This window comes from Anomaloglossus baeobatrachus, chromosome 2 (assembly GCF_048569485.1).
Source record: "Anomaloglossus baeobatrachus isolate aAnoBae1 chromosome 2, aAnoBae1.hap1, whole genome shotgun sequence".
Taxonomy (NCBI): Eukaryota; Metazoa; Chordata; class Amphibia; order Anura; family Aromobatidae; genus Anomaloglossus; species Anomaloglossus baeobatrachus.
This window is the reverse complement of record NC_134354.1, coordinates 636980717-637052805: the sequence shown is the minus strand read 5'-3', so window position 1 is coordinate 637052805 and position 72089 is coordinate 636980717.

Here is a 72089-nt window from a genome sequence, read left to right as displayed (position 1 = left end):
GGACGGAGAGGCTGATGCTGGGATGAGAGAGGCTGATGCTGGGATGAGAGAGGCTGATGCTGGGAGGAGAGGCTGATGCTGGGAGGAGAGAGGCTGATGCTGGGAGGAGAGAGGCTGATGCTGGAGGAGAGAGGCTGATGCTGGGAGGAGAGAGGCTGATGCTGGGAGGAGAGAGGCTGATGCTGGGAGGAGAGAGGCTGATGCTGGGAGGAGAGAGGCTGATGCTGGGAGGAGAGAGGCTGATGCTGGGAGGAGAGAGGCTGATGCTGGGAGGAGAGAGGCTGATGCTGGGAGGAGAGAGGCTGATGCTGGGGGAGAGAGGCTGATGCTGGGGGAGAGAGGCTGATGCTGGGATGAGAGAGGCTGATGCTGGGATGAGAGAGGCTGATGCTGGGTTGAGAGACGCTGATGCTGCGGGTAGAGAGGCTGATGCTGGGAGGAGAGAGGCTGATGCTGCGGGCAGAGAGGCTGATGCTGCGGGTAGAGAGGCTGATGCTGGTGCAGCATGGGGGATGGAGCACGATGGGGGGTGCGCAGCATGGGGGATGGAGCACGTTTGGGAGTGCGCAGCATGGCGCATGGAGCACGTTTGGGAGTGCGCAGCATGGCGGATGGAGCACGTTTGGGAGTGCGCAGCATGGCGGATGGAGCACGTTTGGGAGTGCGCAGCATGGCGGATGGACCACGTTTGGGAGTGCGCAGCATGGCGGATGGACCACGTTTGGGAGTGCGCAGCATGGCGGATGGACCACGTTTGGGAGTGCGCAGCATGGCGGATGGAGCACGTTTGGGAGTGCGCAGCATGGCGGATGGAGCACGTTTGGGAGTGCGCAGCATGGCGGATGGAGCACGTTTGGGAGTGCGCAGCATGGCGGATGGAGCACGTTTGGGAGTGCGCAGCATGGAGGATGCAGCACGATGGGGAGTGCGGAGTATGGCGGATGGAGCACGTTTGGGAGTGCGCAGCATGGCGGATGGACCACGTTTGGGAGTGCGCAGCATGGCGGATGGAGCACGTTTGGGAGTGCGCAGCATGGGAGATGGAGCACGATGGGGGGTGCGCAGCATAGGGGATGGAGCACGATGGGGAGTGCGCTGCATGGGGGATGGAACACGATGGGGAGTGCGCAGCATGGCGGATGGAGTACGTTTGGGAGTGCGCAGCATGGCGGATGGAGCACGTTTGGGAGTGCGCAGCATGGCGGATGGAGCACGTTTGGGAGTGCGCAGCATGGCGGATGGAGCACGTTTGGGAGTGCGCAGCGTGGGAGATGGAGCACGATGGGGGGGTGCGCAGCATAGGGGATGGAGCACGATGGGGAGTGCGCTGCATGGGGGATGGAGCACGATGGGGAGTGCGCTGCATGGGGGATGGAGCACGATGGGAAGTGCACACCTCCCCCCAACACATACACACACGCGCGCGCACTGCACAACACACCACACACACACTGGGAACCACAAACAACTGCCCTACACAGACACCCACACACACAGACAACGCTGCACACACAAATATACGCACATACCGCACAACACACACATTGCACAAAACATACCTCCCCCAAAACACACCACACACACACAAACCGCGCAACACACACACAACGCTACAGACACACAGCGCTCCACAAACAACGCAACACACATACAACACCACTCTCACCCCCCGTCACACCCAGACAACACCCAGAACATGTACAGCGCCCTACACAAACATCTATATATATATATAACAAAAATCATACATGAACTACACAATACGTAAATTCTAGAATACCCGATGCGTAGAATCGGGCAACCTTCTAGTAAGTATATAAATAAGTATATATATACTGTATATAAGAGCCCAGGCCACGCTGTATAAAATAAATAAACACCTTTATAATACTCACATAGGGGGTGGTCTGGTCCGATGGGTGTCGCTGATCTCTCTCCGGCGCCTCCTCCTTTTTATGCAGTCGCCATTCTCCCACCCAGCCCCATGTACATGAGGCATCCTGCGTTATCCACACAGAAGCCTCCATTGCGCTCCTGCACATGCGCACCCTAATCTGCCCTGCTGAGGCAGAACAAAGTACTGTAATGCGCAGGTGTGAGAAAAGATCAAAGACCGCCTGCACATATGCATGCCAAGTAGTCCTCCAATGATAATCCACTGCTGATTAAAAAATGATTTTGTCCAAACCACACTAAGTAGCCCAGTAAGTAACACATCACTGGAATCGGGATCTCTGCCCCTACATTACGATGCTCTCAGATTAGGGGGCAAAAACCTGATTACAGATTGACTTTAAAAATTACATAAATGAAAATGATCTGATGCAAAGGTGTTGACACTCTTGAACATTTGTGTGCTCAGATAACTTTGACCAAGGTTTCAGACCTTAATTAGCCTGTTATTGTTATGGCTTGTTCACTATCATCATTAGGAAAAGCCAGGTGATGCAAATTTCATAGCTCTATAAAACCCAGCCATCTCAAACCTTGTGACAAAAACAGGAGCCATGGATTCTTCTAAGCAGATGCCTAGCACTCTGAAAATGAAAATGGTGGAGGCCCACAAAGCAGAAAAATGAAAGAAGATAGTGAAGCATTTTCAAGTTGTCCTTTCCTCAGTTTGAAAAGTAATTAAGAAATGGCAGTTAACCCCTTAACAACCGCAGGCAGTAAAGTTACATCCTAGCGGTTATAGTGTTAATCCCCACCGGCTGCTGCGGGTTGTCAGCAAGGATTCGTGCACATGTCAGCTGATTTGTACAGCTGACATGTGTGCCTTACAGGCACAAGTGGAATCGCTATCCACCCGTACCTGTTAACCCCTTAAATGGCGCTGTCAAAATGTGACAGCACCATTTTAATGGCGATCGCAGTAAAGGTTTACTCACCGCCCGCCACCGGAAGTCACGTGACGTGATCACTAGGGTCCGATGGTTATCATGGTAGCACAGGGTCATATGAGGACTCCTGAAGGTCACATGACTCAGGTCCTGTAACAAGCAGCCGAGTACTGCAGGTTACAAGAGATGAGCATTTATCCCGATCTGAGCGGTTATGCTCTGATCGGGAGAAAAGAATAAACGATCAGAAAGTTGATCCTTATAGCCCCTTAGGGGGACTAGAAAAAGAAAAAAAAAGTTTTGAAAAAATAAAAAAAACCTAAAAGTTCAAATCACCCCCTTTAGTCTCATTGAAAATTAAAGGGTTAAAAAAATAAAAAAAATACACACATTTGATATTGCTGCGTTCAGAACTGCCCGATCTATCAAAATATAAAATCAATTAATCTGATCGGTACACAGCGTAGTGGCAAAAAATTCCAAACGCCAAAATGACAATTTTTTTTGGTCGCCGCAAATTTTGCGCAAAATGTAATAACAGGCAATCAAAACGTAGCATCTGCGTAAAAATGGTTCTGTTAAAAACGTCAGCTCGAGCCATAGATCCCAAAAAATGAGAATGCAATGGGCCATGGAAAATGGCACAAAATGTGTGCCACTTTTTTTTATTAAACCCTTAGATAAAAGGAAACCTACACATGTTTAGTGTCTAAAAAGTCGCACCGACCTGAAGCATCACACCAACACATCAGTTTTACCATATAGTAAACACAGTGAATAAAATATCTCAAAAACAATTGTGCAATTGCACTTTTTTTGCAATTTTTCTGCATTTGGAATTTTTTTGCCATTTTCCAGTACACTATATGGTAAAACTCATGGTTTCATTTAAAAGTACAACCCGTTCCACAAAAAACAAGCCCTTACATGTTACATAGTTACTTAGGTTGAAAAAAGACCTAGGTCCATCTAGTTCAACCTTCCTCCACCAGTTTTACATTTTGTCCCTAAGTCACTTATAACCAACAATGTTGTGTGGACTAAGGAAATCATCCAGCCCTTTTTTAAAAGCTGTTATAGTATCTGCCATTACTACCTCTTGTGGTAGGGCATTCCACAGTCTGACTGCTCTAAGTGTAAAGAACCCTCTCCTATTTAGCTGCCGGAATCGCTTTTCTTCCACTCGCAGTGTATGCCCCCTTGTCCTTAGTATTGTCTTTGGAAGAAATAAGTCATGTGCCAGTCCTTTATATTGACCTCACATGTATTTATATATATATATATATATATATATATATATATATATATATATATATAATATATATAAATGAGATCTCCTCTGAGACGTCTTTTTTCTAAGCTAAACATATCTAACTTGTTCAACCTGTCATCATATGGGAAGCCTTCCATTCTCTGTAGTAGTCTAGTTAGCCACCTTTGAACTGACTCTATAGGGTACTTTACACGCTGCGATATCGGTACCGATATCGCTAGCGAGCGTACCCGCCCCTGTCGGTTGTGCGTCACTGGCAAATCGCTGCCCGTGGCGCACAACATCGCTAACACCCGTCACACTACTTACCTGCCTAGCGACATCGCTGTGACCGGCGAACCGCCTCCTTTCTAAGGGGGCGGTTCGTTTGGCGTCATAGCGACGTCACTAAGTGGCCACCCAATAGCAGAGGAGAGGCGGAGATGAGCGGGCCAAACATCCCGCCCACCTCCTTCCTCATTGCCGGCGGGACGCAGGTACGGTGAGTTTCCTCGTTCCTGCGGTGTCACACATAGCGATGTGTGCTGCCGCAGTAACGACAAACAACCTCGCTACTCACCTGTCATCGATTTTTGGTGTTGGAGCAACCTCTCCAATACCAACGATTTTTACCTCTTTTGCAATCGTTTTAGCTTGCTCAGAGGTGTTACATGCTGCGATGTCGCTAACGATGCCGGATGTGCGTCACAAACACCGTGAACCCGACGATATATTGTTAGTGATGTTGCAGCGTGTAAAGCACCCTTCTGAATGTCCTTTTTTAAAATGTGGAGCCCAAAACTGGATCCCATATTCCAGATGTGGCTTTACAAGTGATTTATAGAGGGGTAACAATATGTTGGGATCATGGGATCTAATCTCTCTTTTTATACACCCTAAAATCTTGTTTGCTTTTGCAGCTGCTGCCTGACATTGAGTGCTGCTGCTCAGCTTATTTGTAATAAGAATACCCAAGTCCTTTTCCTGTTCTGTAGTCCCGAGTTTACTTCCATTTAATGTATACGCAGCTATAGGATTACTCCGTCCTAGGTGCATTACTTTACATTTATCAACATTAAATCTCATTTGCCAAGTATCTGCCCATTCTGACATTTTATCTTTTTGTAATATTGTACTATCAAGGTCAGTTTTTAATATCCTACATAGTTTTTACTTGGCAAGAGTGACTGAAAAATAAAAAAGTTACGGCTCTCGGAAGAAGGGAAATGAAAAAAAACGTAGAACGGAAAATCGGCTGGGAGTGAAGGCATTAACAGGAATAATGGAGGTCAAGATAAGGTCTGGAAGACCAACCGAAATTTCTGTGAGAGCTGCTCGTAGGATTTCTAGAGAGGCAAATCACAACCCTTGCTTGACTGCAAAAGACCTTCAGGAAGATTTAGCAGACTCTGGAGTTGTGGTACATTGTTCTACTGTTCTGAGACACCTGCATAAATAAGGCCTTCATGGAACGGTCATCAGAAGAAAACATGTCCTGCATCCTCACCATAAAATTCAATGTCAGAAATATACAAAAGAGCATCTAAATAAGCCTGATACATTTTGGAAAGAAGTCCTGTGGATTGAAGAGGTAAAAATAGAACTCTTTGGCCACAATGATCAAAGGTATGTGAGGAGAAAAAAGGGCGCAGAATTTCAGTTAAAGAACATCCCGCCAACCATTAAGCATGAGGGTGGATCAATCATGCTTTGGGGTTGTGTTGCAACCAATGGCATGGGGAAAATTTCACAGGTAGAGGGAAGAATGGATTCAATAACATTTCAACAAATTCCTGATGCAAACATAACACCATCTATAAAAAAGGTAAAGTTGAAAAGAGGATGGCTTTTACAAATGGATAATGATCTTAAACTCACTTCAAAATCCACAATAGACGACCTCAAAAGATGCAAACCAAAGGTTTTACAATGGCCCTCACAGTGCCTGATCTGAACATCATTGAAAATCTGTGCCTAGATTTCAAAAGAGCAGTGCATGCAAGACGACCCAGGAATCTCACAAAACTGGAAGAATGGATGAAAATCACTCAAACAAAAATCGAAAGATTCTTGGCTGGCTGCAAAAAGCATTTACAAGCTGTGCCACTTGTCAAAGGGGGTGCTACTAGGCACTAATCATGCAGGGTGCCTTAGCTCATTTTCCTTTTTTATTAATTTAAAATATTTATTTTTTTTACCTAAAAAACAAAGAAAATGTGTCATCTTCTTTATTCCTTTTAGCGATCCTTTCATCTTCAACTTGCTTAACTGATCACAATAGCGGTAACTTTGACTAGGGGTGCCCAAACGCTTGCATGCCACCGTACACTGACCATGTGGTTTGATTTGCAGGCTGAATGTTATATAGCAGAAGGTAACCAGCAGATTGAATTATATTATTTTACAGTAAAAGATTCAGTATAACATGTGTATTATTAATTTAAGTCTCAGTGCATTCTGGGCTTAGGGGTTTGGTGGGCAGTTCAGCTCACTAACTGACAGCTATCTGTATGCATGCTCCTCCAAGGAAGGCTATCAGTCACTGATGAGACAACCCACTGGACTCATGCACAAAATGAGCAGGAATTTAAATAAATAAAATACAAGTCATTTTGAATATTTCCAACAAAACCACATATCAATCTGCTCAGCTACCCATGATCAAATCAGGCTGCTATTCTCGCATGCTTGGCGTGTCAGTACAAGGTGGCTGTATAAACAGTGTGGTCGGGTACAATATTCTGCTTCATGTAGAAAAAATGTCAAACACACAGATCAATAGTGATCCTAGAAGATTGCTTTGCGTTAAACCCCAGCATCATTGTCAGTTCAAACCCCATATTTCTTCACTTCCAACCAGCAACTTCAAAGCTAATCATGTTCTTTCTTTTATAGTCAAGTAATTTTGGCTTTCTAAACCAAGAGTATCAAATTCAGCAGCGCCTGTGCTGCATTCTATAAAGGTACATTTTGTACCCTGACTCCCCCTGTAGACCCCACAAATACCTTTATAATATCTCCCACCATGTATGAAACTTCGTTGGTCCAGTCAGATGGGCATCGTATTTCGCAGCTCCTGTCCTTCCTTTCATCGCTGATCTCGGCCTCCTGTGATAATTGATGTGAATGATGTCTCTGGCGCCATCCTTGTAAAAAATGCAAAATCTCACACCTGTACAGAGACAATTCTGAATGCAGCTCAGGCTCTCCTTAAGGTGCTAGTTTTGGTTTAGAAAGCCAAAATCTGGTGACAGGTTCACTTTAAAATTGCTTGTATTTTTAACTCTAAACACTTTTGTAGGTCAATACCTGGCAGGTTATGCGCATTGATGGAAAAGAGATGCAAAAATGGGAACTGCTGCTTTTTATGGGATTGCGTTGGTTTATGATATACTACTAAGATGTACTGTGAAGGCCTAGGCTATGAATCGTTTGTCCAGTATACTAATAAGATGATCCGTCCTTTGAATGTTTTATATATTGCTTTTCCACATATACCTAATTGAAATATTAACGAAATGTATAACCAAAACAAATTATGCTTAGGGCTAAGTAGAATAAGTTTTAGTTCATGAATAAATAACTAACATTCATGAATAGAAGAGATACTCATCTGTAGTTTCAAGTAAGTAACTGACATTGTTCTATTCATAGACTCTCGTCTATGTCTAGACACACTTGAATGTTTTGCTAACGAATGTTGCTAAGACTGTTCAAACAAGGAATGAACTATGCCCAATCTAGTTGGTTGGGTAATAGATAACGTGGATGTACTGAGTAAGCTGTATATATATGCTATGTTTTGAATATAAGGGTAAGAAGAGCACTGTGCTTCTCCCATATAGAGATAAGTCTCTGTGTGATCATTTCTCCTGATTCATCTGCACAGTTCTGATTTGGAATTCTTCTCCGAGACCCTGAGAGAGACTCCCTGGAGTTCTCCCGCAAGAGTACTACTAAAAGCTACTATTATTGCTCCCCAGTTAGGGATGAGACGGACTATAGTTAAAACTTTGGTTCGGGACCCAGAATTGACCCGGGACTCCGAACTCCATTTAAGGCCAGTTTCAGACGTCCGTGTTTCAGGCACGTGTAACATCCGTTTTTAACACAGATGCCACATGTACCCATGTTATTTCTATAAAGTTACATACACGTCTGTGTTTTCACATGGACCGTGTGAACCCTCGTGACCCCACACTCACACATGCAGACATGTCCATTTTTGCGCCTGTAGCATGGGTGTCACATGGATCGCATGATGTGATCCGTGTGACATCATTGTGACACGTACCGGAGAAAACACAGGTCTTTTAAATAAAAATATTTTCTATATTTACCTGTATCCAGCACAGTTTTCTTCAGCTCTGCTGCCTCCTGCTTCTCACCCGCACTCATTATACTCAATGAATATTCACTCCACTGAGGAGCTGGAAGCAGGAGCATCACCGGGGACTTCAGTGCCAGGGACTGCGTCGCTGGGGACACGTGAGTATCGTATGTGTGTGTCTGTGTTCAGTGTATATATGCATTGCGCTGTGTGTGTATGTGCTCTGTGTATCCATGTGTTTCTGATATGTGTGTATACATATGTGTGTATATGTGCTCAGTGCATACATGTGTGTCTGCTATGTGTGTATACATATGTGTGTGCTATATGTGTGTGTGTGTGCAGTGAGGACCTGGAAGCCGGAGCATCACGGGGACAGCATCGGAGACTCATCAATGAATTAAGTTACCATCCTGACACCCGCTATGTCTCGGGGGTGTTATCAGGATGTCATCATAGTTCATTGGGAACTCCAATGACCTCCTGGACGTCACTACACACACACTGCTTTGTGAATACTCACCTGTCCCCGCGATACTGTCCTCTGCGGTTCTGTACCCAGCGCTGTCCCCGCGATGCTATCCTTGACGGTGCTGTCCCCTCAATGCTCCAGGTTCTAGCTCCTTACTGCGGTGAATAGTCTATGAGTATAATGAGTGGCGGTCAGGAGTGGGAGGCAGCAGAGCAGACAAGAAAACAGCACTGGATACAGGTAAATATAGAAAATCTTTCTATTTAAAAGACCTGTGTTTTCTCCGGTACATGTGACACGTATGCAAACTTAGATGTCACACGTATGACCATAACCATGCGTGTGACTTGTACCTGATTAAACACGGATGTCTGAAACCGGCCTAAGTCAATGGGGACTTCAATTTATGCTTTAAAATGGTCTAGAAAGAGCTAGGGGCTGCAAAAGACAGCAAAATGGGGGTAAAAGAACTAAAATTACCCTGCAAACTAATGTGAATAGGGAATGAATAAAACATGACTTGAATAATTAAAAAAAAAACAAAACAATGTGGGATACCCCCTATGTTTTATAACTAGCCAAGGTAAAGCAGACAGCTGGGGGCTGGTATTATCAGGCTCTCCCATACTACCTTGTTCACCAATTTGTTAATTAAAAAAAATCCTCAAAGTTCCAATGTAATTCAATTGGCGAATAAAGACTCCCTCATACTACTTCGTTCACCAATTTATTAACTAAAAAGAAATCCTCGAAGTTCCTGCATAATCCATTAGTGTACTGTCCCAGGATGCCTATCGATTCCTATGAAGCTTCATTCTCAGAACGATGCTCCATAGGTCACTCCCCATCAGTAGCCCCGAGAATTTCACACAAATTTTTTCAGAACCAAGGGCCATATTAATCGATGGGTGTCAGAGGATTACGTTGTATTATTACGTCTTAACTTCGAGTATTTATTTTTCATTAATACATTTTTGAACGAGGGAGTGTGGAGGAGTCTTTATTCAAATAAACAATTTTTTCCCTTTGTGTGTTTTTTAACTCTACCTTAGTCAGGTTAGTAATGGGGGTGTCTGATATATGCCTATTCATTGCTACCCCCTGGGCTTAATGCCATCTGTCAATTCACAGCTGACATCAACCCCAAAAGTATTACCCCAATTGCCCTGGTGAGGGCAAAGCGCCAGAATTTGGCGCATTTAATGGATATGCCACTTCTTGAGTGGCTGCAGGCTTGTAGTTTTAGGCTGGAAGGGGCCAAATAACCATGGACCTTCCCAGTCTGATAATTACAGCTTCGAGCTGTCTGCTTTACTTTGGCTGGTTATCAAAAATAGTGGGAACCCCACCCCGTTATGTTTAATTAAATCATTTAGATAAACACCGTGGAGTCCCCTCATTTTTTAATAACCAGGTAACGTAAAGCAGACAGCTGAGCTCTGCAGTCCCCAGCTGTTTGCTTTACCCGCGCTGGTCATCAAAAATAGGCTGCTAATTTGCTGTGCTGAAGCCTTTCAAAAAACTTAATTAGCGTAAGAACAGTACCCGAACTCCGACACAGACTTTTTAAAAAAAATTCTAGTTTGAGCCCTGCACAACCAGTGTCTTACATATACTCCGAACTTTACTGTTGGGGTTCGCTGTTCCCTATATCCACTTCATTACGTTTACTCATTAATGTTACCATATTTCTCAGGACTCAGACAGCCTTTAGGGATCAGCATCCACTGGCACTGCACTCTTTGTGAAACGACCCTATGTACCCTGTCAGAAAATGCTGTGAGTTGTAGGTTGACAAAATCTAGAGTGCCAAAGGTTGCTGACCTCTGCTCTAGCTGTACATCCATTATCTGGTTTTCCTTCTGTTGTCTTTCAGTTTGCCCTTTATTTTAGCTCACCTTGCTAATTTGATTTCTGTCTTTGTTGTTTCCATTAAAACCTGTGTCTTTTCTAGCACTACTTTCTGCATTTTTTTTTATTTAACTCCAGTTCTTGTTTGCCTTTATATATTTTTTGCAGTCTTCATTTTTCTAAATGGTCTCATCCAGACGTCTGTTTTTCATGTATCATAGAACATGTATCCATTATAGTTTATGCAGCTGATCACATGTCCGTGTGGTTTTGCAGACTGTATCCCCGAAAATATAATGAAGACATTATGAGTTACAGAAGGCATCAGTGTGCAGTACGTGTGCTGTCTGTGAAGAGGAGCTTTGTTATTTATTTATTTTTTCCATACTTTAAAATCACTGATAAAACTCTTTAAATTGTCTCTCCAGGAAAGGAGACAAACTCTAGCGCCGCCTATTAGGCCCCCTTCACACGTCCGTGAAAAACACGCACGTGTGTTACGGGCCGTTTTTCGGGTCCGTGTCCCGTTTTTGTGTCCGTTTTTATGGTCCGTGTGGCACCTGTGTGAATTGCGTATGCTAGCCGTGTTTGTGTGTAGAACGTCCGTGTGCGTGTGGAATTAACGTGTATGTGTACGTGGAATGTCCGTGTGGAATGTCCGTGTGTGTGATGCACAATGTCGTTTATAAATGTTGGCTGACAGCAGACAGAGTTGCGCGATGAGAATGAACTCGGGTGAACTTCACCCGACTTCATCCTCATACCGCGGCTCTGTCTGTGTCGAGTACTGATTAGCGGTCAACTGTGAAGGATTCACCGATGACCGCTAATCCCCCGAGTGACTGAAGTTTCCCCCCCTCTCTCATACTCACCGTTCCTCGATCCCCGGCGCGGCGCTGCACGGCATTCACACTGCTGCGGCGGCTTTTATTATTTTGAAAAAGCCGGCCGCTCATTAAACAATCTCCTATTCCCTGCTTTCCCCGTCCACCGGCGCCTATGATTGGTTGCAGTGAGACACGCCCCCACACTGAGTGACAGGTGCCTCACTGCACCCAATCACAGCAGCCGGTGGGCGTGTCTATACTGTGCAGTAAAATAAATAAATAAATAATTAAAAATTAGCTGCCACTAAATCCCAGATTAATCATGTCGGGCGTCTCCCCGAGATACCCTCCATGATTAATCTGTAAATTACAGTAAATAAACACACACACCAGAAAAAATCCTTTATTAGAAATAAAAAACACACACATATACCCTGGTTCACCACTTTAATCAGCCCGAAAAAGCCCTCCATGTCCGGCGTCATCCAGGATGGTCCAGCGTCGCATCCAGCGCTGCTGCATGGAGGTGACCGGAGCTGCAGAAGACACCGCCGCTCCGGTCACTTCCACGCAGCAAATGAGGTGAGTAGCGCGATCAGCTGAGCTGTCACTGAGGTTACCCGCTGTCACTGGATCCAGTAACAGCGGGTAACCTCAGTGACAGCTCAGCTGATCGCGCGGCTGTCTTCATTAGCTGCGTGGAGGTGACAGGAGCGGCTGTGTCTGCTGCAGCTCCGGTCACCTCCATGCAGCAGAGCTGGATGCGACGCTGGACCATCCTGGATGACGCCGGACATGGAGGGCTTTTTCGGGCTGATTAAAGTGGTGAACCAGGGTATATGTGTGTGTTTTTTATTTCTAATAAAGGATTTTTTCTGGTGTGTGTGTTTATTTACTGTAATTTACAGATTAATCATGGAGGGTATCTCGGGGAGACGCCCGACATGATTAATCTAGGATTTAGTGGCAGCTATGGGCTGCCATTAACTCCTTATTACCCCGATTTGCCAAAGCACCAGGGCAAATCGGGAAGAGCCGGGTACAGCCCCAGAACTGTCGCATATAATGTATGCGGCAATTCTGGGCGGCTGCTGACTGATATTGTTAGGGTGGGGGGCTCCCCATAACGTGGAGCTCCCCATCCTGAGAATACCAGCCTTCAGCCGTATGGCTTTATCTGGCTGGTTTTAAAATTGGGGGGGACCGCACGCCGTTTTTTTTTAATTATTTATTTATTTATTTTACTGCACAGTATAGACACGCCCACCGGCTGCTGTGATTGGGTGCAGTGAGGCACCTGTCACTCAGCGTGGGGGCGTGTCTCACTGTAACCAATCATAGGCGCCGGTGGGCGGGGAAAGCAGGGAATAGGAGATTGTTTAATGAGCGGCCGGCTTTTTCAAAATAGTAAAAGCCGCCGCAGCAGTGTGACTGCCGTGCAGCGCCGCGCCGGTGATCGGGGAACGGTAAGTATGAGACAGGGGGGGAAACTGACCGACAGACTGTGAGAGAGGGACAGACAGACAGAGAGACCGACCGACGGACTCAGGGAGATTGACCGACATACACAGAAATAGAAAGAATAGCCGACTTTACTAGAAATAAAAACACCAAACGGACACGGACTATAGGTAGATGCATACGTGTTTACTAACGTGTGTGCACATACCCATAGACTTTCATTGTGTCCACGTGTGCGTGCTCCGTGCAGATAACGGACATGCATCCGTGCAAAACGCAAACACATACGGATCACGGACACGCACACACGGACATAATAAAATAACGCACGTGTGACCACAATCATAGATTAACATTGGTGCACGTTTGGCCGTGTCTCCGGTATATACGGAAACGGACCAAACATGCACGTGTATCACGGATGTGTGAAGGGGGCCTTAGAAGTAGCAATCCTAAAAGTCAAAAGTGGCCTTCTGACAAGCCTCGGGTCTGGGCTCCGACGTGCATCAGCGTGATGAGATCAGCACCTTGCTGATGTCATCACACTGCTGCGGGCGCCACAGAGACACGTCGGGCAGTGGTGAGCGCTCCATGGAGGAGCGGAAGATGAACTGTACTGGAGAAGGGGAGAACAATCGTGAAAGGGACACAGCTTTCTGAGAGGTAGTGGGATGAGTACTTTATTCAGAGTGGGCAGTGTGTGTGTGTGTGTGTGAGGGGAGCATATTTTAGAAAAAGGCACTGTGGGGGGGGAAATATTTTGCAGAGGCAATGTGGGAGGGGTATATTAGTGAGACTGACAGCATGGGGGTATATTAATGAGAGTGGCAGCTTGGGAGGATATTAAGGAGAGCGGCGTGGGGGGTATATTAATGAGAGTGGCAGCGTGGGGTATATTAAGGAGAGTAGCACTGTGGGGGTATATTAAGGAGAGTGGCAGTGTCGGGGTATATTAAGGAGAGGGGCAGTGTGGGGGTATATTAAGGAGAGTAGCACTGTGAGGGTATATTAGGGAGAGTGTCAGTGTGGGGGTATATTAAGGAGAGTGGTAGTGTGGGGGTATATTAAGGAGAGTGGTAGTGTGGGGGTATATTAAGGAGGGTGGCAGTGTGGTGGTATATTAAGGAGGGCGGCAGTGTGGGGGTATATTAAGGAGAGCAGCAGTGTGGGGGTATATTGAGGAGAGCAGCAGTGTGGGGGTATATTAAGGAGAGCAGCAGTGTGGGGGTATATTAAGGACATTCGCAGTGTGGGTATATTAAGGAGAGCAGCAGCATGGGGGTATATTAAGGAGAGTGTCAGCATGGGGGTATATTAAGGAGATTGGCAGCGTGGGGGTATATTAAGGAGAGTGGCAGCATGGGGGGTATATTATGGAGAGTAGCAGTGTGGGGGTATATTAAGGAGAGCGGCAGCATGAGGGTATATTAATTAGAGTGGCAGCATGGGGGTATATTACAGACATTGGCAGTGTGGATATATTAAGGAGAGCAGCAGCATGGCGGTATATTAAGGAGAGTGGCAGCATGGGGGTATATTAAGGAGAGTGGAATCGTGGGGGTATATTAAGGAGAGTGGCAGCATGGGGGGTATATTAAGGAGAGTAGCACTGTGGGGGTATATTAGGGAAAGTGTCAGTGTGGGGGTATATTAAGGAGAGTGGTAGTGTGTACAGTGGGGAAAATAAGTATTTGATACACTGACAATTTTGCAAGTTTTCCCACCTACAAAGAATGGGGAAGTCTGTAATTGTACACTTCACCTGGGAGACAGAATCTAAAAAAAATCCAGAAAATCACGTTGTATGATTTAACCTTTGTCAGGCTGCATAATTTTGCCAAAATTTCTCGACCCCTTATCTCGGAAGGGGGTGGAGATATTTTATTGAAATTTGGCAAATATATTCTGGACCAAAACTGCAGAGATGTCACGAAATTTCAGCCCTCTACAGCTTTTCGAAAAAAAAAATTATTGCAATTTAAAAAGGGAATAGTTACAATTGTACCTATTCAGCCGGTCGAAGGTTAAATAATTTGCATTTTATTGCATGAAAAAATACATATTTGATACAATAGAAAAACAGAACTTAATATTTGGTACAGAAACCTTTGTTTGCAATTACAGTGGTCAGACTTTTCCTGTAGATTCTGTTTCTCTCAGTTGAAGTGTACCTATGATAAACATTTCAGAACTCTCCATTCTTTGTAGGTGGGAATCGACAGTGTATCAAATACTTATTTTCCCCACTGTATAATTTTAGATAGAAATAAAACAAACTTTGCATAAATCAATAGTACAGATGACAAATATAAAGTTTGTAAAATATTTCATTAGATAGCTTTACTTTGAATTTCCAATCTCAGGCTTTTTTTAGGTACCGCTCACTAAATGTTTGACATCAGATTGCTTCAGTCTGTGAAGATGGTAGGAGGGAGGGAGCAAGTTTGTTGTGTATCATACTCCAGGAACAAAGAAACTGATAACAGAGCTAATAACATGATGTTTTGGCTTCTATACCTATACAAGTCCTCATATAAGTCCTCATCAATCCTGTTGCTGTATTTTTCCTGTATATTGTATGTATATTGTATAGAAGCTATCCTCCCAAAAGTACATGAGCTCAAAGAAAAAACAAATAAGCATCAAGCATACAGAGAGAACATAAAGTATACTGGACTATTGATTTATGCACAATTTATTGAAAGTTTAAATATGCTTTAAGAAGTAATGACCTTAATATTGTTATCCTGTTTCCTGTTTTTTACCCTTGCCTATAGAGGAGGAGCTTCACTGGTGCTCAAGTGCAGCACAGACTTATTTCAGCTAAGGGTACTTTCACACTTGCGTTGTTTTCCTTCCGTTACAATCCGCCCTTTTGGAAAACAGCGGAATCCGTTAACGGATTCCTCTGTTTCCCATAGACTTGTATGGGTGACGGATTGTACCAAAAGGACCTGCATTGCTTCCGCTGGGCGACGCTCCATTGCTTCCGCCCAGCGGGAGGAACGCAGCATGTAACGTTGTTCTGGATTTCACTGCGCATGCTCTTTTTTTTTTTTCTTTCTTTTTTTTTTTAATCAAACTTTATTTTGGCTCGCGGTGGCCGAACGTTCAGCTGAGCGCCCGGCCGTCGGCAAGTGACAGCGCTCAGCCGAGCGCCCGCCCACTGGCATGCCCGGCCGCCGGCAAGTGACAGCGCTCAGCTGATCACCCGGCGGCCGGTAGCGATCAGCTGATCACCCGGCGGCCAGCTACTGGGAGCGATCAGCTGATCGGCCGGCTGCAGGGAGCGATCAGCTGATCCACCCGGCGGCCGGCTGCAGGGAGCGATCAGCTGATCACCCGGCGGCCGGCTGCAGGGAGCGATCAGCTTATCACCCGGCGGCCGGCAAGTGACAGCGCTCAGCTGATCACCCGGCGGTCGGCTGCAGGGAGCGATCAGCTGATCGTTCACAATAGTCTGCCGCTGGTAAAACTGTAAAAAAAAAAAATAAAAACGAATTGCTTGTTTTGCAGCATCCGTTGGATCCGTTGTGCCACTATATGCAACACATCCGTTGCATCCGTTACACAACGCAATGCAACTGATACCGTTCAACGCAAGTGTGAAACTAGCCTTAGACAAGGCCTAGATCCTCAGGCTACATACATTCACACACAGCATTTTTGCGGATCAGTTTTTTGCAGTGACTCTGGGCATCCCAGCAAAGTCAATGGGTTTCTAGATATGACATTTAGACACGTTTTGTTTGAGCTCAAAAACGGATCCTCACAAACAATGAGCATGTCAGTTTGTGGCGTTTTTCTAATCTGCTTTTGCTATTGAAAACATTATCTATGAGCTCAAAAACCTTTCAGGTGATGCGGTTTTTTAAAAAGCTGATCTGGTTTTGCAGCTAAAAACTTATCCTCAAAAAACGCAGCAAAAACACTGTGTGTGAATGTAGCCTTAGATCAGGATCAGGAATAGAACAGCCATTTGTAGGACATTTCATAACTTTCCCAAATTCCTATGAAAAAATATTCAGCACATTCTGCTTTGAACTACTGAACCCAATTTATTATATATTTTAGGAGTCGGAGTTGGTCCATTTTATACCGACTCTACCAAAATGAACACCAACTCCACGACTCCGACTCCACAGCCCTGGTCAGGTGAGATGTGGGTTGTATATGTCCATTTTCGGACTGCCAATAACATTGTTCTCCCTGAGATAAGCAGCTGGCCACTGCCAGTTGGTGGTTTTCTCATAGAGAACATAGGATTTCTCCAAATGAGCTCTCCTTTGTATTGGAGAGTTGACTGAGATTAGAGATGAGCAAACCTGAGGTTCGCTTTTCGAACCAAACACCAACTTAAAAAAATCAAGGTTTGGGTTCAAAGTTTGGATGTTTTATATGTGAACTTCACTCGCATGAGCAACGTTGTGCTCAGGTACGATTCGTGCTCAGCCTTGGGTAAACCGCTTGCACGGTTTGAATGGCTCTCACTGGGTGTAACAGCATGATTAGATGTAGTGTGCAACCCCAAAAAAAATTTTTAAAAAGCCTATCCACACTCCCCCAGAAGTGATCTGCTTATGGTTGGCTGTATGTGGGCGGAGACTCAAACTGCCAATCAGTGGCTTGCTCCGGTGTTCAGGTCTAGCTTGAACCAGTGGAAGCTCGGATCAGTTGCTGCAGGTGAACCGAACCGCCACGGAACCGCTCATCTGTAGCTGAGATGGCTGTCGGATGAACGATCGCCAAAGCATTGTTTGTCCGGCAGTCATCTAATGTGTATGACAGCTATAGCTATCTGGAGAGCTGTTACTGCAGAGTGAACAGGTCAAGAGTGAAGACCTTGGGAATCCCTTGTAAACAGCTTCTGCATTAAGGTCCAGTCACACTAAGCAACTTACCAGCGATCCCAACAACGATAGGGATCGCTGGTAAGTTGCTAGGAGGTTGCTGGTGAGATGTCACACTGCAACGCTCCAGCGATCCCACCAGCAACCTGACCTGGCAGGGATCGCTGGAGCGTCGCACCTCGAGTTGCTGGTGAGCTCACCAGCAACCAGTGACCAGCCCCCAGCGCCGCGTGGAAGATGCTGCGCTTGGTAACTAAGGTAAATATCGGGTAACCAACCCGATATTTACCTTGGTTACCACCGCACGGAGCTACACGTGCAGGGAGCAGCGCACACTGAGCGCTGGCTCCCTGCTCTCCTAGTTACAGCACACATGGGGTTAATTTCCCGATGTGTGCTGCAGCTACATGTGCACAGAGCAGGGAGCAGCGCACAATGCTTAGCGCTGGCTCCTTGCTCTCCTAGTTACAGCACACATGGGGTTAATTAACCCGATGTGTGCTGCAGCTAAATGTGCACACAGCAGGAGCCGGCACTGACAGTGAGAGCGGCGGAGGCTGGTATCACAGGTAAATATCGGGTAACCAAGGACAGGGCTTCTTGGTTACCCGATGTTTACATTGGTTACCAGCCTCCGCAGAAGCCGGCTCCTGCTCCTGCACATTTAGTTGTTGCTGTCTCGCTGTCACACACAGCGATCTGTGCTTCACAGCGGGACAGCAACAACTAAAAAATGGCCCAGGACATTCAGCAACAACCAACAACCTCACAGCAGGGGCCAGGTTGTTGCTGGATGTCACACACCGCAACATCGCTAGCAACGTCACAAAAGTTGTTCGTTAGCAGCGATGTTGCTTAGTGTGACGGGGCCTTTAAGCTATCACCAATCTGATCATAACACAGAGGGACCATTATCTTTCAATGCCTAGACTTGGAATAATTGATAGTAGGACTTAATGCAACCTCTTATCTTAGTTCTTGGCTAATTCCCCAATAACAGGGACTATTATTTCTCATTGATTTTAATCATGTTGCTCTTTTGACACTTTTGGGTAATGCCCTTTCCCTCCTTTGCTGTTTTTTTGTTTATTTTATACATCTTTGCATTTTTTTTAGTGTATTATGCGTACATGCATCAGTCATTAAAAGATGAAGCAATTTGCAATTCATGCCCTTTAACAAGCTTAGCTAATCATCACTCATTTGTATCTGGATATAGTCAGATATTCGCAGTTGCCTATACAAGGCAATAATGATGCCTATTAGTCTCCTGTCTTGTAGCTGTGCCCTATAAACATCATTTTCATAGCAGCTGTCGTTTATTTGTGTAACCTAGTAGGGTATCTGGCAGTGCACAAGTTAACGTGGCCTACTTCTTTATTGCTGTCATGGGAAGTCAGCTCTGTTGCTTTACATAACACCTTCCCATTCCTAGGTCACTAGACCATAACCATACAGTTCTTTCTTTCATGGTCTAGAAGCAAACATGAATAATATAAATACGCCACTGTAAGGGAAGAAATGATGCAAAGTATTCATTGGCCTGAATGTGTTTTCTTACAGATTTACTTGTAACCAAAAAATACAAGTATTCATGCACAATCTGGAAATCTGTTTTTAGCCACCGATAAGAATGAATGCTGCTTTTCACAAGTCGGATGTGTCCCTTCCTGGAAGGGTTAAGTAATGCTACAAAAAGGGTGTTAGGGGCAAGAGAATCAAGAAAGGTAAAAATTGCAATATAGCTCATGGCAAATGTTCTGAAGGTTTTACACTTTGTTGCATAGTTCTAAACGCCTATAGAGCCAATGTAATTATGGGCATAGTAGTTAATACAAGTTCTCTAAGTGTCATACTATATAGAAGGGAAAATAAGGAATACTTGGGAAATTGAAGAAGGGTGGAACTTCCTGGATCAGGAAATGAAACCTGCTACCTATGATTCCCATGAGGAGGCGAATAACAACACCTTTCATCATAGCAATGCAAGTTGTATGCCAGCAGTAAAGCAGCTTTGTCCATATGAAAGAAAGCCATCAATTCACAATAAACATACACAGAGGCTTTCTAATTATGATGGATACTTGTGTATTGTGTACAGTTCCAGGCCTCTAAAATTCAGAGAGGGGGAGTAATATTTTAACAACTGCACAGTCCTGGACTTGTATGTGTATATATATATATATATATATATATATATATATATATATATATATACAGTTAGGTCCAGAAATATTTGGACAGTGACACAATTTTCGCGAGTTGGGCTCTGCATGCCACCACGTTGGATTTGAAATGAAACCTCTACAACAGAATTCAAGTGCAGATTGTAACGTTTAATTTGAAGGTTCGAACAAAAATATCTGATAGAAATGGTAGGAATTGTACACATTTCTTTACAAACACTCCACATTTTAGGAGGTCAAAAGTAATTGGACAAATAAACCAAACCCAAACAAAATATTTTTATTTTCAATATTTTGTTGCGAATCCTTTGGAGGCAATCACTGCCTTAAGTCTGGAACCCATGGACATCACCAAACGCTGGGTTTCCTCCTTCTTAACGCTTTGCCAGGCCTTTACAGCCGCAGCCTTCAGGTCTTGCTTGTTTGTGGGTCTTTCCGTCTTAAGTCTGGATTTGAGCAAGTGAAATGCATGCTCAATTTGGTTAAGATCTGGTGATTGACTTGGCCATTGCAGAATGTTCCACTTTTTAGCACTCATGAACTCCTGGGTAGCTTTGGCTGTATGCTTGGGGTCATTGTCCATCTGTACTATGAAGCGCCGTCCGATCAACTTTGCGGCATTTGGCTGAATCTGGGCTGAAAGTATATCCCGGTACACTTCAGAATTCATCCGGCTACTCTTGTCTGCTGTTATGTCATCAATAAACACAAGTGACCCAGTGCCATTGAAAGCCATGCATGCCCATGCCATCACGTTGCCTCCACCATGTTTTACAGAGAATGTGGTGTGCCTTGGATCATGTGCCGTTCCCTTTCTTCTCCAAACTTTTTTCTTCCCATCATTCTGGTACAGGTTGATCTTTGTCTCATCTGTCCATAGAATACTTTTGCAGAACTGAGCTGGCTTCATGAGGTGTTTTTCAGCAAATTTAACTCTGGCCTGTCTATTTTTGGAATTGATGAATGGTTTGCATCTAGATGTGAACCCTTTGTATTTACTTTCATGGAGTCTTCTCTTTACTGTTGACTTAGAGACAGATACACCTACTTCACTGAGAGTGTTCTGGACTTCAGTTGATGTTGTGAACGGGTTCTTCTTCACCAAAGAAAGTATGCGGCGATCATCCACCACTGTTGTCATCCGTGGACGCCCAGGCCTTTTTGAGTTCCCAAGCTCACCAGTCAATTCCTTTTTTCTCAGAATGTACCCGACTGTTGATTTTGCTACTCCAAGCATGTCTGCTATCTCTCTGATGGATTTTTTCTTTTTTTTCAGCCTCAGGATGTTCTGCTTCACCTCAATTGAGAGTTCCTTAGACCACATGTTGTCTGGTCACAAAACCACACACCTGTAATCAACCCCAGACCTTTTAACTACTTCATTGATTACAGGTTAACGAGGGAGACGCCTTCAGAGTTAATTGCAGCCCTTAGAGTCCCTTGTCCAATTACTTTTGGTCCCTTGAAAAAGAGGAGGCTATGCATTACAGAGCTATGATTCCTAAACCCTTTCTCCGATTTGGATGTGAAAACTCTCATATTGCAGCTGGGAGTGTGCACTTTCAGCCCATATTATATATATAATTGTATTTCTGAACATGTTTTTGTAAACAGCTAAAATAACAAAACTTGTGTCACTGTCCAAATATTTCTGGCCCTGACTGTGTATATATATATATATATATATATATATATATATATATATATATATATATATATATAAAATTATTATAACGCCATTTATTCCATGGCGCTTTACATGTGAAAATAGGTGTACATAATAAAAATAAGTACAGTGATCATGGACAATACAAGGCACAGACTGGTACAGGAGGCGAGAGGATACTGCCCACGAGGGTTCACAGACTACAGGGGATGGGTGAGGATACAGCAGTTAAGAGTAGAGCTTGTCGTGCAGCGATAGGCTATGTGCACATGTTGCGTAATTGCATGCAGTTACGCTGCGATCTGCACCGCAGCGTAACTGCATGCGTCCTGCGGCCCCTGCATAATCTATGGAGATTGTGCAGGAGACGTGCGCACGTGGCGTATTAGAGCTCAGCGCTTTGGCTGCTGCCCGAAGCGCGCGTTCTAAGAAGTGACATGTCACTTCTTTCGTGCGCTCTGCATGCAGTCCCTGCTCTGTCTATGGGAGGGGCTACATGCAGAGCGCATTAAATCGGCTTTTGTTTCTGCAGCGATTTGAAGCGCACGTGTGCTGTTCAAATCGCTGCAGAAATTTCTGCAGGGTCAGTACGCAACGTGCGCACATAGCCATATCGTGGCCTGAGGGTTACTGCAGGTTGTAGGCTTGTCGGGAGAGGTAGATCTTCAGGTTTCTTTTGAAGGTTTCCATGGTAGGTGATATTTTAGGGTACAGAGTTGTAGAGTATGGGGGGAGGCATGGGAGAAATCTTGTATGCGATTGTGGGAAGAGGCAATAAGAAGGGAGTAGAGAAGGAGATCTTGTGAGGATCACAGGTTGCAGACAGGTAAGTGCCAGGAGACTAGGTCACAGATGTATGGAGGAGACAGGTTGTGGATGGCTTTGTATGTCATGGTTAGGCTTTGGAACTGGAGTCTTTGGCAATGGGAAGCCAGTGAATGAATTGGCAGAGGAGAGAGGCTGAGTAATAGTGAACGGAGAGGTGGATTTGTCTGGCAGAAGAGTTTATTATTTATTTATTTGTCAAACTTGTATGCCGCCCCTCTCCAAAGACTCAAAGCGGCACACAACATATAAATGCAAAATACAATGTTTTAAACAAATAAAAACATTATACATAAAATCAATTAACCTAAAAACATTAAAAACCCAACAAACATACCCTATTTATACCAATTTTTATAAATTATTAGCCATAGTCATCATTAACTAATGGTCAAGTCTTAAGGTCTTTACGGAATACCAGTACGGTAGGGGCAATAAGGAGCTCTGGGGGGAGATTGTTCCAGAGGGTTGGGACTGCTATGGAGAAGGCTCTAACCCTGGGAGTCACCAGTCGACAGTGGCTTATCGACAGGACTCAGAGGAGGCCTTCCCTATGGGCCCAGACTGGTTGCTGGGACACATGAGGCAAGAGACGGTCTCGAAGGTATGCTGGTCCTATGGCATATAGGGCTTTTTAGGTAATCACCAACACTTTAAATTGTACTCGGAAACTAATCGGTAGCCAGTGCAGCTTGCGGAGTGTTGGTAAAATGTGGGAACGTCTAGGAAGTCCCACAATGGCTCTTGTGGCTGCATTTTGGACTACCTGCAGTTTCCGAATACTTTTCAAGGGTAGCCCCATGTAGAGAGCATTACAGTAGTCGATCCTCGAAGTAATAAGGGCATGAGCAACTGTGCGCAGAGCCTCACGTTCCAAATAAGGGCGCAACTGGTGCACCAGGTGACCCTGGGCAAACCTCCCCTCGCCACAGCCGATATTTGATTGTCTAATGTTAGCTGTGGATCGAGGATGACTCCCAAGTTGCGAACCTTCTCCGAGGGGGTAATAAACTCCCCCCAAGGTTAATGGCGAGACAGGTTGATTCATCCCTAGGACGCAATACCCACAGCCACTCCATCTTGCCAGGATTCAGCTTGAGCCTATTATCACCCATCCAGACCCTCACAGCCTCCAGACACCGACACATCACCTCTGCTGCTTCATTGACTTGGCACGGGGTGGATAGATTGGAGGGTTGCAAAAATGTTAGAAAGGAAGCCACAGAGCAGGAGGTTGCAGTAGTCGAGGCGGGAGTCGATGAAGGCATGCACTAGTGTTTTTGCAGAATCTTGGTTAAGAAATGGAAATATTTTTTGAATTGTAGTCGGCAGGAGGTGGAAAGGGCTTGGATATGTGACTTAAAGGAGAGAGCAGAGTCAAGGGTTACCCTAAGGCAGCGAGCTTGCGGTACTGGGGAGAGTGAGCAGCCATTGACTATGATGGATAGGTCTGTTAGAGGGGGTTGAGTGAGATGGAGGAAAGATGATGTATTTGGTTTTGTCCACGTTAAGTTTTAGAAATTGAGTGGAGAAAAGGGATAAAATAGCAGACAGACATTGTGGGATTTTGGTTAGTACAGAGGTGATATCAGGTCCAGAGAGGAAGATTTGCATATCATCAGCATAGAGATGATGCTGAAATCCTTAGGTGTTATGAACTAGTAACCGTGGATGATCGCAAAAAATCCCATTAATCAGGAAAAACAAAACCACAAGAGTAGTTGGAAATTAAGCTGACCGCAATCCCCTATCTATCGGATAACAGTAGAATGGGATATTCCTAAGACACCTCGTTACTGCCAGAGAAACTTGCTACACCTCAAAGATAGAAGTGAGTAATCCTAATTTGACTCGGAGCAGTACCCAAAAAAATAGCAAGCCCCCAATATATAAACGACGGTGATGTAAGAAAACACAATACACAGATAGAAAATATAGATTGGCAAAGGTGAGGCCCGACTTACTACATACAACAGGGCAGGAAAGATAACTGATTGCGGACAGCAAAAAACCTGCAAAAAATACCAAACTCCTGATAGAAAAAAGATCTGAGACCACACGGTCTCGCCCACTATATCAGGTACTCTTGTGCCAGACCCTTTAAACAGAACTGCGGATATAATGGGAAGAATCAAATAATATTCTAAAGTACAAATAATCCTAACATGAACAGGGAGCAAGCTCCCTTTCTCTCTGGAGGAACTGCCCTGCTCATAAAAGCAGAGAGACAGATCCTCACAAACAAGAAACCAAAACACAGAACAAAATGGAATAAGCAGAAACACCCTTAAGTGCAATTCCAGCAATTAAGCACAGAAACTAGTAAACTTATCTGGAGTAGATTCAAGCACAGAATAAATGGGAGAAACTGAAGGGAAAACTCCCAGCCATCTTCAGAAGTAGCAGGAAACATCAATCACTGGCAGCCGCCAGGCAGAAACTGCTCTCATAAATACACTAGGCTCATCTGCAATAGGACTTCCTGGATTCCTAATTAATTCCATCACCTGTTTAAGGCTGATTTCACACATCCGGTAGGTGCAGAGCCGGCCAGTCCGGCTCTAAAACCTATGCAACGGATGCGGCGAAAAAATTCTAGTGCCACCTATTGGAAGTAGCAATCCTAAAAGTCAAAAGTGGCCCTTTAACCCCTTCACGACCTTGGACGGATCTATCCTTCATGGACCGTGTCCCATTAAGCCCCGCCCCCTGCCGCGGGCAGGCAACGGCGGTCGGCACACATATCAGCTGTTTTCAACAGCTGACATGTGTGCCTGCATGTTGCAAGTGGAATCGCTTCAACTCGCAACATTTAACCCCTTAAATCTTGCTGCCAAAGTCTGGCAGCGAGATCTATATGCGCGCGGCCATGTTTTTTACTTACCGCCGCCCCCACCGGAAGTCACGTGAGTGATCACGTGACTTTCGGTGGTTGCCATCGTAGCACAGGGTCATGTGATGACGCCTGCAGCTACGAAGTTTCACTTTCGTTTTCACCCTGCCTGGAGCCGAATGAAACAGGAAGTGACTGTATCTGCTTAAAGGGTTAAAAAATAAATAAATATACACATATTTGGTATCGCCGCTTTCAGAAATGCCTGATCTATCAAAATATAAAATCAATTAATCTGATTGGTAAACGGCGTAGTGCCATAAAATTCCAAACGCCAAAATTATGTTTTTTGGTTCCCGCATGTTTTACGCAAAATGCAATAACAGGCGATCAACACATAGCATCTGCGCAAAAATAGTACCATTAAAAATGTTAGCTCGAGACGCAAAAAATAAGCCGTCACTGAGCCATAGATCCCGAAAAATGAGAACGCTACGTGTTTACGGAAAATGGCGCAAAACGTGCGCCACTTTTATTGGACAAACTTGTGGATTTTTTTTAACCTTTTAGATACAAGTAAACCTATACATGTTTGGTGTCTACAAACTCGCACCGACCTGAGGCATCACACTGACACATCAGTTTTACCATATAGTGAACACGGTGAATAAAACATCCCAAAAACTATTGTGCGATCAGACTTTTTTTGCAGTTTTTCCACACTTGGAATTTTTTTGCTGTTTTCCAGTACACTATATGGTAAAACCTATGATTTCATTTAAAAGTACAACTCGTCCCGCAAAAAACAAGCCCTCATGTGGCAAGATTGACGGAAAAATAAAAAAGTTACGGCTCTCGGAAGAAAGGGAGCAAAAAACAAAAACGCAAAAATGGAAAGTGTCCGGGGGCTGAAGGGGTTAATGAGCCTTTTCATATGACTTAGGATTTATGCCAGATCAGAACCTCAATTTGCAGACAGGTGTTTCGGGGTAACATGGTGTTTCGGGGTGATTGCCCCTCGTCAGTGCAAATTATGAGATCTGATCTGGCTGTATTAGAAGCTATAGTGGGGTCCAAGGGGCATGGCAGCTATAAGAGTCCTCACTAACAGCCAGATTGGTTTGTCAGTCTCCGCAAGGAGAAAACTTTTCCCCTTAGGGTGCCCTCACACGAGCGTATAACTCGCATGAGTATCGGAACGCATCACCCGGCGCGGCTAGCTTCTCTGCTGACAGGAGCAGCTCAGCTGCATGTATTTCTATGCGGCTGACATGCTCCTGTCCGGAGAGTGTGCGGCCGCACCGAGTGATGCGTTCCGATACTCATGCGAGTTATACGCTCGTGTGAGGGCACCCTTAACCTCACTATAGCTTCTCATATAGCCAGATCAGATCTCATCTTTTGCACTGACAAGGGTCAATCACCCAGAAACACCATGTCCGCAAATTGAGGTTCTGATCTGGCATAAATCCTAAGTCATATGAAAAGGCTCGTTAAAGGGCCACTTTTGACTTTTAGGATTGCTACTTCCAATAGGGGGCACTAGAGTTTGTCTCCTTCCGTTCTAATTACACAATTTGTGTATATGAAAAAACAGTACTATATGGCGGCCACCAGGAAGAGATAAGTTGTGATAAAATAAATGAAATTTATGACATAAAAATGTTTTTCAGGAACCAGTACAGTTCCTTCTACAGGTATAAAATGCAATAAATTAACTAAATGCATCATTGTGACTTATATAAATACTTTCCTCACTGTATTATAATATTGGCATTGTTTTTTAGGGACAAGGGATCGACCATTTATATTGCATATGGATGCTACAGCGATAGGATATATATATATATATATATATATATATATATATATATATATATATATATATAACATACATAATTCTCTATGCATGCACTGAATTTATTATTGTAATATACTGTAAAGAAAAGAGAAATTTGCAGCCCTGAGTCATAGATCAACATCTGGGCCCTGAGTAGGAATTTAATGGGGCACACCAATCATTAATGTGGTAGAGACAGATACTGGTGCTATATAAAAGGGGTCATTAATTTGAGCAATGTGTATGACATGGTCCTTAAAAAGGCTGCATGTCCCCTGACAAATATAGAATACCATGGAATACATAAATTCTAGTTTTCTTCAGAGTTCATAAATATTCAGCAGAGTCACAATTTTGCAAGTGCAGGTTGGCCATAAGGGCACTACCAAGGACCAATCTAGACAATGCATTTATGTCACTTGAAATACGTGTATCATACAGTAGTTTGTAAGAGGCTTGTGTCCTGAGGCTTCCAAACCAAAGGAAAGTTTTCAGATAGCTTCAATAAATATCTTCTTTTTTTTTATAAATATAGTGCATAATGCCTCTACATTTACCCATTCATATTAAATGAAAATGGGTTAAAGGGAATCTGTCAGGTGCAATATGCACACAGAACCATGAGCAGTTCTGGGTACATATTGCTAATCCCTGCCTAACCGTCCCTGTATCTAGTAGCATAGATAAAGAGATCTTTAGAAAAAGTATTTCTAAAGATCTTTTATAATATGCTAATGAAGCCAGCGACTAGTCACAAGCGTGTTAGTTCCCTTGGCTAGTCGGCCCCCTTAGCATGATAGCACGCCCCTGTGAGCATACGAACATGTTAATGAATGCGCAGCGTCAGAGGCATGGTTGCTCTCACCTCCGCTGCCACTGCTGGTTCTCGGCTCAGTGCGCACGATCAGAGCGTCCCCGGACTTCCGGTCATGCGCACTACACCAGTTTGAAGCCAGTATACGTACACCCAGTTTCATAGAACGCATGACTGGCAATCTGGGACTTCTGATCATGCACACTGAGCTTAAATCCAGCGTCGGGGGCGGTGGCAACAGAGAATGATGAGATCGACTATGCCTCTGACGCTGTGCATTCATTAGCATGTTAGCAAACCCACAGGGGCGTGCTTACATGCTAAGGGGGCTGACTAACCAAGGGTAGTAAAGCCCTTGCAACTAGTCCCTGGCCTCATTAGCATATTTTAAATAATCTTTAGAAATACTTTTTCTAAACATCTGTTTATCTATGCTACTAGATACAGGGACAGTTAGGCAGGGATTAGTAATATGCAACCAGAACTGCTTGTGTGTAACGCCTGCCTGGATCCACAGACTCAGATGGGCTGTAAAGGGGAGGCTAGAGGGAAGCCACTCACCAAGTAGGACCCCCAGAACCCTGAAACCCTTTAACCCCTATACAGGGATTTGGAATTACACTGGGAACTGGAGATCACTACCTGTGGAAGGCTGCAGTCCGATGAGAGTAGTAGTCAGGGTCAAACCAGGAATTGCGGAACAGGGACAGAATCGGCAGGCAGTGACGTAGTCTGTAAACGTAGCAGAGGTCAGATCCGGGTCGGACAGCAAGGTTCAAAAACAGTAGGCAGAAGGGTAGTCAAAACACGCAGAAGTCAACACACAGGAATCACCAAACAGAATAGGACGTAACAGGAGCCAGGAAAATCAGAACTATATCTGGCAGTAATCATGTGACAGGAGGAGAAATAAGAAGGGTGTGGTGTCTTCCCATTGGCTGTAGCTGAACGCTGGCAACTTCAGCTGGAAGACACACATGCCACCCACAGTTAGCCAGCGGTACTGCAAATCCCAAGCTAACCCAGCCCAGTGGATGATCGGAGCCTGCGCCCACTGGTGCCGCTGGCATCGACTTCTCTCCCATCACCAGCACCATCCACGGCAGGAACACAGCGTCGCCTGCCGATCGGAGCAGAAGTCGCTGGAGCAGACTCCGGCGGGGACGTAACATTGTGGTCCTCGGTGCATATTGTACCTGACAGGTTTCCTTTAAGCCAGGGGTGGGAAACCTCCGGCCCTCGGGCCGCATGTGGCCCGCCATGACTTTCTGCGGCCCCCGGGCAGATTCCCGGGGGAGGCAGTGTTTGAGCAGCCACTGCTGTCTTCCAGGTCGCCGGCCCTTTAAATCCCCATATGCGCTGCTTGTGGGTACCAATGGGTTCTTCCGTTGAACAGTGCGAGCGTGCTCAGGACTTACTTTGTGGGCAGGTTTAGCGCTCTGGGCTTCTGTCCCACAGCAGCTTCACAGCTTCCAGCAGTGTGTGCCCGCCCTCTGCCCTCCGATGCTGTGTGTCTGGCGCCTGCTCTATAATGCTGTGAGTCCGGCACTGCTGTGTGTCCAGTGCCCGCCCTCTGTTGCCGTGTGCCCCGTCCAGTGCTTTGTGGGTCCCCCCAGTTCTGTGTACCACCCCCCCTCCCCAAGTCGCGTGCAACCCTCAGTGCTGTGTGCCTCCCAATGCTGTATATCACCCAAGGTTTGTGTGCCCCCCCCGTGATGTCAGGGCTCCACAAGTTCTGTGTACGACCCAGTGATGTCTGTGCCTCCCCTCAGTAATGTCTGTGCCTCCCCTCAGTGATAGCTGTTCAGCCCCCAGTGATAGCGGTGCTCCACCCCAGTGATAGCTGTGCCTCCCCAGTGATGTCTGTGCTCCCCCAGTAATGTCTGTGCTCCCCCTAGTAATGTCTATGCTCCTCCCAGTGATGTCTGTGCTCCCCCCAGTGATGTCTGTGCTCTCTCCAGTGATGTCTGTGCTTCCCCAGTGATGTCTGTGCCCCTCAGTGATGTTGGTGCCCTCCAGTGATGTCTGTTCATCCCCAGTGATGTCTGTGCTCCCCAGTGATGTCTGTTAATCCCCAGTGATGTCTGTGCCCCTCTTGTGCTATCTGTGCCCCAGCCCCTCTTGTGATGTCTGTGCCCCAGCCCCTCTTGTGATGTCTGTGCCCCACCCCCTCCTGTGATATGCATGCCCCCAGCATCTCCTGTGATGTGCATGCCCCAGTGTCTCCTGTGATGTGCATGTTCCTAGCATCTCCGTGATGTGCATGCCCCCAGTGTCTCCTTTGATGTGTATGCCCCAAGCGCCTCCTGTTACTTATACATCACATTGCAGATGCTGGGGGCATATACATCACAGAAAGGGCTGGGGGCATATACATCACAGGAGGGGCTGGGGGCATATACATGTCCCCAGCCCCTCGTGTGATATATGTGCCCCCAGTGTCTCCTGTGATGTATATACAGCAGTCCCAGCATCTCCTATGTTATGTATATACAACAGTCCCAGCGTCTCCTATGTAATGTATATGCCCCCAGCTCTCCAGTGATGTATGTGCCTCCAGTGTCTCCTGTGATGTATATACAGCAATCCCAGTGTCTCCTATGTGATGTATGTGCTTCCACTGTTTCCTGTGATGTAAATACAGTGTCTGTTATGTGATGTATATGATTTACCAATCTTATTATCTCAAAGAGTTGACTGTACTCCAGACCGAGACAAACTTGAAAAAGCAGCTGTGAAAAGAAACCTGATTAGTGTCACCAAACATCACGGCCGCACCAAAGAGAAGCAGCTCCGGCTGCCACAATAGGGGTGAGTTAATTAATTGTTTGACCAAATATAGCAGGGTCATTTTCACATTGATAATTTTGTGCAGCCCCCGAAAGTTGGTAGAAATTTCCAAATGGTCCCTCGGCAGAAAAAAGGTTCCCCACCCCTGCTTTAAGCCCTCCAATTTCAGCTAGACTAAGCAACTATCTAATGTGTATAGAGGTTTTCCAGGTTCGCCTCTGACAGCAGCTGCTGGGGAGAAAAAGGATTGGGGTTGGGCATGCTTGAGTTCAGCATGCCCAACCAATACTTTGTTCCTGGAGCTGGACAATTGAGCATTCAGGCAACAGCGCTTTAAAGTAAAAAATTGTGATCATTCCTCCTCAGTTTGTTTTTCAAAGTTCTAGATTTATAAAAAAAAAAATCCATTTATGTTTATTAAACACCAACATTCCGCAGCACTGTACACATACGCTCCTCACTCATAAGTGATATATCAGTATGGATACTGATGAAAAGCGTATGTCAATGGTGCTGGGTCATTTCAATGAGTGGCCCATAAACCCTGCTTTGAATGGTCTTTTGGGCATCTTTTTATGCAGGTTGCTTCATAGCCAGCCCTGCCTGACCCCATGAAAACCACTAGCACTAGCAAAATATATATAAACAAGTTCCACGCTAAAGATACGTCTGGGATGTTAAGTAACATAGTCATCTGGAGACACAGACGTCCAATAAACCACAGCTCTACATCTTAACAAAATCCAGCAGTCGTTTTTATTTTCTTCTGTCTTTAGCAGCTGCATGCACATGGCTAGAGATGGTTTTATTTAGTTTTTGGTTTGTTTGGTTTTTTTTTACAAAATTCTTAAAATATGACAAATAAGTCCCACAAACAAAGACATGACCACATCAGCTGACTCTAGAGAAAATGTTTCAAGAAATCTTTACTCCCCAAAGCTCCTTAACTAAAAGCACATCCATTTACTGGACCCCAAACATTACTCATCATTGCAACATAAGCGTCCTATCTTTAGCACACTGACTCATCCGCCTGAATTATGCAAACAATTCTTTGGTCTTCATTGCTGTCTTATATACTTGATGGAGAATATCATTTATTTGTGTATTTACAATGGCCCTTGGGAAGACACTGCTCTTCTTTATCCTATAGTGCATCGCTGTATCTTCATGTAACTGGCAGACAATCACGTATTGTAAAAATTAAGTTAAGTTTAACATTTGTTATCTGCAGCAGAACAAGCATGAACAACATAGCATAAATATATAGTGTAGTATGTGAAGTCATGGGTGATTATCCAGGGGGCCCCTATAACTTCAAGCTACTCTATCTAATGTCAAACTTCAGTAAGGACTATACTAAACACTTTCTTGGCCCTCTGATCTGATAGATCACTTGCCAGAAAAAAATTATAGCCAGGGCCACTGATGCCCATCACATGATTATACTGTTATTTTCTATGGAAGGGGGCTACATACATGAATACATACATGAATTTCCAAATTGAGTATCAGATTTAGGCTATGTGCGCACGTTGCGTATTTACATGCAGTTACGCTGCGATCTGCACCGCAGCATAACTGCATGCGTCCTGCGTCCCCAGCATAATCTATGAAGATTATGCAGGAGCCGTGTGCACGTGGCGTATTAGAGCGCAGCGCTTCGCCTGCTGCCCGAAGCGCGCATTCTAAGAAGTGACACGTCACTTCTTTTGTGCATATTGGTTGTAATGTTGGTCTCTCTCTCTGTCTGTCGGTCTCTGTGTCTCCCTGTTGGTCGGTCTCTCTCTCTGTCGGTCTATCCCTCTCCCCCCTCTCTCATACTCACCGATCAGCTGCACAGCTGTCACACTGCTCCGGCGGCTTCTCCTGCTTTTGAAAATGCCGGCCGCCCATTATTCAATCTCGTATTTCCTGCTTCCTCCGCCCACCGGCGCCTATGTTTGGTTGCAGTCAGACACGCCTCTATGCTGAGTGACAGCTGTCTCACTGCAACCAATCACAGCCGCCGGTGGGCGGGTCTATGTAGTGCGGTAAAATTAATAAATAATTTAAAAAAACGGCGTGCGGTCCCCCCTAATTTTGATACCAGCCAGGGTAAAGACACATGGCTGGTATTCTCAGGATGGGGAGCCCCACGTTATGGGGCGCCCCAGCCTAAAAATATCAGCCAGCAGCTGCCCGGAATTGCCGCATGAATTAGATGCGACAGTCCCGGGACTGTACCCGGCTCATCCAGAACTTCCCTGGTGCGGTGGCAATCTGGGTAATAAGGAGTTAATGGCAGCAGCCCATAGCTGCCACTAAGTCCTAGTTAATCGTTGCAGGCGTCTATGAGACACCCCCAATGATTAACCTGGTGAAAGTAAATAAACACACCCGAAAAATCCTTTATTTGAAATAAAAGACAAAAACCACCCTCTTTCACCAGTTTATTAAAATCCCCAAACACACCTCCAGGTCCGGCGTAATCCATGAGGTCCCGCGACACATCCAGCTCTGCTACATGAAGCTGACCGGAGCGGTAGTTCAACACCGCCGCTCCTATCTGCTCCATGCAGCAACTGAAGTGAGTCGCGCTGTCAGCGGGGACGTCACTGAGGTAATGCCGGTGTGTGTGCGGTGATGATGAGGGCTGTAGTGTTGGAATGTGTGCGGTAATGTCAGGATGTATGCGGGGATGTCGGCGGTAATGTCGGGATGTGTGCAGGGATGTAGGCGGTAATGTCAGGATGTGTGCGGTAATGTCAGGATGTGTGCGGGGATGTCGGGATGTGTGCGGGGATGTCGGCGGTAATGTCGGGATGTGTGCGGGAATGTCGGGATGTGTGCGGGGATGTCGGGATGTGTGCGGGAATGTCGGGATGTGTGCAGGGATGTTGGCGGTAATGTCTGGATGTGTGCGGGGTTGTGTGCAGGGATGTGTGCGGGGATGTCGGAGGTAATGTCGGGATGTGTGCGGGGATGTAGGCGGTAATGTCAGGATGTGTGCAGGAATGTCGGGATGTGTGCGGGGATGTAGGCGGTAATGTCAGGATGTGTGCGGGAATGTCGGGATGTGTGCGGGGATGTCGGCGGGAATGTCGGGATGTGTGCGGGGACGTCTCTCAGGTTATCCGCGGCCACAGGTCTCGGGTGGAGGACTCGAGCTGGCCGCGGGTAACCTGAGTGATGGCACCGGTGATCACGCGGCTCACTGCAGTCACTCAGATTTGCGGTCACAGGTGAGTCCTTCACCTGTGACCGCAAATCAAGCCGCGGCACACGGACAGAGCCACGCGATCACAATGAAGTTGGGTTGAAGTTCACCCGAGTTCATTCTGATCGCGCGGCTGTCTCCCGCAGCCAGCCATGTGCTCTTTTTGACATTCCGGTCCCAGTCGGCTCTGCTGCAAAAACAATTGTTTTTGCCATTTGGGTTTTGCACTGCATAGCTGAGTTTTTGACCAAAGTTCTGCAACAAAAAGGCTGCAGTTTGAACTGCATAGTGCGGACAAGAAACCCAAATTCCCATAGACTTTGCTTGAAAAGCAGAACACAACCATTGTGCCATTAAACGCTGCAGTTGAAAAAGCAGCAAAAAAGCAGGTAAAAAGCAGGTAAAAAGCAACGTGCGGACATAGCCTAAGGGTCCAAGGGTGTGTCCAGAAACATGTAGCCTATGTACATTTTCAGTCTGTTTCCAGTTATCATCTGTTTGTAATGGAACCAGTATTAAAAAAAAAAGAACTTGTTCCATTACAAAAGAAGCGAAAATAGATGCAAAATAGAAACAAAAATTTCTGGGTTTGAATGGATCTGTCTTTTAAAAAAAATTGGATCCATTTAAAAATGGACATTTTGGATTCCATTTCTTTTCCATATGTAACATTGACTTTACTAGAGATGTCTCTGAACACCTCTAATGTTCTACCTATGTGCGGTGCTAAAAACACAGGTGACAACGGTTGATGTCATTGTTTAAAAAAAAGCTATCCGCTTTTTGGCTGGACAAAAAAAATTGTGCAGACTACATTTTTTGATACAGCTAAAAAAAAATATTTAGCAACTGCAAAGGAGGCATTCAGAAGACATTTTATGACATATCCATTGCCATTCAAATTAATGGATTTTGTACTGCATCATATTTCTGTTTTTATGATCCCCAAATGTATGTAAAATAGAAACTACTATTGGACATGTGAACGTAGCCAAACATGATGCAGTAAAGTATTAAAGTTTTAACATTAGATGCTGGATTTTACATCAGACCCTGTTGTTATTTTCCCTGTTGGTCTACAAGCTTCCTTGTGTATATAAAATAAGGATTTCTAAGAGCCAGGATTTTACATAGCTGCTATATTGGTGAGCTGTATCTCTTTTTCTCTTTTTGTTTATTCCATTCATTGACAAGTATTAAAAAATGCTGTGGGACAATTTAAGGTCAATAGTGTATCCAAGGGACATATTTGTAGATCACAGCGATTTACTCACCTTGTGTGGTAATGTGAGACACAACACTATTAAAGTTTCAAAAGAGAAGTGTTCCAACTGCTGCAGCTCTACAGGTTGACAAATCCAATCTGATATTCAGATGACCAGATGTGTGGGTAACCTGCGCGGCTGGTAGTGTGTCCACAAATACTTTCTACATATTGGAATTAACAGTGCAATTTATTCTGTAGTTGTTTCAAAGTTATCCAACTGTTATCCAACTGTTCAAAAGCCTTCATCTTTTATGGTATGGTGCCGCATAAGTGCCTATAGCATGATTAGTTTACACATCTTGAAAGTCACTACCGTGTTTCCCTGAAAATAAGGCACTTTTATATTTTTTTGGGGGGGAGAATTTGATCCCCCTTCCCAGGAGTCATACTACCAGACCTCAGTTTTTCTACCTCGCTCCCAGGTTCTCCTGTGATCCTCAGTGGGCACTCCCATAGGTATTCTGCAGCCGTCCTTCGTCCTTCCCTGCTTCTGGCCGACACAAACAAACTCATGCATGCATGCACACACTCATACACACGCACATATCACATCCCACACACAATTGCACACACACACTCACCCCATTCAGCGATACCGATTGCTTCTGGCCGGGCAGAGAATCCTGGGACACAGTGCAATGGTCCTCCATGCGTTCCACCCACAGGTCCTCGCGCTCCACTGCACTGCGTTCTAGGTCCTTATGCTGGCCAGAAGCAATCAATATTGCTGGATGTGGTGAGTGTCTGTGTATGCGATCTGAAGTATGATTGTGTGCGATCTGATGTGTGTGGGTGTGCAATCTGATGTGTGTGCGATCTGATGTGTGTGTGTGATCTGATGTGTGTGTGTGATCTGATGTGTGTGTGTGATCTGATGTGTGTGTGTGATCTGATGTGTGCGTGTGATCCACTGCAGGTCCTCCCGATCGAAGTCTGTTGAGTATGATCACGGGGTCTTCTTTCTTCAGGGGGGGGGGGGTCTGCTTTCTATAATGAAGTGTCCTACAGTAACTTTTTTAGCTGCATGGACACTTCATTGCTGAACCGCCCGCGAATAAGGCTTTTTTTTTTCATGGTAGGGCTTATATTTGAGCCTTCTGGCGAAAATGCTGAAAACTCCTGCTAGGGCTTATTTTCGGGTAATCACGGTATTAGTGCTCAGCATTATGTAGAAGTTTTAGAACAATATAATCTCCTATTCAGACAACATGTATTTTAGAGGTGGCCTTGCCTATTTCAGCAAGACAATGGTAAACCAGATACTGCATTTATCACAACAGCAAGGCTTCACGGAAGAGTTCAGGTGATGAATTGGCCGCCTGCTGTCCAGACTTTTCACCAGCAGAAAACATTTGAATTAAGAAAGAAATAAATCCTGCAAGGAAGACCTAGATCTGTTGAGCAGCTAGAATTGTACATCAGAAAAGAATGGGACAACATTCCTCTCCCAGAACTCCATCCACTTACTTCCCAGTTTACAGTCTTTGTAAAATAATAATAATAATAATAATAATAATAATTTTATTCATATATATAAAATGAAGAGGATATGCTGCACAATTGTAGGTAAGCGGCCCTGTCCCAACTTTTTTTGAGATATTTTGCTTCTATCAGTTTCTAAATTATTGAAAAAATGTTTCAAATGGATTTGAAAAATCTTGAACTTTCAGCTTTTGATCTGAGTTCTATATTCAGTTGTGAATAAAGTATGGCTAGAAATGGGGCGTGGCTTGAGCTTGATGGCAGGCGGACGCTTTCTCTAAGAGCTCCGCAGGCTGAGGCGGCAGATTACAAATTACAACCCATCAGGCACCTCCAAACATGCCTGGAAAGAAAGGCACAGACAAACCAAGCAGACCACCAGCGCTGAGGAGCGGCAGCACAGCGGTGGATCACTTTTTCAGAAGTGGGAAGCTGTCCCCGGGTCCCAGGCCTGCTCCTGTCATGGCACCTTCGACCACGAGGCAGACGCTGGCAGCAGGAGGAATTAGCAGAGGACATGGTGTGGAAGCGGCAGGGGAGACTCACATCACAGAGGTACAGAGCGGTGTCAGTGCAGCGCTGACAGGATCAAGCTCTCCACGTGTTTTCCAGACACCAGCGGTGCAGGGGAATACAGGAGGAGAGCCCGCTGTGAGACATATACAGGAGGAGGGAGGAGGGGGAATTCCAACCTCACAGCAAAGATCAGGAGGTCAGGCTGATGCAGAGAACAGGAGCGTGGGTGCTGAGGGAATTAACCCTGTAAGCACAGACAGCATGAACTCTCAAGGGATATCAGGTTCCCAGGAAAACTCATCCCCAAACAATCAGGGGAAGCAAACTGGAGGCCAAATCACACATATAGTTAACCCTGGATGTCTCTCTGCAGAAACAGATCGCATATTGCAATTACTGTCAGCTCTCCCTACCAAAAATGATCTAGACATACTAGTGACCAAAATGGAGGCGGCACATGAAAGGGCCCTGTCTATTGTGAAAGGGGACATTGACGCTCTGGATACACGCACAAAAGCAGTGGAAAAAGACGTATTTACATTATTTGAAAGAGTTAACACACTGGAGCAAGATCTCTCCAATTCCAGAACACACCTGCAAAATGTCGCCATTCTATTAGATGATCAAGAGAATAGGGGAAGGCGAAATAATATCCGATTGAAAGGCATTCCAGAAGTGATAACAGCCAATGCCCTGCTCAAGTCTGTAACTCTAATATTCAACAAGGTGATGGGGGCTGCTGAGGATACCACCTATGTGATTGATAGGGTCCACAGAGTGTTCCGCCAAGGCCCGGGGGATACTGCCCAACCAAGAGATGTTCTGTGCAGACTACATTACTACACCGATAAAGAAGTCATACTGAGAAATGCATGGACCTATGGAACTGTCTCATATGAAGGGTCTGAAGTCAAGCTCTTTCCTGACATATCATCCAGAACCCTGTACATGAGACGCCAACTTATGCCAATTTTGCAAAAGATCAAAGATAAAGGAGCATCCTACAGATGGGGACATCCATTTCACCTAATAGTTCGCCACAAAGGGGACCAATTCCTGCTGAAGCGTCCGGAGGAAGTGGAAAGTCTCTTCCAATTTCTTGATACGCCTGCGGTGGAAATTCCTAACTGGCTACTGATGGACAGACCGGCCGGGTTACCCCAAAGAAAAAGAGGAAGTAGACGTCTGCCTGCGAGATATCAGAAAAGTTCCAGGGACTTCGTGCCGATCGGTTATTGTTCCCAGGAGGAGCCAGATTGATGACTCGGGTTTGATTATGGTTTTTTGTCTCATGGTGGGAGGAGCGGGAGATAGGCCATATTTTTAGGCCTGGTGTGGTCATCATAATATTGTATTAAGGTCTTGCGAAATGTCCTGAAGTATTCATGCTTTTCGCTCTTTTTTTTTTTTTTTTTTTTCTTTTCTTCCCCCCCCCCCTTCTCTCTCCCCCCCTCCTCTCCATGTGGGTTATAAGGACCCTTGAATTGTTAAGTTTTGAGGATAGTCTGGAAATTTTGGTAGTCATCTAAGTTCTGTGCCTCTCACCGCCCTGTCCCAGTATGGGGGGGTGAGATGTGGGTTTGTAGTTTAAAATAGCAATGTCATTTTTGCCTAGAGCCTGTTCAGCTTCTGCCCTTGGTCTTCCACGCACCCCAAGGGTGGTTCTCCCGTTAGGAGGGCACCAGGTCTCCGAAAGTTTCAGTGAGACTGTATAGTTTTAGAGTGTATAATTGTACTGGTCGTTCTTTTAGGCCAGCTGGTACGGTCTATAATTATATTTTGTCTAACTCTTAACGTACTCTTTCTCTAACTCATTATCCTTTTCTCCTTCTTGGTTTCTTTCTTTCTTCTGCGTTTTTTCTCTCTGTAGGGTCTGAACCCTTCTCTCTCCTTCCTGACTTTTCTGACCCCCTCCTCCCTTCCATCCCCTATCCCACTCTCTCATATCCCGTCCTCTCCCGTAGGGGGTACACCACAGTTCTTGACATAACTATGCACAGATCAGGGGTCTCGGAAGTGAAATATGGGACACTAAATGTAAAAGGACTACATAGCCCGGGTAAGAGGTCTATCCTGGCAAACTCGTTAAAAAAAAATGGGGTCCAAGTTGCCTTTCTGCAGGAAACGCATTTATGCAAACATAAACCATTCAAACTAACATCACGCTGGTTCCCTGAGGCATACCATAGCTTCTCACCAGACCCGAAGTCCCGAGGAACTAGCATCCTCATCGCTCGCGCAATTCCCTGGGAGTTCATGGACTCTCGCAGTGATGACATGGGCAGACTATTAATGGTGAAGGGCAGGATCGCCAGGCATATTTACACTCTGGTATCCATATACCTTCCCAATATAGGGCAGATTGACACCCTGGCGGGATTTCTGGAGTCAATGGAGGACTTCGTGGAGGGGACACTCATACTAGGGGGGGATCTCAATATTGCTCTAAACCCAGCGCAGGACACTTCGACAGGCACTTCGGCACATCCTACATCAGCTCTCCGCAGGCTGCGGTGCATGTTACATGAACAGCAGCTTGTGGATACATGGAGACTTCTGCACCCGTCCGATAAAGACTACTCTTTCTATTCAAATGCACATGGAGTGTACTCCAGACTGGATTACTTTTTTGTGAAACACAAAGACCTTGAAAGGATCTCTAAAGCCCAGATAGACAACATAACCTTCTCTGACCACGCACTCTGCACAGTGTCGGTCTTGTTGCAGTCCCCGATTCCACAGCAGTGGCAGTGGAAGCTGAACACTTCCTTGCTGGAGGACCCGGGAAGCCTGCAGATGGTACAGAATTCTTTGACAGAATACTTTACAATGAATGCGGGTGGGGACACTTCACCAACAACGGTTTGGGAGGCTCACAAGTGCGTCATTAGGGGGTGCTCATACAGCAAGGGGCAAGGAGAAAGAGGGAAAGGGAATTGGAGGTTAACAGGTTGCTCACACAGCTGAGGGATTTAGAGACACAACATAAGCAGATGCCCTCAGCAGAGTTGGGGGGATCCTTATTTAAAGTTCGGGATGAATTGCGGAAATTACTTAACAACAAGGCAAAGGGGGTCCTTAATAGATGCCGTAGACACTTTTATGAATACGGGAACAAGTGCAGCAGGACTTTAGCGAGAGCACTCAGACAACAACAGGCGACAACCTTTATATCAAAAATATCCCCATCACATCCCCAGGGTTCAATATTACACTCTTCGGTAGAAATAGCGGAGGCGTTCCAAAAATTCTATGAGTCCTTATATAATCTAGAGACAAATGACCCTGCGAAGTCAAAATCATCTTTTGAAAGAAAAATTTCAGAGTACCTCAGAGAAGCAAAAATGCCGAGGTTGGAAGATTCTGACATAGCTATGTTAGAAACTCCAATCTCAAAGCAAGAACTGGTGGACGCAATTACGTCATCAAAACCGGGAAAAGCCCCAGGGCCGGATGGCCTTCCCCTGATTTACTATAAAAAATTTACAGAGATGATATCTCCACACCTCCTGTCAGCATTTAATTCCAGGGCCTCAGAGGGCTCAACCCCTAATGCAGATTCGTTGAGAGCACATATTACGGTATTACCAAAAATAGGGAAAGATCCAACACAATGCGCCAGTTATCGCCCGATATCCCTGCTGAATGTGGACACAAAATTATTTGCCAAGATCTTAGCGAACAGGTTGGCTCCTTTTCTTTCTTCAATAATTCATCCAGATCAGGCGGGCTTCATGGCGGGCCGTGAGGCACGGGATAATACTGTTAAGGCCATTAATCTGATACATAAAGCTAAAATGGGGGGTCTACCGTCTATGCTTCTGTCAACAGATGCCGAAAAGGCTTTCGACAGAGTAGACTGGACCTTTATGGAAGCCACGCTCGGTTGTCTTGGGTTGGGACGCGGCATGATGAATTGGATCATGTCTTTATACTCGGTACCCTCGGCAAGAGTCCGGGTAAATGGGATTCTGTCCGACCCATTTAAAATATCTAACGGCACCCGGCAAGGATGCCCATTGTCTCCGCTAATCTTCATCCTGACGCTAGAACCCTTCCTCAGACATGTACGAGCCAATTCTGATATTACAGGCATTGGGGTTGGCCAGGCAACACATAAAGTAGCTGCATATGCGGATGATCTTCTGTTTTTCGTTTCGGCACCAAGGATTTCGCTCCCAAACTTAATGAGGGAGTTTCAGAAATTCTCCAGCCTATCAAACTTTAAGATAAATTTCACAAAATCTGAGGCGCTCAACATAAATCTTACTTTTAAAGAAGTGGAAGAGTTGAAAACATCGTTTAGTTTTCGATGGGCAGCCCAATCCCTAAATTACCTGGGGGTACGTCTGACCAGTGACTTGGGTCTACTTTACTCACAGAACTTCCCATCTCTGTTATCTAGTATCAGGAAAGACTGTGACAGATGGGGGAAATTATTATTCTCCTGGTTTGGCAGATGCCAGATATATAAAATGAATGTCCTACCCAGAATTCTTTACCTGTTACAGGCGCTCCCAATCAAAATACCGTCTGGATTCTTCAAATCTCTGGAATCCATTCAGTCTTCGTTCATTTGGGGAGGTAAATCGGCACGCATAAAAAGAGCTATCTTACACAGGACCAAGGGGGGTGGGGGGATTGGGTTGCCAGATATAAGAAGATATCACTTAGCTGGGCATCTTACTAGAATGATTGACTGGTGCAGGAACGGGTCTCAGAAGGCGTGGGTACAGATAGAGCAGTCCTTTTCCCCAATACCCCTCAACAAATTACCGTGGGTACTCTCTGAGGTCCCTGCAAGATTGAAATCACATCCGACTATCGAACCAACCGTGACATACTGCAATACTGGGAAGGTGCAATCGGAGTTGATACCCAGACACTCGAGCCTGACACCGATCTTGAGCCATCCTGCTTTTGAACCAGGTAGAACAGACCCAGTATTTCAGGCATGGGTTCGGGGCGGGGTGGACCGGGTGGAAGACTTTGGGATTCGGGACAACTGGCCGCAGGTGGAGGGTTTGGGGGTTAGACAGGATCCCATCCCACTGGGTCTATGGAGATGCTTACAATTGACGCATTTTTTCAGTAGTCTCCCAGCTAGGACCCACTTTCAACGTCCTAAGACACAGTTTGAAAAATTGTGTATGGGTTCAGGCACAATACGACATTCGCTTTCAGTGGTTTATTCACTTTTGTCTTCGTCCCCTGACCAACAACTTCCCCCGTTTGCTTCACAATGGGAATGTGATTTGGGTATCCAGCTGACACCAATACAGTGGGAACGGATCTTCAGATTGGCACACACATCTTCCATCAGCTCCAGGTTCCAGGAGGCTAGCTATAAACTGTTATCCAGATGGTACAGAGTACCCTCCAGGTTACATGTCATGTTTCCAACAGTAGACCCCACATGTTGGAGATGTGGCACAGCAGAGGGTAACATTTTACATGTGTTTTGGGGGTGTGAGGCGATCCGGCCCTTCTGGAAGGGAGTGTCCGACACCATTCGCCAGGTTACTGGCAATGACGAGGAGCTGGGACCTGCTGCTGCCCTATTGCATCACTGTGGGGTCCCTGAAAAAACCTATAAGAATTCTTTGAGGAAATTCCTTATTATGGCTGCGAGAGTATGCATACCTGAAAGATGGAGGAGCACGACCCCTCCCACGTTGGTCCAATGGATCAATAAGGTCAATGACCTCATGTACATGGAGGATTTAACCTCCTCGCTGCATGATACATATGAGAAATTCTGGTCCACTTGGCGAGAATGGTTGGACTTCCAACATTCAGAGGAATATAGCGTCCTGGTGGGGGGCGATGTGGCTGCCGATGGAACCGCAGTTTGCAACACTTAGCTGAATTCCCCTCCCTACCCCCCCCCCCCCCCCCGATTTCCTCCCTCTCCCCCCCCCTCTCTTCCCCTCCCCCTCCCATTTTTCTTCCTACTTTTCTATTCTTCTCACACTGATTGCCTAATAACTTCTCTTTCTTCTCTAGCCTTTCTATCTTTCTTGTTTCACATGTATTTGTGAGTCACCTTCGTTATCTGTTTTAATGTGAATCTGTATTAAAGCAAAAATGTGGTGGAACCTAGACTTATCAGGAACCCGGGAGGAGATATATGAAGGAACGTGATTCAGCAAGATACAAATATATATTTCCCGTTTGGCATCTTGTTAATGATATATGTATTGTAGTGCAAATTGGCCTGATTGGTCATAAGAACTGTATTATGTTATGTTGAAGGTTTTCACTTAAAAATAAAGAATTTAAAAAAAAAAAAAAGTATGGCTAGAAGAAATTTCCAAATTGTTGCATTCTCGTTTTCTTTAGATTTTACACAGCGTCCCAAGTGTTTCGAAATTGGGATTGTATTTGTCTTAATTGCTTCACATTATATCTAATATGACAGCGAGTGATATTATGAAAAAAATAATTTCAAGAAGAGTTATAACCAGCCTTTCTTTATAATTGGGAAAGATAAAGGATGAATTTATAATGTCAAACTGAAACGATATTATGTGCAAGACCAAAGAGAAGGAAGTTCACTAGCATTATACATAATAGCCAAAGATAAAACTATTTTAAACATCCTAAAGTAAATTGAAAGCTTCCTAAGCATCTGATGGCAGATCTCTTGCGTATCACAACTGTTAATCTCTATGTCAATCCATCTTTTTAGCCCCCAGATACCAACTGTTAAGTAATCAAAACTACATAGCTGATGTGCATGAATTCAGCAGATCCTGTGATAAAGGGAATATTTCTTCTCCACAGAATGTAAATAAGTCAGATTGTTACTTTAATCTTCTACTGAGGATTTAAGCTACAATAATATACCGTGAGAAAAAGAGAACTTCCTCCACGTAAGACTCCAAATAGGGCACATTCATACTGTCTAAGGAGTTAAATAAATCATTCTTATTTGTTGAAGGGTTTTTACATCTATCATATATTTAGTAATATAATATATGGAAACACACAAAAAAAGAAAAAATATAAATATTTTTACTTTTCATAAAATATTGTTATGTAATCTATGATTTATGAGAGTCTTATTACAGATTGGACCATTTATTTTCATTTCTTTTGTTATACAGTATAGCCTCATCCATTTGTGCAATACTTTTACTTTTAGAATGACTGTATTTTTTTTTTTCGTTTTATGAGACGCACTGGATTTTAAGACGCACCCCAAATTTAGAGGAAAAAAGAAAAAAAAAATATGGGGTTCGTCTTATAATCCGGTGGTGTCTTACAGGAGGGGGGTGGCAGCGGTGGTGGAGCAGGGTCGGAGGAGGCAGGGGTGATGCTGGAGTAGGGCGATGCTGCCGTCGGTGCAGAAGGTGTCCCAGATGCTTGCAGCAGACGGTGGCGCTGTGAGGCAGGTGGAACATACAGGAACTATCGGCAGTGCAGACTTCAAAGAAATGGTGCCCGAAGCTGGCACGGGCTCAGATTGAGCTCTCAGCTCAATCACAAGCAGGGATCTCATCTGCGCACCCTTCACCTCCGGGCACCATTTTTCTTAAGACCGCAGCCGGGAGATGAATGGGTCAGAGGTGGCGAGTGCGCAGATGAGATCTTGAGCTGAGAACTCCATCTGCGCACACACTGACTCCGGGCACCATTATTTGAAGTCCCACCGCCGATATTTAGAATGGCGGCCCCTGCCATGCCGCCTACAATGCCACAGAGACCACAGCGCCACAGAGGCCGCAGAGCCCACAACGTGCCGCACGCAGCATCGCCCCCTGCCTCCTGTGACCCCTCTCCAGTACCTCCCGGTAAACTACATTCACAGCTTATCAGACGCACCCCTCATTTTCCTCCCAAATTTTTGTGAGGAAAAGTTAATCTTATAATCCAAAAATTATAGTAGTTTAATCATATCACACTTGGTATCCTCTGGCACTTTCTTCACGAGTATTCAATATACTGAATCTATACTGCTTTTTGTGCACACAATATCTGCACCTTGTGTCAGAAAAGCTAAAAAAAGCATATATTTTTAGGTGCATTTTTTGTGCGTTTTTGTGCCATTTGTTTTTTAGTGAAATCAATAGCTGGAAGAGCTGCAAAACGCAGGAAAAAAACGCACCAACAATTTACACACTGCTTTTTTTTTTCTCAAATGTAACATTTTATTGGTTTTCATAATAAAAGCAATTCCAATCATTGATATGTAAAAATGGAAAGAATAGCATCATGGTACCGTTAATAACAACAATCAATAGTCAGTTAATCACGTACTCTTGCAACTCTGGTGACCATATTAAATACATTTGACTCGCACCGAATATAGTCGAGTCCCACAATCTTTTCCCTCGATCTTCCACAACATCAGAAGCAGGAATCACTTAAGAAGAGAACAAAGGAAAAAAGGAAAGAGTAATGAAGGAAGGGAGAAAAATAGAAAGGGAGAGAGATATGCCACGGGCACCCCTACCCACCCGGTCCAAGACCCAAAATCAAAAAGCACTCAAGAAGATATCACTCTGTTCACACGAGTACGCATCACATTCTACCTCACATTACAGAAACCAGGACTAGTCAAGAAAGCTTCTGAATGGAACCACTTCGTAGCGGTGGCCTCCACATCATTACGAGATTGGGCCAGTATCCTTTCCATCCGGTAAATCACGTCCACCTCGCTTATCCATTCCTCCACAGAAGACGACTTGGTGATCTTACAGTGGCGAGGTATGACGGTCTTGGCCGCCTCAAGGAGATGCCTGAGTAACGATTGTTTATATATACTTTTTGGCAGCGGGAACATATATATGAGAACGGCCTCAGGTCGTCTGGGTACCGTCTCCCCCGAGATCTCCTGAGTCGCTCTCAAGACCCTGTTCAAAAAAGCAGCCAAGACCGTACATGACCACCATATATGGGTCATAGTGCCCTCCTGTCGTCCGCAACGCCAACACACATCTCGGTCCCCCGGACACCACCTGTGGAGCAAGGAGGGGACCCTATACCACCTTGAGACAACTTTATAACTCATCTCCTGGGACCTGGTGGCGGTCGCTGACTTGTGGGATAGATGGAAACAACGGTCCCATTGTTCTCTAGAGAACACCTGTCCAAGCTCATTCTCCCAAGCTCTGCAGAAGGGAGGAAGATGGACCGAATCATTGATGGTCAGTAACTTATAAATGCTCGAAATGGCGTGTTTGGGGCTGGGACCCGAGGTACATAGATTTTCGAAGGGTGACGATTGTGTGGGCTCGTGTGATTGACTAGCAGATGAAAGGAAGTGCTGAAGCTGTGCGTACTCAAAGTGATAGCGTGGCCTGTGTGGGCGGTCCCCTAGGAGCAGAGGGAGTGGGAGAACCGTCCCCTGGGGTGCCACGTGAAGCATGCGCAGAGGGGCCTGTCTAGTACCGCCCAGGAAAAGGGCATTAGACGCACTAGGGGGGAACCTCGGGTTGTCGGTTATTGGCATCAGCGGGCCCAGTGGTTGGATCAGAGTATTTTTCCCCCCGGGAGCATGCAGGGTTCGTAAGGTCTGCCTCACACTATAAACCACCATGAGTTTGTTCTTGTTCAGAAAGGGCCAGGTCCAAGGCAGGGTTGGTACCGACAAGGTGCATGCATCGTGAGCAATGCTCACCCATAACTTGGAGCTTCTGCCATGCAACAGGTCAAGAACCCTCGCATGAGCTGCCGCTAGATGGTATCTCCTACAGTCCAGTAGCCCCAGACCACCCGCGTCCTCCGGGCGGGTCAGAACCGCGCCCCGAATTCTAGGACAGCCCTTGGACCATACAAATTGGATAAATAATTGCTGAACTTTGCGCCAAAATGACACGGGGACATGAACCGGCACCGTCTGCAGGAGATATAGTAGTCTAGGAAGTACAGTCATCTTAAGAGCACCAACCCTGCCAAACCAGGATAAGACCCCCCCGATGCCACGCTGCAAGATCCTTTTCCAGCCTAGTAACAAATTGTTGGAAATTAAGGGAGAACAGCCTGGAGAGGTCAGATGGAATAGTAATACCCAGGTAACTAATATTGTCGCCACAGGGCCATCTGAAGGGGAAACCAGACCGCAACGATGAAACCTGACTCCGTGGCAGGGTCACATTCAGAGCCTCCGATTTTTCAAGATTAATTTTGAAACCTGACCACCTCCCAAATCGCTCCAGCTCGGACATCAACACAGGGAGCCCAACCAAAGGATTGGAAAGATAGATCAGAAGGTCATCGTCAAATGCCGAACATTTATATTCACTATTTGCTATTTTGATTGCCCGAATGTCCGAGTTGGTCCGAAGGGCCGCCATCAGATGCTCTATCACCAGAATGTATAATAAGGGGGATAGGGGGCATCCCTATTGGGTACCATTGCGTATAGTAAAGGGGGTGGACAGAGTACCATTAATTTTTATACGTGCTGACGGGGAACGATAAAGTGCCAATATTTTAGAAGTGAGGTTGGGGCCCAACTCCAAGTGGTGCAAGGTTTGCGAGAGAGATTCCCATGATATTCTGTCAAAGGCCTTTTCGGCGTCCAGTGACAGTATCATGAGGGGCATTTCCTTAATATGGGCATAATGGATGATGTCCAGGGTTTTCAGGGTGTTGTCCCTGGCTTCTCTTCCAGGGACAAAGCCCACCTGGTCCGGGTGTATCAGATACGGTAGGAGGGAATTCAATCTGTTATAAGCAATAAGTTTGGCATAATATTTGAGGTCCATATTAAGTAAGGAAATTGGCCTGTAGTTCCCACATGTGTTCCGGTCCTTCCCTGTCTTAGGGATGACCGTAATGTGTGCTAACGTGGAATCACCCGGAAAGGATGCGACCTCCGAAATAGAATTAAAGGATTCCAGCATTAGAGGGACGACAAGTACCGAAAAGGCTAGGTATTGGCTAACATTCTACCTGGTTTGTCCCCGAATTCATAGAATTGACTTTTACTTATTTGGATAATATGGCTGTATGCTGAGTCCATCAATTTCTTAACCTCCAGTCGTGCCCCCAGAAGCGCCTTCAAAGTGGGAGCGCTCAGTGCCCGCTTGTAAAGGAGTTCTAAGTTTGTGACCTTCTGTAGGGCTTCTTTTATAGCCTGGGCTCTCGCTCTTTTAATCCTCGCACCATGTTTAATTAATACTCCCCGTAGGACGCACCTGAGGGCCTCCCATTTGAGAGTGGATGCCGTGGTGTCCGACATGTGATCCGCCATAAAATTGGAAATAGAAGCATGTATATCTGAGGCACAAGACTCATCCAAGAGCAAGGAATCATTCAGTCACCTCGACCACATCATCCTCGTCAAGGAGGGAACACAGATGGAGCAAAACACCAGGGCGTGGTCCGACCATAGAATGTTTCCAATCCCCGTGAATGAGAGCCAGTACAGTGCAACATGCTGAACCAAGATGTAGTCCAGGCGGCTGAAAGAATCCTGCGGGTGTGAAAAAAACTATAGTCCCTTTCTGAGGGGTATTGTATTCGCCACGCATCGAATAATTGTAGATGTAATAATGACCTCCTAATCCGCTTGATAAATGTATAAGAGAGACTGGATTTACCCTTAGAATTATCTAGCGCCGGATCCAGTGTCATGTTCAGATCCCCACACAGAGGTACCGTACCTCTCACCAAAGGGAGGGCAGTATCTACCAGGCCAGCGACAAACAGATCCTGAGTTTGGTTAGGGGCGTATGCATTAATAACCGTAAAAATATGGTCACCCAGGGACAAAGACAGGATAATGTAACGGGCACCCTCATCTATTTTGAGATCCAGGATTTGATGGGGGAGCGATCTATGCACTGCAATCGCCACCCCCTTCGAACGTGACTCTGGGTTATTGGAGAAAAACCAAGTAGGGTAATATTTGTTTTTAATCTTAGGGGAATGATTGGTCTTAAAGTGGGTCTCCTGAAAACAAGCTAAATGTATCTTATGTTTGTGGAGGTGGTACAGGATCTGTGCCCTTTTCTCCGGCTTATTGAAACCTTTCACGTTGAAAGAGGCGATGTTCACGTTTGCCATTTGTGATATAACCGGGGTTCTGCACTCGTACATAAACCGGATCGTGGCCTCAGCAGAGGGTGCCCGTGGCTAGAGCGAGCAGAGGAAAGAAAAGGCGGGAAAGAAACAAAAGATGAAAAAACAAAGAAAACACAAACAAGCAGAGGGACAGTCTCTGCGCTTAACTCAAGGCACTCCATTGCGCACCATGGGAGCATGCCCAACACAAACCGGCAGGGCAGAGGTTCACGACCTATGTGGGGGAGAAAATGGTAAGGCATAGCGAGAGAACAGCTCCTGTAAAAGAAGAAACCAGTAAGCTCTAGTAAACAGATGATAATATATAAAGCACCGGCATCCGAGTAAACAATTAATACTTGAACTTCTGGGCAAATAACCTAAAAAGAAGAAACAACAATCACTCAGTCCAAGGGAAGGGACGCATAGGGGTCTCAGGTCCTCCCACTCCTAAAATCCTCCTCCCAGGTAGAGGGCGGGTGGGCTCACTAGGAGGATACACAAGACACCGGTCACCCTTCTGTTGAACACGAACAGCCCTCTCAGGTCTGGTCTCGAGACCTCTGGGGACCTGAGCGCGGGTGCCTCCTCTCTCCAGGCCAGTCCACCCTCTGCGGCAGGCCCGCCACCTGCCCACGGGCCGTTGGATTCTTGGGTGGTTCAGAGCTCCACCCCGGGTGCCAAGGACGAAGCACAGTGTCGGGCCAGAGTCATAGTTGGCATGTCCAGTCCGGACAAAAATGCTGGCAAGTCCTCTGGGGAACGCAGGACATTATTTATAGAACCTCTGCGGACCGACAGGGAGAAGGGAAAGCCCCTCCGGAACTGGATCCCTCTCTCTCAAGGAGTCCAGCCAAGGTTTAAGGGCCGCTCTCTGGGATAGGGTATGTCTGGACAAGTTTGGTAAGATCCTTATTGGCTTCCCATTATGTAGGGTGGCTTCTTTAAGTCCATAAGTCAATATAAGTGGACGCGGCATACAATATCCCTTGGTTTGGGGTCCTCCGGATCTATGGGACGGAGCGCTCTGTGAGCTCTGTCAAGCTCAGTACTGGTTCCCGGTTGACGTTTGAGAAGATTGTTGAAAATGGAGATCAAAACTGAGGGAATGTCCGCTGGAGCCATGGATTCGGGCAAGCCACTTAAACGGAGATTAGATCTTCTGTTTCGATTTTCCAGGTCATCAATATTTTGTTGTAGAGAAAACAATTGCTTGGATTGATCTTGTAGGTTAGTTTGCAACGCTTGTAAGGAAGCAGTATTAGAATCTTGGGCAGAGGAGAGATCATCTACTCTGGAGGTGAGAGACGAGAGATCTGATCGTAATTGTGCGAATTCCTGTTTGCACTCCGCCACAACCTGGTATGCATAGGCCATTATATTATTTTTGGTGGGTGGTTGCCTGAAGAAGAGTGCGGAGATCTGCCAAAGAGGCCGGCCTGTCATCCCCCGCCGGGGCCACTGGAGGGGGCATGGGGGGTCCCATCTGCTAATGGCCATATGTATTTGCATGATAAGTCCATTGTGGTGCACTGGACACTTGGGGTCCCTCCCCTAAGGGAACAAGAGCCATCCACTGGGAAGCAGGCTGATGTGGGTTGGGGCCCACCGGAGCACGAGGGTGCAGAGCTTCTGGCAATATATGTGGGTCCTGGGGGGATCTACATGCCCAGATAGAGCCCAACGACCACTGAGGTGAATGGCTGGAGGTGGGGGTCCCCCTCAGTAATGCCCATGCTGGTGCCTCTGTGTCATCTATGGGCTGGGGGGAAGTTAAATGTTTGTCATCCTGTGCATCCTTTTGTGCACTTGTATAGGCCTCACTCAGCCCTCCGGTGCCTCCCCCACACTGGGGCCAGGCAGAGATAGAGTCACACACAGGAGATGCCTGGGCAGGCAGCCCTTCATGTGAGTCCTCCTCCCCCCCGCACCGGGTTGCCTCCACACAGCTGAACAGCGGTCCGGGCGAGCCGCCTGTCACTTCTCTCCACGGGAATCCCTCCAGCGGCACGGCCTTCTGCTGGCACTGTCGGCCATCTTGTGATGGCAGCTCCCCGGCACGGCGTCTCCCAGGGTCCGTGATCGGGGCTTCTCCCGGGGAATCCTGGCACTCACCCCTCTCCATGGTGGTCTCGGCTGGCTCTGGTCGGCGGCAGATTCCCGTCCCCCCTGTTGCGGGGTCATCACCCGCAACTTCCGGGTCTGGCGCAGGCCGCATGAGAGCCTTGGCCGACAGACTCCTTGCTCCTGAGAGGTAGGAGATGATGTTATTGCTCCTCTGTGGCACCGGGCGGGTAGAGGAGCGTGCCCTGGATCGTTTGGGGCCGGTCTTGCCCATATTGGTGGTAGGATGCCAGTGGATTGTGTTAGGAGTGCTGTGGAGCTGGGAAGATGCACGTCCTCACTCGGCCATGTCAAGCCACCCCCCCCCACACTGCTTTTTTTTCTGCACCCAAAACTCCAAGGAAAAAAAAGCAACATGCGCACAGTGCTTCAGACTTCTCATTGATTTTGCTGGCATAAGGATAGACATGCAGGTTTGGGCAACAAGCTGCACCAACAAAAAACGCATCAAAAACGCACTGTGCGCACAAGGCCTTAAGGGAACTTGTCAGCTGATTCATGCTGTCCAAACCACGGGCAGCATAATTTCAACTGGGCATATTTTTCTCTGAACAGCTGTTGCGTTTTCAGAGATAAAAAATCTGGCCAAAGACAAGACGAATCCGGTATACCATCAAGCCAACTTTTCCAGCGCTGCTGCAGGTGATTGACATATCTCTTGATAGGAAAGAAGAGAATGATCTTTCCATTGTTGATTGTTTGACAATTTGTTTAGAAAGTGCCCATCTGAATGTTATAGTGTGGTATAAACGGGTCTTACAAGTTTTAAAGGGAACCTGTCAGGTCCAATATGCACCCAGAACCACGAGCAGTTCTGGGTGCATATTGCTAATCCCTGCCTAACCGTCCCTGTATACACTAGCATAAATAAAGGGGATCTTTAGAAAAAGTATTTCTAAAGATCTTATATTGTATGCTAATGAACGAGGTGACTAGTCCCCTGAGCGTTAGTTCCCCTGGCTAGTCGGCTCCATTACCATGTTAGTACACCTCTGTGGACGTGCTAACATGCTAATAAATGTGCAGCGTCCGAGGATCATCTCACTCACCTCTCCAGCTGCCATCGCCGCCTGACACTTGATTTTGGCTCTGTGCGCATGACCCCGGAGTTCTGGTCATGTGCACTATGAATAAGGGTGTATGTGTCCTGGCTTCAAACTGAAGTAGGGCACACTGAGCGGCGATGGCAGCGGAGACGTGAGTGAGATCATCCTGTGACGCTGCATATTCATTAGCATGTTAGCACGCCCACAGGAACATACTAACATGCTAATGGAGCCAACTAGCCAGGGTAAAAAACACCCAGGGGACTAGTCCCCTTGCTCATTAGCATACAGTAAAAGATCTTTACATATACTTTTTCTAAAGATCTCTTTATCTATGCTAGTGTATACAGGGACAGTTAGGCAGGGTTTCACAATATGCACCCAGAACTGCTCATGGTTCTGGGTGCATATTGGACCTGACAGGTTCCCTTTAATGCCACACTATAGTGCTCATTCACTGGGAAAACCCAGCGGTCATGGTGCACATTGGTACTAATAACAAAGTTAGGAGCAGGTGGAAGGTCCTTAAAAAATGATTACAGGGAACTAGGAGAGAAGCTGGAGTCCAGGACCTCCAAGGTGGTGTTTTCAGAAATACTACCGGTGCCACGAGCGTCACTAGAAAGACAGCGGGAGCTTAGGGAGATAAATACGTGGCTTAGAAATTGGTTCAGGAAGGAAGGGTTTGGATTCATGGAGAACTGGGCCGACTTCTCAGTTGGCTACAGGCTCTACGGTAGGGACGGGCTGCACCTCAATGGGGAGGGTGCAGCTGTGCTGGGGGAGAAAATGGAGGAGCTTTTAAACTAGAATCTGGGGGGAGGGAGGGTAGTGGAGCAAATAAGGGGATAGAGCAGATAGATACAGTGAGACGGTAGGGGTCAATGAATGATTGGAGGGATGGGACATGCAAGGAACGTAGGGAGGCTAGGAGTAATAAATGTGTTAATAGTATTAAATGTCTACTGGCAAATGCAAGAAGTCTTACAAACAAAATGAATGAATTGGAGACTCTTACGTCGACCATGGATTATGATGTGGTGGGCATTATGGAAACCTGGCTGGATGAAAGCCATGACTGGGTGACAAAAATACAGGGTTATACTACATTCAGGAAGCACAGGAAAGACAAAAAAGGTGGTGGAGTGTGTATATTTATCAAATCTAACCTAAAACATGTGTTGAATGATGACATTGGTGGCAACTGCAACAATGTAGAATCAGTATGGGTAAATGTACATGGGGAAGGGAATAATGGAAAAATGCTAATTGGAGTTTGCTATAAGCCTCCTAACATACCTGAACAAATATAGGGTGAAATGCTGGAACAAATTGAAAAGGCAGCTAATAATAATAATCGGGTTCTTATTATGGGGGATTTCAACTATTCAGACATACAGTGGGACATGGAATCTTCTGGTTATGCTAAAAGCTGTAAGTTCTTATCTACTATTCAAGATAATTTCCTCTCTCAGATGGTAGATGAACCGACCAGGGGAGAAAATTTGCTAGATCTGCTCCTGTCAAATAGACCGGATACAATTTTTAGATTTACAGGTCCGGGATCACTTGGGCACCAGCGATCATAATATGGTAAGCTTCAAAGTAATATTCAATAGAACATTTCAAAGGGGGAATGCTAAAACCTGGAATTTTAGGAAAACTGATTTCAACAAATTAAGGGAAGGGCTTAAATGTGTAGATTGGGACAATGTTATGGTAACTGGGGATACGGAACATAAATGGGGTAAGTTTAAGGATATACTACTAGACTCCTGTAAAAAACATATACTGTCTGGTAATAACATATCCAGGAATAAAAAGAAACCACTATGGCAAATAAGACTGTACAAAGTATAATAAAACAAAAACAAAGAGCGTTTAAAATCTTGAAGGCTGAGAATACGGAAATAGCATTTCAGAAGTATAAAGATATTAATAGGAAATGTAAAAAAGAAATCAAGCAAGCAAAATTAGCTACTGAAACAAAAATCGCCAAGGACATTAAAATAAATCCCAAAATCTTTTATAAATACATTAATGCCAAAAGGAAAACAAAGGATAGTATCGGCCCCTTAAAATATAATAACAAGTTAGTTATAGAGGACAAACAAAAGACTGAGATATTAAATAGGCATTTCTCATCTGTGTTCACCAAGGAACTGACTGTACCAGGGATCATTCAACAAGTGAAAAATCAAAGTTCACCACCTGATCTAACTAATTTAACACAAGATGAAGTACGCCTGCGTCTGAGTAAATTAAACATTGACAAATCCCCCAGGCCAGATGGCATTCATCCACGAATATTGAGGGAATTGAGCTCCATAATCGACAGACCGCTGTATCTCATCTTTTTAGACTCGCTTGTAACAGGGTTGGTGCCTCAGGATTGGAGGATTGCTGATGTGGTACCGATATTTAAGAAAGGTAAGAGGGTAGATCCAGGCAACTACCGTCCAGTAAGCCTGACATCAGTAGTATGCAAAGTTTTTGAGGGTATTTTAAGGGATGACATGCAAAAATATATTGCAGAAAAGAATATAATAACTGACAGACAGCATGGATTCATGAAAGATAAGTCATGTCTAACCAACCTGTTTGGGTTCTATGAGGGGGTAAGTGCAAACCTGGATATTGGTAATGCTGCTGATGTGATTTATTTGGACTTTGCAAAGGCATTTGATACTGTACCACATAATAGCCTTATACTAAAGATCCAGAAGCAAGGACTAGGGGAAACTATATGCAACTATGTAAGGAATTGGCTAAAGGCTGCTGTACACGCTACGAGTTATCGTGCGTTCGCATGAGCGATCACACCCGCCCCCATAATTTGTGCGTTACGGGCAATTTGTTGCCCGTGTCGCAGAAAGTCGTAAACCCCCATCACACGTACTTACCTTCCAAACGACCTAGCTGTGGATGGCGAACATCCACTTCCTGAAGAGGGAGGGACGTTCGGCGTCACAGCGACATCACACAGTGGCCGGCCAATAGAAGCGGAGGGGCGGAGATGAGCGGGACGTAAACATCCCGCCCACTTCCTTCCTTCCACATTGCCGGCGGGACGTAGGTAAGCTGCAGTTCATCATTCCCGGGGTGTTACATGGAGCGATGTGTGCTGCCTCGGGAACGATGAACAACCGGCGCGCAGAAGGACGTTCGATTTTTTGAAAATGAGCAACGTGTCAACGAGCAACGATAAGGTGAGTATTTTTGCTTGTTCACAGTCGCTCGTAGCTGTCACACGCTATGATATGTCAAACGATGTCGGATGTGCGTCACTAACGACGTGACTCCGACGACATATCGTTAGATATATCGTAGCGTGTAAAGCGGCCTTTAAAGATCGGAAACAAAGAGTAGTCATAAATAGTACATTCTCTAAATGGGCAATTGTCAGCAGTGGGGTGCCGCAGGGATCTGTGCTAGGACTGATTCTTTTTAATCTCTTTATTAATGACCTTCTGGATGGGATTGATAGTAAAGTGTTAAGTCTTTGCTGATGACACCAAACTATGTAGGATATTAAAAACTGACCTTGATAGTACCATATTACAAAAAGATCTGGATAAGATGTCAGAATGGGCAGATTCTTGGCAAATGAGATTTAATGTTGATAAATGTAAAGTAATGCACCTAGGATGGAGTAATCCTATAACTGTGTATACATTAAATGGAAGTAAACTCAGGACTATAGAACAGGAGAAGGACTTGGGTATTCTTATTACAAATAAGCTGAGCAGCAGCACTCAATGTCAGGCAGCAGCTGCTAAAGCAAACAAGATTTTAGGGTGTATAAGAAGAGAGATTAGATCCCGTGATCCCAACGTATTGTTACCCCTCTATAAATCACTTGTAAGGCCACATCTGGAATATGGGATCCAGTTTTGGGTTCCACATTTTAAAAAGGACATTCAGAAGTTAGAGTCACTTCAAAGGCGGCTAACTAGACTACTACAAGGAATGGAAGGCCTCCCATATGATGACAGGTTGAAAAAGTTAGATATGTTTAGCTTAGAAAAAAGACGTCTCAGAGGAGATCTCATTTATATGTATAAATACATGTGTGGTCAATATAAAGGACTGGCACATGACTTATTTCTTCCAAAGACAATGCTAAGGACTAGGGGGCAAACACTGCGAGTGGTAGAAAAGCGATTCCGGCAGCTAAATAGGAAAGGGTTCTTTACAGTTAGAGCAGTCAGACTGTGGAATGCCCTACCACAAGAGGTAGTAATGGCAGATACTATAACAGCTTTTAAAAAAGGGCTGGATGATTTCCTCAGTACACAAAACATTGTTGGTTATAAATGACTTAGTGACCAAATGTAGAACTGGGGGAGGAAGGTTGAACTAGATGGACCTAGGTATTTTTTCAACCTAAGTAACTATGTAACTTTATGCATTTAAAGAAATTCTGTAACTTTCTAAGATGCTTTGTATTTCAATATCTCCTTATTTTCAAGATTGTTGTTTGCCGTCTCAGTGAATCAAAACACTTTTTATATTCAAAAGCAGTAAATCTGTACATTTCCAGCCCTGTATTAAACCTAGAGGTAAATAAAACGTCTATTCTAGGCAATCTTCTGTAAACCATATACTACAGCAACAGCTGCTGCACTAATCTCTGTGCTAATTTGCTACAATATATCAGATTAGAGACCAAGCTGTTTGCATCAAGCAATTGTGTCTACTTCTCAGCTGAGGTCAGGACTAGTCACAGGATATACAGGGCCGCAGTCTATGGATGTGTTCTCACGCACAATCTTTAATCAGGTATTTGGAAATGGGTAGTATAAACCATTACAGAATATTAGAATATTGTAGAGATTTTCATTTACCCAATCATTTACTTTATTAATACACATTATGCCAAACCAGATCTCAAATTGGATAAATTATTTTACCACTAGATGAAGTTGATGTATTGCAGATCATACAATATTTTGTGCCAGATACTGATAGAGGGAAAAATATATTGTATCTACACACTTATATAAGATTATCTCAGCGCAGGAACATTTTTTAACACATCCAATTGTGGAACTTATTATTGTTCCAAAATCTATTGATTAAAGTGAACTTTGTGAGAAAAGTCCTTTAGGGTATGTGCACACGTTGCTTTTTTTTCCGCGCGGAAAAAAACGCACCCTCTGGCAGAGGGGAGAATTGTAAACAATGCTTTTTGAGAAACAACGCATCGAAAACGCATGCGTTTTTCATGCGTTTTTCATGCGTTTTTCATGCGTTTTTCATGCGTTTTTCATGCGTTTTTTTAGGTGCGGTTTTTAAGACTTGTCAGTGATAATAAAGTTGGTTGAACACAGACCTTTGGAAAAAAAAACCTGTGATGTCATTTCCTTCTCCACATTCTGTTTGGATAAATGGGAGCGCTTGGAATGGAAGGAGCACCATTTGAATTTTGGAAAAGTTGAAATAAACTTCGCGCACCAAGCCCCTTAGGTACCTATACGTCAGAAAACCCCCACAAGTGACCCCATTTTGGAATCTGCACCCATCAAGGATTTTATTCAGGAGTATATTAAGCATTTTGAATCCACAGCTACTTCCCCCAAAATGTTGCTGTAGCAACAATATTCTCACTTTTAGGCCCGCTTCACATGTCAGTGAAAAACACTGACGTTTTTCACTGGCGTGTAAAACATGCACATGTCCCTCCGTGTGCCGTGAATCACGGCACACGTGGGTTGTCTAAGTGCAATCCGGGCTCCGTTCTCCGTGGCCCGTGATTGCACTTAGAGATTAACTCACCTGCACCCGCTCCCGCTCTCCATGGTGCTGATCGCTCCCGCGGTGCAGCATCCGGCCGGCGCTGACCCCCGCAGCAGCTGGTTCCGGGTTGGCTGTGTCGTGCATCATGAATATGCGCGACAATAATGAGCCGGCACAGAAGGAACAGGGAGGACGGGCTGCAGAGGACATCACTGGAGCCGGGTGAGTTAAAATGTTTTTTATTTTAAAAGCACGTTTTTTTCTGGCACGTGTTTCACGGATCACACCACTGCGTGGTCCGTGGGACATCAGTGATGCCAGAAAAAAATGGACATGTCTCCGTGCGGCAATCACGCACACGCGGGTACGCCGCACGGAGACACGTGCAGTGAAAAATCACTGACGTGTGAGCAGACCCATTCATTATAATGGGTCTGCGTATGTCAGTGATCCTGGTACGTTTAAAAAAAAAGCACAAACGTCCCAGAATCACTGACGTGTGAAAGGGGCCTAAGGCTATGTGGCCATGATCCAGCGACACGGCGTCTAGTACACAGTGCCAGCCTTCCTGCAGCTGCCCATGCCCACGATTTGGGTTCAGGCTGCTGTGGAGCTCTATGCTACCTGCAGAGAACACTCGTCTCCGCAGCATAAATTGACATGCTGAGGCTCAGGAAGCCACGCTACCGGTCAGTTTATGCTGCGGAGAAAAGAAGCACAGTGGGCATGGGATCTCCAAAAATCCTTCCACTGTGCTTCTACTGCACAACGCAGCGTTATGGACGCAGGGAAAACACTCAGCGCCCATAACGCTGCAAACCCTGATTGTGGACACACAGCCTAAAAAGCGTCAATGGATGAAGGGATGTCAAATATATAGAACGTCCTACCCCCGCCAGCATATTCTAAGCTGGCACCTTTAGTACCTTTCATGTGGCACTAAAGGGTGCCTAGCTTAGTATTTATCCAATAAAAAAAAAAAAAAAAAAATGAAAAAAATGGCGTGGGGTCCCCCCTATTTTTGATAGCCAGTCAGGGTAAAGCAGACAGCTGTAGCCTGCAAACCACAGCTGGCAGCTTCATCTTGGCTGGTGATCAATTTGGAGGGCTCCCCATGTTTTTTTTTTTATTTATAAATAAAGAATAAAAAAAAAAATAACGTGGGGTCCCCCCAAATTAGATCACCAGCCAAGGTGAAGCTGACAGCTGGGGTCTGGTATTCTCAGGGTGGGAAGAGCCATGGTTATTGGACTCTTCCCAGCCTAAAAATAGCAGGCCGCAGCCGCCCCAGAAGTGGCGCATCCATTAGATGCGCCAATCCTGGCGCTTCGCCCCAACTCATCCCGCGCCCTGGTGCGTTGGCTAACGGGGTAATAAATGGGGTTGATACCAGATGTGTAATGTCACCTGGCATCAAGCCCAGCAATTAGTGATGTCACGGCGTCTATCAGATACCAGACATAACTAATTGACAGTAAACAAAAGCAAAAAAAGACAACAAAAAATGTTTTATTAGAAAAAACACTCCCCAAATCATTCCCTTGTTCTCCAATTTAATTAAAAAAAATGGGTCCGCAGAAATCCATATGGATGTCCCACGTCGCCTCTGGACCTTCTAGAATATGGGGGCACGTTCAGGAAACGTATCCCCCATTTTCTAGGAGGGCAGACCCTCCATTTGAGGAGAGTGGGTGCAAAAATCTGCACCCACTCTCCCCGGGTCACAGCTGCAGAGTGCGAGCAGCCAGCACAGCTCACACTGAACACTGTGCTGGCTGTCAGCTGCTCTGCACATGTGACCGGCCGGCGTGCACTGAAGGAGGAGGAGGGGGCCGCGGGGGATCAGCGCTGCGACCGGACAGGTATGTATGACACCGGGGGGAATAGGGGGTGAACGGGCAGGGCCTGGGGAACAGTTTTCTGTCGCATGTGTTATTGCACATGCGACAGAAATCATAGGAGCAGGGCGGCCGGTGCGCTACTGTGCGCGCGGCCATGTTGGATTTTCGGGAGGGGGGTCGGGGGTCGGGGGTCGGGGCGGGCACTTTGGCGACACCGGGGGCTTTGCCAGGAAGTGAGGTCAACAGGAAACCTCTTGACCTCACTTCCAGGTAAATGCCTGCGTTCTGGCGTGCCGACAAAGGCCGCGGACCGCAACGAAAAAGCAGGTCCATGCGTTGTGGCTGCGTTCTGACCCCACATCATTGATTTCAATGGGGGAGAGAACGCAGCCACAACGCACAAAAGAAGTGACATGCTGCTTTTCTTTCCGCACCGATTTTTGGCATCCAAAACGCTGCGGAAAGAAACGCAGCATGTGCACTGATTTTTCAGCTTTCCCATACACTTTGCTGGGAAAGCTGAACGCATGCAATTTGCCACTGAAACGCTGCGGTTCAAAACGCAGCGTTTCCGCGGTAAAAAACGCATCGTGTGCACACAGCCTATCTCTTCCCCCATCTACTGTATCCTCACCCATCTCCTGTAGACTGTGCCCCTCGTGGGCAGGGTCCTCTCTCCTCTGTACCAGTCTGTGCCTTGTATTGTTCATGATTATTGTACTTGTCCCTATTATGTATGACCCTTTTCACTTGAAATAATATATAATAATAATAATAATAATAATATTATTATTATTATTATTATTATTATTATTAATTGTTTTCATGGATTTTCCTGAATGCTATAAGATGAACTACTGTATAGCTTTGCATACTTCTACTCTAAGTAGTAATATTGTCATGTACAATATTTTTCTACAGTATCAAGCAGTACAATGTTGCCTATTAAGAAAATTGTGATTGAACTTTTTTAAAAATAAATGAATTAATATTTCCTACTTGAGACATCCTGGGAAAAATTTCAGGGGGGAATTTCTTGTACCATCAATGCCATGTTATTATGAACACTACCCACTTACTGCACATGTGACTCAGATGCTACTGTAAAGGATTGCTCCACTTCCCACTCTCACTTGTCTGCTCACCTTTGACAATAGGCTGACCATAAGCTAAGTGCACCCTACAGCCAGATCACACATTCAGATCATACTTATTTTTCTTCTGCCACTACTTGATGTTTTCATAGGCCAGCGAGATGCCTGCCCTGGGTAACGCATTAAAGGGAACCTGTCAGCAGAAATGTCCCCTAAAACCTAACAGATTCCCCCTCTGCAGCTCCTGGGCTGCATTCTATAAAGGTCCCTGTTATGATTGTGCCCACTTTCTGACCGAAAAAAAGTGTTTATAAAGTTGTACCTTTTTGGCTTCTGATTCTGTAAATCTGTCATGGGGGCGGGCAGCCTGATGGCCGTTATTCTGCCCCCTGTTCCTGTATGCCGCCCCCATCGCTGATTTCCATACTTCTGGACGCCGCCCACTGCTCCAGCCATCCCCGCGCATGCCCAGTGCCCATCTCTCGGGGATGAGCACTGTGCCCAGCGTCACCGCTGGTGACGTGCACGCAGGGTTAAGATTATGGGCGGTGCTGTGATGTTTATTCCTAAGCAACCGCCCATAATCGCGGGACCGCGCTTTCCCCCTCGGCCTGCTTCTTTCTGCGCAAGCGCGCTGCTGCTGACCTCACTTCGCCTCCTTCCCATCTTGCCCCGAGGCAGGAAGCAGAAGCAGGCCGAGGGGGAAAGCGCGGTCCCGCGATTATGGGCGGTTGCTTAGGAATAAACATCACAGCACCGCCCATAATCTTAACCCTGCGTGCACGTCACTAGCGGTGACGCTGGGCACAGTGCTCATCCCCGAGAGATGGGCACTGGGCATGCGCGGGGATGGCTGGAGCAGTGGGCGGCGTCCAGAAGTATTGAAATCAGCAATGGGGGCGGCATACAGGAACAGGGGGCAGAATAACGGCCATCAGGCTGCCCGCCACCGTGACAGATTTACAGAATCAGAAGCCAAAAAGGTACAACTTTATAAACACTTTTTTTCGGTCAGAAAGTGGGCACAATCATAACAGGGACCTTTATAGAATGCAGCCCAGGAGCTGCAGAGGGGGAATCTGTTAGGTTTTAGGGGACATTTCTGCTGACAGGTTCCCTTTAAGGCTGGTGTCACACTAGCGTATAGCATCCAGAGCAACGGATGCGATAGGCTAATGACCCTCGGTTCATGCTCTGCTGCGACCGTGAGACGAGTGTCATGCGACTGTGATCCAATAGTGCCATCTGATCACAGCTGCGGAGGAGAGGGCGGGACTAATCCCCCCATCTCGTCCATTGTCAGCCTGTGCGTATATTGCACTGCACTTGGATGATATCCGAGTGCAGTCTGAAATTTTTCTTGCACCCATAGACTTGTAGGGGTGGGAGTGATGAGAGACTCGCAGACAATGGCAGAATGCTGTGATTTTTTTTCCTCAGTCCGATTAGGGCTGAGGAAAAACTCGCAGATCTGAGCTGCAGCATTGTATTAAATGAGGCCAAGTGCAATGTGAGATTTTCTCGCATTGCACTAGTGCAAGTCATATCCCAGTGTGACTCTGCCCTAATACAAATGCACACCTAGTTTTCCCAGGCACCTGACAGGTACAATGCTTGTACTCTGGTATACACATGGTAACACAACCAAGCTATACTTTCCTTTATCTAGGTTGTGAGTACATTTTGGGCATCAAGAAGCAAACTTATTCAGTGTTAGATTTAATATATTAAAAAGGGTACAGGGTTTATAAATTTACAAAAATATGAAATAACAAAAAGACATACACACAAGGCAAAAACAGTACAAAAATAAGAGTGATAACTACAGAAATGTTTTACAGATTGTATCTGTGATATCTTGTGGTAGAGGAGACACCACAGAAATTTGGATAGCTCTACAATAATCGTCGTTTTTCCTGTGTCTGACAATGTGTTTTCCTGAATGAGAGCTTTTATAAAGTCCCATCCACAATCCTCCTTCTTGTCCGGGGACTAGAGGTTACCAAATTATATGCAAGGAAAACTGGTCTGGGCATAATTTTCATTTATATTTTCCCACAGAACCTTCTAGTGGAATAATATGACATCTTAGTGGAAAAATATGACCTTCATAGTTCCAAGCAAACTTTCACCATCCTGACATACCAAAAAAGACCATGATTTATCCAGAATTCAGGTAGATATTAAATTTCTGTGGTTTCTCAAGGCGAAAAATGCTGGCTCTTGGAACTGAAGAAACGATTAAATCCCCTGATCATATATATATATATATATATATATATACACATAGATTGTACTAAATCAGATTATTATACTGTAGATATGGCATGGAAAATTGTTATCTCCATTGTGCCATGAGATGTCCCTTGTATGGACTGGAGATGTCAAGTCTAATTAGTGGTAATTATCTTTCCCTGCATATATTAGCACTACAGTGCTAGGAAGGAAACACTCATAGAGCATTTGGCCTTCCTATACACTGGCTGACATCTAGTTAAATTCATTTTCTACTAAAAGGAGAATGCCAGGTGTACAGTAATATGACATTTTTATTTATCTAATATATAGCACAATCCATGCCATCTCCCCATTTAGAGATGGCATGAGAGATTGATTTACAGATCGTCTCCCAAGCCCACCTCACCCATTTCTCTCTAGTGAGACAAACTACCTTTGTTCCCATGATCACTTCCCTTCTTGTGCTGGATGGCAAAGTCATACCACAGTCAGTCTAGAATCCACTGCAGTAGTTTGGCATTGTGACCAAACACCCGATGTAACCAGCTAAGAGGGTTGTGATTGGTTACTATTGTGAAATTACATCCATAGAGATATGGGTGCAACCTTTGTAGGGCCCTCACAATGGCTAGGCAATCCTCTACGGTGGTGTAGGCCATCTCCCTGGCAGAAGACTTCTGCTCAAATATTTTACTTTATGTTCTTTCCCACTGAGATTTATCTGATAGAGAACTACACCTAGGCCAAAAGCAATCAAATCTATATGTACCAGAACCCTTTGGGTAAAATCCCGTGGTTGCAATACAGGAATGTTTGCAAGAAAAGATTTCAGTACAAAAAAAAGAGTGCTCACAGTCTTCTGTCCATTTAACTATCTATTTGAGGCAGCTTCTTTTTGGTTATGAGTGAGGGTACTGTAGTTAGCTACAAATGTCCTATATTATCCAGCAGTACTTAAAAATAACATAACATGTTGTTTTTGTTGGTTTTTTTTTTGGGGGGTGGTGTGGGGGGCGGGTGGACCAGGCTGTGATGGCATCTATCCTCCCAGACTCTGGCTTCACAGCTACACCCCACTGACGCGGTATCTGAGTTAGTTCACCTGTGCCATGCCAATCTGACACATTCCAGGCTAGATTGGAAGGGCAGCAGATTGGATGTGCCTGAACACCTTGACACTGCTATTTCTTGCTTCATATAAGTAGCTGATATATTATCAATTATTTGCCAAAACCAAGTTAGGAATTAAAAACAAGAATTACGGGGAATAGAGTCCGCTTTGCAAGGATTGTCTTAATTAACCAAATTAAGTACTGGGTTTTTCCTTGTTTCTGGCTGCCAATACTCACCATTTTGTTAGACCCGCTAGACTCTTGCTTTGGGTAACCCAATAATACACAAACACACCAAACTTTCCCAAGCACCTGACAGCTTTACTGATACTGATTGCACTCTTGTATTGGCAGGATACAAAAAAACAGGTTATACTTTCCTTCTTTGAGGTTGTGGGCACATTTAGGCTATGTGTCCACGGTAGAATGTACCTGCGGATTTTTCTGCATCAAAATCCGCAGCTTTCCCCCGGAATCCGCACCTTAGCATAGGTGCGGATTTCGTTGCGGATTTTGATGCGGATTTTGTCCATTGTACTCTATTGTGTTTCTGAATAAAGCTTAGTCTGTTTTGAAGGAAAAAAAAAGGCTCTTTATGTCATTTCCTGTCCCAACCCTCCTTTCTTCTCCATTATCCATTTTGTAATAAAGGGGCAGAAATGTTTAAAGGGAACCTGTCGCCACTTTTTTTTGTAAAAAGCTGCGGCCATCACCACTGTGCCTATATACAGCATTTTAACAGGCTGTATATAATAACCCAGTGGTGGCGGCCGCAGCTTACAGCCAAAAAATGTGGTGCCATGTTCCCTTTCACTGGTATTTTAAAAAAAAAAAATGTGCTCCGCTGTATTTTCACTGCCCAGCCCGATGCGAGCAAGCAACTGAGGGCTGTGCTTCTCAGCGGGATAAGGCTGAAGCATTCTCTGCCCCTCCCGCTGAGAAAAACAGTCCTCAGCTGCCCCTGAAAATGGCGGCTCCGTTGTGAAGCGCCATTCACAGGTGCTGTACCGAGGCTCATCCAGCTGCCCTGATGCATTGGCTGGCTGGGTAATTACGGGGTTAATGCCAGTTTTCTGCAAACTGGCACTAAGCCCGAGGTTCATAATGTCATGCCTGTGTAGACACGGCCATTATGAACCTCCGTTTAGTACTAAAGAAAACAAAACACTTTTTTTAAAAATTTTATTTGAAAGAAACACACACACACACATCCCTGATTGCCATCTTTATTACTCCCTGAATCCCCCAACGATAATCCATGACAATTCCGAGCCGGGCTCCGATGTGCACCCGGCTGACCCGGGCACTGACGTCAGCCGGTGACAGCAGCCGTCAGTGTATTATTAAATGCTGCACAGCTCTTTTCCGGCAGCTGGGAACGTCTGATATCAGAGCCCTGGTCAGCTGACTTAATTCGCGAGCGCGGGCGGGTCAGCTGACTGCACACCGACCAGCTGATGTGCCGGGCTCCGATGTGCACTCATGTGACCCGGGCACGGACGTCAGCCGGTACCAGCAGCCGGAAGAGAGCTTTGCAGCATCTCGAACACTGACGGCTGCTGGGACCGGCTGACGTCCGTGCCCGGGTCACATGAGTGCACATCGGAGCCCGGCACATCAGCTGGTCGGTGTGCAGTCAGCTGACCCGACTGCGCTCGCGAATTAAGTCAGCTGACCAGGGCTCTGATATCAGACATTCCCAGCTGCCGGAAAAGAGCTGTGCAGCATTTAATAATACACTGACGGCTGCTGTCACCGGCTGACGTCAGTGCCCGGGTCAGCCGGGTGCACATCGGAGCCCGGCTCGGAGTTGTCATGGATTATCGTCGGGGGATTCAGGGAGTAATAAAGATGGCAATCAGGGATGTGTGTGTGTGTGTTTCTTTCAAATAAAATTTTTAAAAAAAGTGTTTTCTTTTCTTTAGTACTAAACGGAGGTTCATAATGGCGGTGTCTACACAGGCATGACATTATGAACCTCGGGCTTAGTGCCAGTTTGCAGAAAACTGGCATTAACCCCGTAATTACCCAGCCAGCCAATGCATCAGGGCAGCTGGATGAGCCTCAGTACAGCACCTGTGAATGGCGCTGCACAACGGAGCCGCCATTTTCAGGGGCAGCTGAGGACTGTTTTTCTCAGCGGGAGGGGCAGAGAATGCTTCAGCCTTATCCTGCTGAGAAGCACAGCCCTCAGTTGCTTGCTTGCATCGGGCTGGACAGTGAAAATACAGCGGAGCACATTTTTTTTTTTTTAAAAAAAGAATTGTGAAAAAAGACCTGGGATCCTGTTTTGCCAGCTAAAAGCAAGCAGCCTGTAACTAGCTGCTTTTAGCTGGCAATCCAGAGTCCGGACACAACACGACTACACTGCCACTACTCTACACTACAAAATGGTGAAACTTCCTCTTCCTGAACTATCCTACATCACTTCCTGCGGATTTGTTTGCGAAATCCGCACCAAATCCGCAGGAAAAAGAGCCTGTGGGAACAGACCTGCGGATTTCTTGCGGATTTTACACCTTGCATTGACTTGCATGGGAAAAATCCGCAACAAAATCCGCAACAATAATTGACATGCTGCAGATTTTTCCGGATCAAAATCCGCGGCAAATCCGCCGCGGAAAAATCCGCAGCATGGGCACAGCATTTCCAAAATGCCATTGAAATGGCTTGGAAGTGCCGCTGCTGCAGATTTTCGGCAAATCCGCGGTAAATCCGCGGCAAATCCGCGGCAAAATCCGCGGTAAATCCGCAGCGTGGGCACATAGCCTTAGAGCAGCAAGGAACAACTTTATTCAATTTTAGATTTAAAATACAAAAAAATTGTACAGTGCTTACAAATTTACAAAAATACGAAATATCAAAAAGACACTGAAACAAGGCAAAAAAAGGTGCAAAATAAAAGGTATAAATACAGAAACATTTTATTGATTGGACCAGTGAGCTATTCTGCCAGAGGAGACACCATGGAACTTTGTTTTGAACTCGTGATTTTTCCGTTATCTGACAATGAATTGCCCTGGATGAGAGATTTTAGTGGTGGTCCCACCACACCCCTCAACACTCTTCCATGTCAGTGGGCAGGAGTATAGCTAATTGTATACAAGGGAAAATAGATGATAGTGCCAGTCATTGCAATGATTGACTATTTGCTGCAGAATACAATACAATCTTATCTCTCTCACCGACAAAACTACACCACATATAGTCCTCCCTCATCTCTGTCTATCACCCTACCCGTGTTCTCCATTCTGCAACTGATCTAAGACTAACATCCCCCATAATCCGAATCTTGCACCTTCATGCCCAAGACTTCTCTTATGCTGAGCCAGTTTTCTGGAATGCACTACCCCAGACAAACCGACTAATACCTAGCTCCCAAATTGTTAAGTGTGCCTTAAATACAAATCTCTTTAGACAAGCCTCACCTCACCAATCTATACTTTCCTGTTCCCTCTTTCTAAATTTTTCCTTAAAATATGGTCCCTCCTATTTATCTGTGTCTACATTCACCATGCACCCAAAAGTACTTGGAAACTGTACTTAGACCCTGGCTGATGATAGGATCATGCAGCTTATTTCAAATGTTCTATTTATTAGGCTGGGGTCACGGTGTCATATACCATCTGATGAGTCTCTTATACAAGTGAATTGGATGCTATATACAAATGACACTCAGCTCAAACTCTGCTGCGAACATGAACCAAGTGTAATTTTACTGTGATCCACTTTTCTCGCATGGAGAGCTTCATTTTTCCATATTTTTTCCATTGCCTGTCTCGACATATATTGGCCTGCACTTAGATCTCATCTTATTGCAGTTCGATGGGTTTCATGCACCCATTGAGTTGAACGAAGGCGCGCCATCTGAGATACGTTGACAATCACAGCATGCAGCAGGTTTTTTTCTCATGCCATATCGGCATGAGAAAAAAAAACACTAGTCGGACTGCTTCATAGTATAACACTGGAGCGAGTACTATCCGATAAAAGATGAACCACACATGTGCATATCACTGTAAGTACCGTGTTTTTCCAAAAATAAGACCTCCCCCAAAAATAAGCCCTAGCAGGGATTTTCAGCATTTTCGGAGAAAGGCTTAAATATAAGCCCTCCCCCGAAAATAAGCCCTAGTCGCGGATCAATAATGAAGTGTCCGTGCAGCTAAAAAAGATACAGAATCAGATACTGCAGAACACTTCATTATACACAGCGGCACCCGGCATTTACACTCACCCGACACTGCAGTGATCACACACCCGCACTCATCAGATCACACACACACACACACACAGACACACACTCAAACAATCAGATCTCACACACACACACCAGATCTCACACAAAAACATCGGATCGCACACACAGATCGCACACATAATCAGATCGCACACACAAACATCGGATCACACGCAAACATCAAATCACACACACATCGGATCGCATATGTCGCGGGCGGAGGAGGGGATGTTGCACTCACCTACTGCTCGGGTACGGCTGCTGCTGCTGCTCGGTGGTGGCTCGAGCGGTGGGCCGGATCCCGGGGACTCGAGCGGCGTTCCTCGCCCGTGAGTGAAAGGGGGTGGTTTGGGTTAGGGATATTGTCCATGACGCCACCCACGGTTGTGGTGAAGTTGTGACACCACCGCTGCTCTAGACGGGGATCCCGGAAGCGATGACAGGGAGCAGCTTGGATGTTGGTTCTCCCCTCCGTGGGTAGGGGGGTTGGTTGTCCCGGGGCCCGAGTGAGGGTTGGGGATGACAGGCGGGTTACGGGGCCTGGTGAGGTGCAGGGTCGCAGGGGCAGCGCTGTGCCGCACAGCACGGTGGTACTCACTCAGCCAGTAATTTACACGGAGTCTCTGGTCAAACAAACGGCTGGATGGACGGGTCCCACAGACGGCTGCGGTGTTTTTCCCTTGATCCCAGGTTGGTAGTGTAAGTCCTTTCCTTCACCTTCGTGTATGCTCCTCCTGCGCTCCGGTTTCAAGCTGGCTCCCCGGTTCGGTACCGGTGGGCCACCGCCCAGCCCCGGCTACCTACGGTTCCACCAAGACTGTCTTCCCGGCTCCCACAGACGGCCACTACCGTCTGCCTCACTGGCTACACAAGGGACCTAGGCTCCAACCTAGGCCCCAGTCTGCGTCTGCCACTCTGCACACTTCCTCTCACTTCCTCTGCCTGGACTTGTCTGAGCTGGTTTTTGCCTCAGGCCAGCTATACTCCTGGGTGGGCGTCTCCATCTGCCTGACTCCGCCCACCTGGTGTGGCTGTCTGAACCCGAGGGAAGAAATCAGGTCTCACTGGGGATGACTGCTGTGAACTGCTGGGGGTGGGGGTGTGTGTGTGTGTTGTTACCTGTGGTCCCTGGCTTGTCCAGGGCGCCACATTCCCCCTTAGTAAAATGCAGACCGTCCGCGGGCTGCCCGTCCATCACCGGTTTTATTTTTCACGAACTGAAAAAGAATAAAACGTTTTTCAACATTTTCACACATGCATTTTTTCATACAACTTCCCTTACGGGAGGCATATCACCTCAACCATTGCAACAACAATACACTTTTAATAATAACAACAGAACGGGTCCTTCAGTCACCCACCCAAACAACCTGGCCCTGATGCTGCCCCTAAGAAGTGGGCAGCACCCCTTGACCCCAGTCCAAGAACGGGCCCAGATTCGTTAACGGGATGGGTGCTTCGCTGCCGTTGCGGCCGGGTGGACTGCCGGAGCCGTCGTCATCTCCGTCGCGGCCGGACGGACTGCCGGGGCCGTCGTCATCAGCGGTGCGGCCGGGATTGAAGCCGGGACCGGTGGCAGGGCGGTGACGAAGGTAAGGCCTGGGCCCTCCCTCACAGACGCTGCGAGCTCCGCTACCGGTGGCAGGGGTAACGGGTCGGTCGGGGCGTTGGCCGCGAGCACGGGCACTGAGGTTTCAGCGGTGCCGGACGGACGGGACATCTCGTGCAGCGGTGCTCCAGAAACCAAAATCTCGCAGAGTCCTGACGTCCCTGCTTCCACAGCCGCGGTTCACATGCGGCTAGACGCCATATGTCCCCCTTAGTCTTTTTCCGGCTCCGCCTCTACAGGGGCGGGGTTTTGGTTTTCGCGCCTCCACTACTCGGAAGACGCTTGAGCGGGGACTTTTCGCGCCCAAAATGGCGGCTTCTCAAGATTTTCGGCCGGACACCTCCGGCGGTCACAAGGCGCACCTCTACCAGACGGCAGAGCGGTAAGATCCTGTTCGTGACGCCAAGTTGTCGCGGGCAGAGGAGGGGACGCTGCGCTCACTCACTGCTCGGGTCCAGCTGCAGCTGCTCGGTGGTGGCTCAAGCGGTGGGCCGGATCCCGGGGACTCGAGCGGCGTTCCTCGCCCATGAGTGAAAGGGGGTGGTTTGGGTTAGGGATATTGTCCGTGACACCACCCACCGTTGTGATGAAGTTGTGACACCACCGCTGCTCTGGACGGGGATCCCGGGAGCGATGACAGGGAGCAGCTTGGATGTTGGTTCTCCCCTCTGTGGGTAGGGGGGTTGGTTGTCCCGGGGCCCGAGTGAGGGTTGGGGATGACAGGCGGGTTATGGGGCCTGGTGAGGTGCAGGGTCGCGGGGGCAGCGCTGTGCCGCACGGCACGGTGGTACTCACTCAGCCAGTAATTTACACGGAGTCTCTGGTCAAACAAACGGCTGGATGGACGGGTCCCACAGACGGCTGCGGTGTTTTTCCCCTGACCCCAGGTTGGTAGTGTAAGTCCTTTCCTTCACCTTCGTGTACGCTCCTCCTGCGCTCCGGTTTCCAGCTGGCTCCCCGGTTCGGTACCGGTGGGCCACCGCCCAGCCCCGGCTACCTACGGTTCCACCAAGACTGTCTTCCCGGCTACCACAGATGGCAACTACCGTCTGCCTCACTGGCTACACGAGGGACCTAGGCTCCAACCTAGGCCCCAGTCTGCGTCTGCTACTCTGCACACTTCCTCTCCCTTCCTCTGCCTGGACTTGTCTGAGCTGGTTTTTGTCTCAGGCCAGCTATACTCCTGGGTGGGCGTCTCCATCTGCCTGACTCCGCCCACCTGGTGCGGCTGTCTGAACCCGAGGGAAGAAATCAGGTCTCACTGGGGATGACTGCTGTGAACTGCTGGGGGTGGGTGTGTGTGTGTGTGTTGTTACCTGTGGCTCCTGGCATGTCCAGGGCGCCACACATACACATTCACCTAATCCAGCGACACCGATCTCTTCTTGCCGGGAGAATCCTGAGGCAGTGCAGTGCGACGAACAGGACCTGTGGCCGGACACGTGACTTGCTTCATTCCCTGCTGCCGTAAGTGCTGGATGTGATGTGTGATGTGTGGTGTGTGGTGTGTGTGTGTGATCTGCTGTGTGAGTCTGCAATTAGCTGTGTGCGTGTCTGCGATCGGCTGTGTTTTTCTGTGATCGGCTATGTGTCTGCGTTCAGCTGTGTGTATCTGTGATTGGCCTTGTATGCCTGTGATCGGATTTGTGTATCTGTGATCGGCTGTGTGTGCCTGCGATCGGATGTGTGTGCCTGCGATCGGATGTGTGTATCAGTGATCGGCTGTGTGT